Source organism: Aulonocara stuartgranti (assembly GCF_965226115.1).
Source record: "Aulonocara stuartgranti genome assembly, chromosome: 11".
Lineage (NCBI taxonomy): Eukaryota > Metazoa > Chordata > Actinopteri > Cichliformes > Cichlidae > Aulonocara > Aulonocara stuartgranti.
The window spans coordinates 3,749,769-3,817,918 of NC_138947.1; the positions used below are offsets into that span (position 1 = coordinate 3,749,769).

Sequence of the window (68,150 nt, forward strand, 5' to 3'; positions counted from 1 at the left end):
GCCCACTTGGGCCCCGTATCAGGCGAGTATGGAAGGCTGGATAGCCCATGACGGGTAAGATCCCACCTCGAAACCCTGGGACAACCTAAGGCAGGCACAGTCACGATTATTCGCCTCACTCAGTCCCGGTGAGCTCCGACTCACTGGTGAGATGAAGTGAAGAGGATGGGACCTCAAGGGGTAAAGCCGCTGGGCTAAGGTGGAGGTGGAAAGTGGCAAGTGGAGCCCTACCTTCTGGCTGAGGACAAGGAATGCTGCTAGTTAAGGTAGGAAATCAGAATTTGGGTTAGTAAATTTGGGGAGGAGAAAATTGACTGTTTAAAGGCAAAATTATGAAGGAGTCTGACACACTGCAAAAGCACCATATGCAAATTCACATACACAAACAGAAAATGCATTAACCTTATAAAGACAAGACAAGCTCATGGAGTTTAATGCAGAGATAGAGATTAAACCTGGCTAAGAACACAAACATATGCAATGAAGAACAGCTTGCTATTTTGTATGAATGATACAATGGTGTGAATGTTTAATAAAATACATTTGTGTTTGTAATTGAGGAATAGAAGAAGCCATATGACAAAGGGGGTTATGTTTTATGCTGAATTGAAGTATGTTACAGAGCATAAGGGGGTGATTTTTGTGTGCAAATTGTGTGGTTTTAATGAGACTTTTGGTGTATTGAGGAGGTGAAATTATGTGGTGGCAAGACTTGTGTGTTTAAGGTTGTTGAGGTTGTTGTGGTGAGGGGTTGATTCTGTCAGTTAGGTTGTTGTTGTTATTTTTGTTTTAATAGAGGGAGTTTTAGGAAACATGGACATGTCTAAAATTGGGCCCATTATTTTGTAACAGTGCACTTAAAGAAAACCTGTCAGGTGATTTTGTTTTGTTTTTATGAGCTAACAATCAGCTCTATTTTTTCATTTCTGTTTTAAGCAGGCCTGTAACAGTGAATAACGGCGCTGAAAATTATCGGGAAGAGCAAATACAAGGGGGGCTTTCCAGATTCCAATTGGCTGAGGAGAGCTACCTGTGGGGACTGATCAAGGTCGTAAGTCCCTGTAAAAAGGATTTTATGCGAGTCAATCCAGTCCAAAAGCATAAAGAAATATTTTCCTATGGAAAATAAAAAATGACTGAGCTCATTTTGCTGAGGGTGGAGTATCTGATCGTGCGGGAAGCTCCACTATCAGCAAATACATGGTGTGACTGCATGTGAGTGAATGTGTGACTGAATGTGAGGATGAATTAATGTGGACAAACAATTTGTTTTTACCAGAGAAAATTTCTGTTTTGTTTTGTTGACTGGGGTTAGATTATGGGATTATAGTATATTGTTGGGAGAATCCCAAATGCTAAAGGGGAAATATTTTTTGATGTAACTCAGTTATCATTAATTGAAGAAACACATGACTGATAACTGTTCTGTTTTAAGTTTATCTTTATGACATACATTGGATCATGAGTGGGGAAACTGAGCATTTTTAAGTTTTGTATAGTATCTGGACACATGAAATGTATCAAGATAAAGGGGGGTTTAGGGTTTAATAATTTAATTGTTTAATAATTTAGGATCATTTTAGGACCTTTTGGGTTTTTGATCATTTGGATATGGTAAAACTGAAACTGTTATTTTTAAGTTAAGGTTAAAGGATTAAAAGTGAACTTGTCACGGTTTGCGAGACAAGCCGTGTGGAGTTGTAGAAAAGGACCCAAAAGGCGGCAGCTCTGGTGCAGGTGAATATTTATTTACAACGGTGGGCACAAAACAGCACTGGTGGAAAAACAAGAAACCGGAAACCTAAACTGGGTAAGCTAATAACACAAACCAGAAACGAGGATGCAGGGAGGTCCGGGGAAATACACAAGAGACGCAGGGAGACCGAGGGGAAACAACACAGACGAACCAGCAACTACCATAACAGAAGACACAACTTAAATACACCCAGAGAACACAGGGAGATTACACACAGGTGGGGAACACAGGTGATACTGATAAACATAACGAGACAGGGCAGGAGTGAATACAACATTACGCATACTGACGAGAGACTGTCAAAGTAAAACAGGAAGTACACAGAGGTTCAGACAGGAGGAGAGAAAGTACGGGGAGAACACAGACATAACAGGCTGGGGGAAACATGGAATAAATACAAAGAGAGACGAGAGCTCATAAATACACAGAGGGGCACAAGGGGGTAAGAGTCACAAAGGGAAAAAACACTTATGGAACACTAAACAGGACACCTGAGAAAACCTGGCCTAAATAAGGAGCGAAAATACAAGGAACCAAGAATACTGGGCCAACATGGCCCAGGACCATGACAGAACTGAATCCTGTTTAGAAGATACAATGCCGGTTTTTCAAAGCTGTGAATAAATCTTAGAGGGAAAATTAGTGAGGGTTGAAGGGGTAGAACAGGTTTGATTTTTTGATCTTTAGAAGAAGTGGTTATAATGTAGGCTTACACATACAGATATTACATAGGAGGTATTTTTAGGATAAAGGGGGAGCTTAAATAGAAATGATTTTTATACATATTGCATTTTGTGCTTTTAAAGGAGTTGTGGCTCAAATTTGTCTCTGGAGGGTCACGAGCCTTTGGCTAGCGCTATGATTAGCCAATCTACTGTGAGGATAATATGAGTTCATGAAGGATTGCACACGCTTACAGACACAGAGTTAAGAAACACACATGACAGTATTGATTCCAGGCAAAAGGCCTCAAATTGATTTAGTTTTTAACTGAACTTAAAGAAGGACCAAAGAGGAAGGAAAGCATATATTTTGGTTAGGTCTGATAAACTAGAATTAGAAGGTATTGTTACATTAAAAGGAGCAAAATGAAATAAAGAGGCTATACCAAAAACAGGTGATAACATAGGAAATGTGAGGTTAAAATGAAGTTAACACATAGGAGTTGTTTCAAGGCAGCATTTAGCTATGATGAAATGTATACAGGAGTAATTGCTTATATGCTTAAACTTAATTGATTAGAATGGTTGTTTTCTTTTGGATCTTTTAGAGTAGAGGAACTTGCAGCAGCGACAATTTGTGCACAGGATGTTGATGATCAGATAAGGGAAAATAGAGCGAGCAACCGGACGTGAAAGCAGGGCTTAAAGAGTTTTAAAGGGATGAGTAACGTTGAAGAGTATACATAAATACAAGTCAATAAGTTAAGAAGATAATTAGGATCAGGCTTTTGATTAAAGAGTCCCAAATAGGATAAGTTAGGGAGGTGCAGGAAAAGGTGTTTTGTTTCCTTTGCAGAAGATCGATCTCGGCGACCACAGGAGGGGCGAGGATCCTGGAGATCTCGAGGTTCGAGACCACCAGAGAGGGTCTGAGTGAGGAAACAATGTATTGTGACCTCTGGTGTTCCAGAGGTCAAGAGAGGGAGTGTCGAGAAGGGAAATTATTTTACTGCTATTGTTAAATAATTGTCATTATTACCATTGCATTAATAATATAATCTGGAGTTTATATTGCATTCAGGGGTAGAACAGTGTGTGTCTTTCAGAAAGGCTAAAAGTCACAGGCTGACAGGAAACAGGCTTGCAGAGAGTTTGCACAAGCAGGAAGTTATTTTAAGCAACAGTATGATCATTGCTTTAACAATGTAACAGATAGCTTTAAGAAGGCCTTAAGATGCTTATGCACACAGTTATTATGTTTAGTAGAGGTTCTTGATTAAAACATTTATTTAGTAAAAGTCATATCCATAGTTTCAGTTCGATTATTACATATACGAGAGTGGTTTCTGTCTCTCTGTCTGGTGAGGGGTCAGGAGCTAGTCGCGAGGTGAAACAGGGTGCAATTGTGGTTAGCACACAGACACACACTTAGTTAGAGAATCATTTATAGGTGAAAGTTTAATTATGTTTTGCTGGGGTTGCAACAAGAGCAGTTTGTCGCAGAACTGCTGCGAGCATCCGGCAGTGACAGGAAGCACCTGTTGTGAAGATAGGAGACGATGTTCTTTTAAACTGTGTTAAAAGGTCATTGTGGTTTTGATTTGATCTATGTATAAAATGTATCTGTGACGTATGAAGGGGCGTCAGTAAACAAACCCTGATGCTATAAAATATCTGTTCATGCTTTGATTAAGTCGAGGACTACTGGCTGTCTGCGTACAGAGTGTCTTCCCACACGTGTGTTCATTAAAATCATCGTTTGACTTCACCCGGCCGGATCGGTGTGGTTATTCTTCGATCACCTCTTGTACCCTTCCTCAATATTGAATCTTAACACCATCTGCTAATATTTAGCATGATATCTTTTTTAAGTAGGGGGTAGTTGATTTCTTCCAAGCTAGTTATATCCATTGATAAGTTTATGCCCAGATATTTGATAGTTCTTTTGTCCCAGCTTAGTTTGTATTTGTTGAGCAGATTCTGGGGAGGGCTATAAAAGCTACTAAGAACTTGTGTTTTTTGTATATTCAATTTATATCCCGAGTATAGCCCATACTCCTTTAACACTGACATGAGCTCCATAAGTGATTCGGTAGGTTTTGATAAGTAAACCAAAATGTCATCTGCAAACAAGGCCAATTTCTGCTCACTTCCAGTGATATTAATCCCTTTTATGTTACCATTCTGCCTAATCCTTTCAGCCAATGGCTCTATAAAAATAGCAAATAAGAGTGGACTCAGTGGGCATCCTTGTCTTGTGGACCTTTCAAGCTTGAAAGCATCTGAAAGTTCACCGTTAATCTTTACTTTTGCAGTTGGGCTATTATACAAGGCCCTCAATATAGTGATGATGGACCCATTAAACCCATGGATTTTTTTTTAAAATATGAAAAAAATTTAACTTTTTCCTTCCGTCATACTTCAGAAATATAATACATTAATTTTTTGAACATTTTAAAACATTTAAGTTTGCTCGTTGTATTTATAAGATCCTACATTGACGTGCTCCACAATCATTGGTCAGTCATGTTAAAATCCATTATCAGTGGAAAACAAACCTGATCCTCTACTAGAGGCGATTGTGCAATACCTTTTAGACATAACACTCAGCAAACAGTTATTATTAGTTAAAGTCAGTGAGATTTGGAGTGATACATGACACATGACGGAATAAGACACGCAGACTTAGCATGACGAGCCGACGAGGAACACGTACACTGTGAATACATACAGAGGGAAAAGGGGACAGGAGATAAGACATGGACATAACTAAGCACAAACAGAACATGATGGCTGGGGGGGAAACACACGTGACAGAAGGAATGGGTCACAAGGGAAAAACATGGAAACGAGACGGGAGAAAAGGACATTACTGAAATACATGAAGGGCCAGGGCTGGGACAGCCAACCAGTCACAGACAAAGAGCCACATCATACACCTGGGCGCACATGAACATCACCCATCCCTTCCTCTGTCCTGCGTTCAGTTTAGGGTATCGAACTCAGGACCCTAGCCTCATCAGGCCGGGGTCTTTGTGTGGAGTCTGGATGTTCTCTCGAGCTTCCTCCCACAGTCTAGGGACATGCAGTTAGTGGGGGTCTTCTCGCCCCGTTCACATTCACACAGAGATGAATTGAAGATCACCTTGTGGTTAGTGCCTTCTATTCGATGTACAGACTGAATAATAACACCTTCTAATTAGTTCTGTCTCCTATTGGTGCTCTTCTACGAGTGATCAGTGCTTGATGGCTTACTAAGCTTAACTTTTTTCCACAACATTGATAACAAACACACACAGAACAACAACAACATATGTTATCTAAAAAAAACTTGATTGGACCAAAGTTTTGATGTTCATCCTACATGTTTATTGAGATTGTCTAATGTCTGCGACGGTATCTTCTCCCACGTCTGCGGACACCCGAGGCCTTGTGGGGTCTCTTGTGTCTGCGAGCGGGGCGAGAAGACCTCGCATGTCTGCGTCTATACCTGCGTCGTGGCATTGTCCAAAACGGCGGTACCTGCTCCACGTCACGGGTTCTATTTATGGACTCACCTGGCAACTTTAGTGATGTCACTGCTGATGTTGTCACTGTTGGTGTGACCTCATGACTCATTCATGCCATCTGAACTGTGGTGTAATTATGAGGTCACAGGGGGACGTGAATTTATTCACAACGTTGATAGAGAGTTTGGGTCATAACTCAAAGACGCAATGATGCAGTCAAATCATTTGGAATTAAATATATCTGTCAGTGCGCCCCAGGGTGGCTGTGGCTACAATGTAGCTGCCATCACCAGTGTGTGAATGGGTGGATGACTGGATGTGTAAAGTGCTTTGGGGTCCTTAGGGACTAGTAAAGCGCTATGCAAATACAGGCCATTTACCATCTGTAAATTACAAGATTTAGAGGGTTCTGACATCACAGTCATCTTTCTGACATTGACATCCAGTCTCTCTGTTGTGATGTCAAATATCAATGCCAGATTCGTCTCTCTGTTGTGATGTCAGATATTAATGCCAGATTCGTCTCTCTGTTGTGATGTCAAATATTAATGCCAGATTCGTCTCTCTGTTGTGATGTCAAATATCAATGCCAGATTCGTCTCTCTGTTGTGATGTCAGATATCAATGCCAGATTCGTCTCTCTGTTGTGATGTCAAATATCAATGCCAGATTCGTCTCTCTGTTGTGATGTCAGATATCAATGCCAGATTCGTCTCTCTGTTGTGATGTCAAATATCAATGCCAGATTCGTCTCTCTGTTGTGATGTCAGATATCAATGCCAGATTCGTCTCTCTGTTGTGATGTCAGATATCAATGCCAGATTCGTCTCTCTGTTGTGATGTCAAATATCAATGCCAGATTCGTCTCTCTGTTGTGATGTCAGATATCAATGCCAGATTCGTCTCTCTGTTGTGATGTCAGATATCAATGCCAGATTCGTCTCTCTGTTGTGATGTCAGATATTAATGCCAGATTCGTCTCTCTGTTGTGATGTCAGATATCAATGCCAGATTCGTCTCTCTGTTGTGATGTCAGATATTAATGCCAGATTCGTCTCCCTGTTGTGATGTCAGATATTAATGCCAGATTCGTCTCTCTGTTGTGATGTCAAATATTAATGCCAGATTCGTCTCTCTGTTGTGATGTCAGATATCAATGCCAGATTCGTCTCTCTGTTGTGATGTCAGATATCAATGCCAGATTCGTCTCTCTGTTGTGATGTCAAATATCAATGCCAGATTCGTCTCTCTGTTGTGATGTCAGATATCAATGCCAGATTCGTCTCTCTGTTGTGATGTCAAATATCAATGCCAGATTCGTCTCTCTGTTGTGATGTCAAATATCAATGCCAGATTCGTCTCTCTGTTGTGATGTCAGATATCAATGCCAGATTCGTCTCTCTGTTGTGATGTCAGATATCAATACCAGATTCGTCTCTCTGTTGTGATGTCAGATATCAATGCCAGATTCGTCTCTCTGTTGTGATGTCAGATATCAATGCCAGATTCGTCTCTCTGTTGTGATGTCAAATATCAATGCCAGATTCGTCTCTCTGTTGTGATGTCAGATATCAATGCCAGATTCGTCTCTCTGTTGTGATGTCAAATATCAATGCCAGATTCGTCTCTCTGTTGTGATGTCAAATATCAATGCCAGATTCGTCTCTCTGTTGTGATGTCAAATATCAATGCCAGATTCGTCTCTCTGTTGTGATGTCAGATATCAATGCCAGATTCGTCTCTCTGTTGTGATGTCAGATATCAATGCCAGATTCGTCTCTCTGTTGTGATGTCAGATATCAATGCCAGATTCGTCTCTCTGTTGAACAGTATCCGGGTTTACACCAGCCCACCAGATTTCTTATTTGTGTTGCCCTGTAGTAATCCTGTAGGCAAGGGATGCCTAATCCTCCTTTATCTTTGGGAAGCTGAAGTGTTTTGAACTTAACTCTTGGCTTTTTACCCGCCCATATAAATCTTGAGAGGGTCCTATCCCACTCTACAAAGTATCTATCAGGGTTTTCTATAGAAACAGACTGGAATAAGTTTAATATCTTTGGGAGCATATTCATTTTTATGATGTCCACTCTAGAAGAAATGCTTAGATAGACCATCTGCTAATATTTAGCATGATATCTTTTTTAAGTAGGGGGTAGTTGATTTCTTCCAAGCTAGTTATATCCATTGATAAGTTTATGCCCAGATATTTGATAGTTCTTTTGTCCCAGCTTAGTTTGTATTTGTTGAGCAGATTCTGGGGAGGGCTATAAAAGCTACTAAGAACTTGTGTTTTTTGTATATTCAATTTATATCCCGAGTATAGCCCATACTCCTTTAACACTGACATGAGCTCCATAAGTGATTCGGTAGGTTTTGATAAGTAAACCAAAATGTCATCTGCAAACAAGGCCAATTTCTGCTCACTTCCAGTGATATTAATCCCTTTTATGTTACCATTCTGCCTAATCCTTTCAGCCAATGGCTCTATAAAAATAGCAAATAAGAGTGGACTCAGTGGGCATCCTTGTCTTGTGGACCTTTCAAGCTTGAAAGCATCTGAAAGTTCACCGTTAATCTTTACTTTTGCAGTTGGGCTATTATACAAGGCCCTCAATATAGTGATGATGGACCCATTAAACCCATGGATTTTTTTTTAAAATATGAAAAAAATTTAACTTTTTCCTTCCGTCATACTTCAGAAATATAATACATTAATTTTTTGAACATTTTAAAACATTTAAGTTTGCTCGTTGTATTTATAAGATCCTACATTGACGTGCTCCACAATCATTGGTCAGTCATGTTAAAATCCATTATCAGTGGAAAACAAACCTGATCCTCTACTAGAGGCGATTGTGCAATACCTTTTAGACATAACACTCAGCAAACAGTTATTATTAGTTAAAGTCAGTGAGATTTGGAGTGATACAATAAGACACGCAGACTTAGCATGACGAACCGACGAGGAACACGTACACTGTGAATACATACAGAGGGAAAAGGGGACAGGAGATAAGACATGGACATAACTAAGCACAAACAGAACATGATGGCTGGGGGGGAAAACACACGTGACCAATAATAGTAGACCTGTGCTACATTTGTCCAGCTAGGCAACACATATTTCTGCATAAGAGATACATGAGACACCCTTTAAATAAGCAAATTTCATGTTTAAAACATGGAAATGCAGCCAAAATGGACCATACAATGGCCTCAGTGAACACATCAGCACATAAGTAGAGATAAGGAAACTCAATCACATTAGATATTAATATTACTATGAGTAAATTATATATATTATATATTCTGTTATATGGTTTAAAGAATACAATGTGATAATCACACAGGAGAACGCTGTTTCCAGTTATACAAATTTATTTTATTTCACTATTAAAGAAACCAATTATGTAAATAAAAGCTCACCACAAGAACATCTCCCAACCCAGTCTTACAAAGTTGCAGTTACAATAAAAAATGGGTAGGGAACATGAACTGTTGGTGAGCTAAAAAACAATCCTGGTGCTGATGCTTGTCATTGAACGTTTTGGACAGAGCTCTTGATTGAAATGCCTACCGTTGTGTGTAGGCATTTCGGTCCAGATGTTATGGAGTTCAGTTCAGCTAAGATGTATTTCTAAAGCACCGGATGGCAAAAATAGCCGCTTCTCGGCTGTTTATATTGTAAGGTAAAGACCATACAATATAAGAGAGAAAACCCCCCAACAATCAGATGATCCCCTGTGAGCAAACCCTTGATGACAGTGTCTGTGAAGGTTATCAGTCATCAAGGCCATAGTAGTCTAAGGAGCTTGGAAAGAAAAGCGCCTGGACTTCTTTAAGTTAAAGAAGTCCAGGCGCTTTTCTCCAAGCTCCTTAGACTTGGTGACGGTGGGAAAGAAAAACTCCCTTTTAACAGGAAGAAACTTTCGGCAGAACCAGGCTCAGTGAGGGGCGGCCATCTGCCTCGACCGGTTGGGGGGGGGGCACAGCTGTTATAACCCCTGACGCAGCATAGCTTCTAATTCTGAAAGATACGTAGATACCTTAAACCTGCACTCTATGCAGGACACCAAGCGATGACACGACTTGCAGTACTATAGGAGTCTATGCAGAAACAGTTTTCTCTCTTGAATCTCTGTAATTTTTTTGCTACTGAGTGTCTGGGTGCAGTCACTCATTTTGGGCCAATTAAATCAAATGAACTTCCATTGTCTAAGTTATAGCCCTATTGAACCTGCGTTAACCAGGTTTAATAGGGAGGGCCAAAGTCGTAGTTGTGCTAAATTTCCTCGAATTCTCCTCGGAGATTTTCGAGTAGCTTCCTTTGTTCTTGAAAGTTCTTTTCCATTTGTCTCATCGCTTCCCGTCCATTCCACATCTTTTTGGTAAGGTCACTAACCTTATTTTCTAAGGCCTTATTTTGTTTTTTGAGTATGTCAACTTGGACATCGTAGTTGTTTATCAGATTGTTATGTTCTTCCTGTGAAACTTTGGGAGTCTGAGCTTGGGTTTGCAACGCCATGTCTTCTGTTTTCAAGGCTTCCTGTGAATCATACAGATTTTTCTTGACCTCTTCAAGCTCTCTTTTCATTTCCTCAAATTCATGGCACAACAACTCCTTTTCTCTGTTGGTCACTTCAAAATCATGTTCGGAGTCTTTCTCAGTGGCTTTGGAGATCCGTGATTCTCCTTTCACACCCTCATCGTGTGGTTTCAGTTCTTTTTGAGAATCACCACTCCTTTTGGAAAGCTCCTGGAGGTCCTGTTCAAGAAGTTCGTTATGCCGCCTCAATATGTCAATTTCATGTGCAAAGCATTGGCGTTCCAGGGTCTGTCTGAGCTGTTCACTGTCCGTTGTTTTGTTTTCCTCATTCATGATCCTTTTTCTTTCTTCACTCTCTTGTAACTCTTTAAAGGCTGTGTTTGCCTGATGGAGCTCAGTTTTAACAGCCTGTATTTCCTGTTGCATGTCATCTTTTTCCTTTTCAAAGTCCCTTTTCAGCTCACACATGCGTTTTACCGTCACATCATTTTCCTCTCTTAAAGACTGGTTGTCCTTTTCCATGTCTCCCACTTTTATAACCAAGCCTGTCTTGCTGCTTTGCAACTCTCTGATTTCTGCTTCCATTTCCTGCATCACCTCTTTCTGTTGCTGGATCTCTTTGGTTTTGGAGCTGTTTAAATCCTTTAGAATTTGGTTCCAATATTCCAGCTCTTGAATTTTGAAGTGAATTGTTTCATTCTCTAGTTGCAGGTCTCTTTTCCTCTTGTTTTTAGAGAACCCACTTCGTTTGAAGAGAACTTCAATGTTTTTTTGGAGAATCTTGTTCTCATTTATGAGCTCTCTTTTTTGCTCCTTAAGGTCGGCGTTCTCGACTTTAAGGTCACGTATGGTAGAGTTTTGTTGTTTGAGAGTTTTATTCTCATTTTTCAGCTCTTTGATTTGCTGTTTAAGTTTTTCGTTCTCGGCTCTCATGTTGCATACAACAGGATTTGACAGACTCATATTTCAAATTGAAGTTGATGCTAAATCTCTGTACCAACTAAAAGATTTTTTAAAAATACCGTCAACTGTGTCAGAAACGCAAGTTTCCAGTAGTTTCCTGCCTAGTGAATTCTTCCACTCTCTTTGAAAGACTGACAAGAGTGAGAACCTCTCCCCTATTTATAGGTTTTCGTGTGCTGATGTCATAAAGAAGACCAGAGATCAAAGGGATTCTGGTGAAACGTCACTGTGTCTGGTCTGGGCAGTTCTGAATTGAATAATAACAAAATGACGGGGGGCGTGTCTGGTAGCCATGTGAAGACGTGTTGTACAGGGCTCCTCAATGGACTAACTTGTTTCATAATTCCATTGCTCCAAAACTAACGAACTTTTAACAACAGTACGATAACACGCCCGTGTGCTGCTCTGAGGCACTTTTTACATCTTCAAGGCTACGGTGTACGACATATGAGCAAAACTAGATCGGGGAAAGAGCAGGCCGCAAAAGCCTCGGACCTGTCACGGTTGTTAAAGAGTGGACTCAGGCGCGGAGCTCAGAAATAATGACAGTGCATTTATTTACAGTGCAGCAAGGTGACAACAGTTCAAATGTGCAACAATGGTGATAGTGCGTCCCTCCTTCCGTGTAAGCCCGTGCGTGGTAGTGAGTGCCCGTCTCTCCTCCAAGTGCTTCCTTAGTGTCCGTAAATCCTCCGTCAATCCCTGGGTGAACACACACACACACACACGACAGCAGAATGAGTACGAAGATCAGACAGCACTTCAATAACGTTAGCGACTCAAAAACACTACCAGGCTTAGTGCAATACTCCAGCGCTGTCTGTCGCTCAGCCACACCATTAAGTAGCCCTGCTACTAGTTGATTGGCAGCAGCTGGTGGATTGACTGCAGGTGCGGCAGCTCCGGGCGACAGCACTTCCGGGTCGGAGGTAGCCTGTTGCTAGGTTACCTCCTAGCACATCACAGCGGAGCCGGAGGGGAAGACAGGGCGATAGGAGAGACATTTTCACACTGTGGTATCGCAAGATATAAGTGGTTATATAAATATATGAGTATACATAATAGTTATTATTCATAGATACCTACATCCTAAGTTCCTGTTATTCTTCTGAAAGAAACAGAATGAATGTGTTGTTACAATGGTAATGCCAGGAGAGGCAGTATTAGTTCTGTGTTACATTAATGTGTAAGGAAGTGGAAGAAGTGTGTGTCCTGTAGGAGGCAGTAGAAAATGGATGCTCATGTTCTGTACATGCCCTGAAAGTAAGGTTCAGTAAACCAGTGCAACGATACTCCGGTGTAAGGCTCAGTTATTGTATTTTTATTTTTTGAAGATGCAACACACACGCACACAGATATACACACACTGGCAGGTCGACCGGTCAGGGCGCCGTCAGATCCTGACAGGACCATGCTGAGGACAGACCGGAGGCACCACCCCATGACATGAGTGAGATTATGAGAGCTATTGCTAGCTCTGAAAAGACGATATTGGACCGTATCGATTCAAGCACGAAAGATTTATTATTCCAGAGGTTGGGACATATTTTTTCTGCACCTGCATTTTGGTACCTGAATGGCAAGCTCGCAAAGTCATCTGCTCTTCGTTTTATAAGCTGGAATGTTAAAGGTATAAATAATCCGGTTAAACGCACAAGGGCTTTTACTCATTTAAAATCATTGAGATCCGATGTTGTATATCTGCAGGAAACACACCTCCGATCAAGTGAACAAATTCAACTAATTAAACTGTTTCTCTGCTTGTCTGCATTGCCACAAATTGTTCTATTTGGTGATGTATCATAGAACTGTACTATATAGTGTATGTAAGTTTCTGTGTTTGCTAGTAACTACCATCAACCTAAGGTCTCAGCTAATTTATCTTTGCAGAGATGTTCATTTGATTGTAACAGCAGTAGGAAAGAGCAGTAACAAGAGTAGGACAGCTAAGCTAATTATGGCTAAACATTTGGAATTTAGTGAAAGCAAAAATTGACCTTGCAAAGATGGATAGGTTTATTTAGAAAGTCAGCTATTTACATTTAGTGTTCGTCCCAAGTAGGAGATTTTGAATTGAGTCTAAATTGACCGCAAATTTACTTACATCAAAACTTACAAATTTACATCAAAACTTCTGAAGATGCAGGTCTCTGTGCAGCGGCTGAAGTCTGTGGTGTAGAGGGTGAAGAGGAAGGGGGAGAGGATGGTCCCTTATGGTGCTCCTGTGTTGCTGATTACCTTGTCAGACACACAATGTGGAAGACGCACATATTGTGGTCTTCCTGTCAGGTAATCAACAATCCAGGACACTAGAGAAGCATCCCCCTGCATCGCTGTTAGCTTATCACCAAGCACTGGAAAAGTAAAAAAAACATGAACCTCACAGTGCTCGCCGGCTGGTCCGGGTGGATGTAGACACGATTGAGCAGATAGATGATGGCGTCCTGTGAGACGGGGCTGGTAAGCAAATTGAATGGGATCCTGATGTGGTCTGACAATGGGTGAGATCTGGTCCAGGATGAGCCTTTCCAGGGTCTTCATGATGTGGGAGGTCAGTGTCACAGGCCTGTAATCCTGGGGGCCACTGGGACGTGGCGTCTTTGGTACAGGGACGAGGCTTGATGTCTTCCACAGCACTGGGACCCTCTTCAGACTCAGCATGAACAGTTTATGGAAGACTCCACAAAGCTGGGGGGCACAGGCCTTGAGGGGACTCACTCCATCTGGTCCAGCAGACTTGCCTGAGTGGAGTTTCTTCATTTGCATCTGAACCTGGTAAGCATTTAACACTACTACACTGACATACATAATTTTCAATTTAATGAAGTTAAAAATTTGTTGTCTTATTGTCAGTTGTTATTGACAGCAAGATTATTAGAAATATATGAAAAAATGTACATTAAATGGGAAGTTCAGGAGCTGAATCAATGACAGTTTTTTTTTTTTCAAATGAAAGTGACAAAGGTGCAGATTCATACATAGATGCTGTCATATTAACAGATGTTAATGTGTGAAAAGGGCTTTAACCCTCCCATTATGATGTGGGTCGAGTTGACCTGATTTAAAAATGTAAAAGGAAAAATTGTTAAAAGTACTTTTTAATACAAAATTGCTGTTTGGCTTAAAAAATGTAACCAGCTTGTAAAATGAAACTGGTTTACCTGGCAGCCAGAGTGGAGGCTAAAGGCGACTGAAACTACTTCTTTCTTTGCAACTGTGAGACATATTATACACACACACACACACACACGACAGTAATGCTTGGCCCAGTGAAATTGAATGCTGATTGAAAGTACACCTTAATTATCAACTAAAAGCAAAAGAGAAAAAAAACATAAGTAATATTTTTTAAAGACATTACTGAGAAACTTTCCAGGATTCGCCAACTGATGCATCAGTGGGTCTGAATTTCCAGTGCAGTCTCTCATCAAGTATGTTAAAATTGATGATAAAATTCAACAAAACTACAGGGAAACACTCTGGAAGATTCTGCTGCTGCTCATTTTTCTCCAATTCCAACCAGAAGTGCCACCAAAAAGCAAAGGTTTCCCAGAAGGTACACAGCGATCAGGCAACTGTCACCTTTGACCTGACAAAAAAAGTAAAATTATATTAGAAATACTCCATCTTGTGGCAATCAGTGATTGCTTGCTTTTATATTTCTTTCAGCTTACCAATGCTGATTCCATTTGATCAGCAGTATCATCTGAAACCCAGAGCAAAGAACAGTGAAATATTGCAGGGCACATTAACTGAAGTGAACTAAAGCAGTCAGCTATGTTTTTAATCATTTTATTTATACAGGTTGAGTTATGATATTAGTTTTAAGCTTTAACAGAAGAAGAACAATTTGAAATCAATTTAAATAAAATTGAGTCGAGTTGAGTAGTTGTGGTGATTGAAAAAAAACAAAAAAACAACAACTTTCAGAACGATAACAATGTGCTGGAAGCTCTATGTAAACATTTAGCATGTCAAGTTGCCATTGGTCATGGAAAGTGTGTGCGGCACGGGGGGGTAAAACATTTTTTAAAAATCACCAAACATTAACCAGTTTTTGTAGACACAAAGAGGTTGTGATCATATTTTTTTTTAATAATTTGTGTGACTGAGCCACACATTGAGCCACAGCATTGTCAAACTACACGTGTCCAAAATTGGATAGTCTCAGTTGAGACAATTCAATGCAAGTTCTCTCTGATAACATTAGGTTGGTGGTGCATGAGCTGAGCCTTCGTGTATAGTATTCCCAGAGTATTTTCATGCATTTAATAAATCGAAAGATAAAGATTCCTTTGTCGCTGTACTTCAGCACAGTTAAAGTGTAACAGCTTTTGTTCCAGCAGACTACCATTGAGACATTCTTACGCGTTTTCACTCATCAATTCATAAATACCAATATTGTCAGGGTCCTGGGACTGGGCGACCCAGGATCCCTGAGCAGTCATGTATTATATTATTATTATTATTATTGCTGTGTATTTTGGTGTTGCTCCCCCTTCCCTGTGCTTGTGTATATGTGTGTGTGGGTGGCTGAGCACTTGTTTATAGGCGGCGTCAGGCCTGGAGGGTGTGGCCCTGCAAGGGGACTGGCCACACCCGAAGCCACACACCTGCTGCTGATCAGGCCTCGTCGGGGGAGCTACTTAAGAGAGTCTTGGAGCTCCCACCGACGCGGGATCATTGCTTGGGACTCCACGTTAGTTACCCAGTTTAGGTTTTGGTCGTGTAGTGTATGCCTGCCATTGTTCAGTGTCCTGACTGCTGCCGCTATTGTTTCCCGCAGGAGGAGCGTGGAAGGCTTAAGGAGCAGCGAGCACCGGGAGTGCAGACACGGGAGCAGAGAGCACTTGGAGGACACGACACGGGAGTCTGGGGAGAAACACGGGGATTTATTGTTGTTTGATATCACCCTCTGTAAATAAACACTGTCTATACGTAGAGCACCGCGCCTGGGTCCTCCTTCCCCACTCCTTCCACGGTGTGCCATGCCGTACCGTGACAAATATTTGATGCTGCTGTGTTATACACAGAAAATCTTGTGATACAGTGCTGTTTATTTTACCCATCCAACCACATTCTGAGGTGTACAGGGGTTATACTCTTCGCTCAGTCAGCTAAATGCTGCTGAACTGATCAGGTGGCTCTTCACCGTGCAAATGGACTGTTGGGTCTAGATTGGTTTTTGTCATTAAAGTGTATATGGGTAGTGATGATTTTTTCCTTCATCACTGAAATGCAAAAAAAAAAGGCTTACCTCTGTGTTTAACTACCCAATCATGGACCTCCAAAATGATGATGAAGAGAACTTCCCAGGCAAAGAAGCCACCCATCACTTTCAATAGCCACCCATCATCACTGTCAATCCTGTCCAGGCCTGTAAATATGGCTGCCACTGTGTGACACAAAGAAGCAGGCATTTTAAGACGAGCAGCATGGGTGACAGTGTGTCTGCTATTGAAAATGTTAGCATATCCTGTACATAGCTTGTACTCACTACAGCCTGTACATACTTGTAGTTATAGAATATTCACAACATACTTCATACCGTGTACATTATAACATAATAGACCCATTTCTGTAATATACTTACATATCTATATTATTGCTAATATATATTGTAATATATCTATATCACTAAGCACTTCTGGATGGATGCAAACTGCATTTCGTTGCCCTGTACCTGTGCATGTGCAATGACAATAAAGTTGAATTCTATTCTATTCTATTCATATATGCAAGATGGTAGAATGAAGTAAAACACAAGCTTACCAGCTATAGATTTTATTACCACCGCATTTAAAAAATGTGTCCAGTTGAACAGATACCTCCTATCAAAGAAAAGAGAAGAACTATAAAATCATCAGCTTCTGAAGTTCTTGTCTAAGATTTCTCCTGCATCCAATTTATGAAAACAAGTATCATTACTGAACATACAATTTTACTAAATCTATATTTCACTTAAAAAATATTTCATTTACTGAGTCTGGCCTCCAAAGCTACAACCAGGCTATATTTATTAAAAGCACCATTATTACTAAGAGGAAGGAATAACTTTCACGAGTCATGTGCAAATTAGTTTCCTACTTGGTGTTTCAGTGTGAAAGTGTGCTCTGATAAAGCACATGCAGGCTACACTTTGCAAAAGTTTGAAATTTTAAAAACTTCTATGGCTGAAGTATGAATACAACTCTTAGGGTTATCAAATAACTTTATAACCTCACTTTGCCGAGTGAGCAGTGCATTTAGTCATTAAGCATGTACTGCCCCATTCCTTTGGTTTATCGTGTTTTCAAAATTTGTTAAATAATTGTAGAGAAAAAAAAAGTGAGGCCATTTTTAATTTTTTTTTAAATAATATTTGAACAGAGTATTCTTAAATGTGTATAGGCATGATATAGTATATTAATTAAACACACACAGATGGATACATACAGGTGATGTTGTGGTCCGCAGCGCAGCAAGGCCCCACAACATACAGGTGATGTTGTGGTCCGCAGCGCAGCAAGGCCCCGATAGGCTGGATGAGTGAGAGGATCATAACCAGGCACCCCAACACTGGATGTGCTCCCTGGATACCAAACACATTAACAGTGCTAATCATGGGGCATAAATATCAGTCTGAGAGCTGAAACACACAACTAAAGAGTGCTTAATGAATATCAAGAGAAAAGAAAAAAAAACACTTTGAAGGGGTATATTAATCTTGCCTGTGGATGCAACTTGCAGACTGGAGGAGATAAGACATGGACATAACTAAGCACAAGCAGAACATGATGGCTGGGGGGGAAACACACGTGACAGAAGGAATGGGTCACAAGGGAAAAACATGTAAACGAGACGGGAGAAAAGGACATTACTGAAATACATGAAGGGCCAGGGCTGGGACAGCCAACCAGTCACAGACAAAGAGCCACATCATACACCTGGGCACACATGAACATCACCCATCCCTTCCTCTGTCCTGCGTTCAGTTTAGGGTATCGAACTCAGGACCCTAGCCTCATCAGGCCGGGGTCTTTGTGTGGAGTCTGGATGTTCTCTCGAGCTTCCTCCCACAGTCTAGGGACATGCAGTTAGTGGGGGTCTTCTCGCCCCGTTCACATTCACACAGAGATGAATTGAAGATCACCTTGTGGTTAGTGCCTTCTATTCGATGTACAGACTGAATAATAACACCTTCTAATTAGTTCTGTCTCCTATTGGTGCTCTTCTACGAGTGATCAGTGCTTGATGGCTTACTAAGCTTAACTTTTTTCCACAACATTGATAACAAACACACACAGAATAACAACAACATATGTTATCTAAAAAAAACTTGATTGGACCAAAGTTTTGATGTTCATCCTACATGTTTATTGAGATTGTCTAATGTCTGCGACGGTATCTTCTCCCACGTCTGCGGACACCCGAGGCCTTGTGGGGTCTCTTGTGTCTGCGAACGGGGCGAGAAGACCTCGCATGTCTGCGTCTATACCTGCGTCGTGGCATTGTCCAAAACGGCGGTACCTGCTCCACGTCACGGGTTCTATTTATGGACTCACCTGGCAACTTTAGTGATGTCACTGCTGATGTTGTCACTGTTGGTGTGACCTCATGACTCATTCATGCCATCTGAACTGTGGTGTAATTATGAGGTCACAGGGGGACGTGAATTTATTCACAAAGTTGATAGAGAGTTTGGGTCATAACTCAAAGACGCAATGATGCAGTCAAATCATTTGGAATTAAATATCTCTGTCAGTGCGCCCCAGGGTGGCTGTGGCTACAATGTAGCTGCCATCACCAGTGTGTGAATGGGTGGATGACTGGATGTGTAAAGTGCTTTGGGGTCCTTAGGGACTAGTAAAGCGCTATGCAAATACAGGCCATTTACCATCTATAAATTACAAGATTTAGAGGGTTCTGACATCACAGTCATCTTTCTGACATTGACATCCAGTCTCTCTGTTGTGATGTCAAATATCAATGCCAGATTCGTCTCTCTGTTGTGATGTCAAATATCAATGCCAGATTCATCTCTCTGTTGTGATGTCAAATATTAATGCCAGATTCATCTCTCTGTTGCGATGTCAAATATTAATGCCAGATTCGTCTCTCTGTTGTGATGTCAAATATTAATGCCAGATTCATCTCTCTGTTGTGATGTCAGATATCAATGCCAGATTCGTCTCTCTGTTGTGATGTCAAATATCAATGCCAAATTCGTCTCTCTGTTGTGATGTCAGATATTAATGCCAGATTCGTCTCTCTGTTGTGATGTCAGATATTAATGCCAGATTCGTCTCTCTGTTGTGATGTCAGATATTAATGCCAGATTCGTCTCTCTGTTGTGATGTCAGATATTAATGCCAGATTCGTCTCTCTGTTGTGATGTCAGATATCAATGCCAGATTCGTCTCTCTGTTGTGATGTCAAATATCAATGCCAGATTCGTCTCTCTGTTGTGATGTCAAATATTAATGCCAGATTCGTCTCTCTGTTGTGATGTCAGATATTAATGCCAGATTCGTCTCTCTGTTGTGATGTCAGATATCAATGCCAGATTCGTCTCTCTGTTGTGATGTCAAATATTAATGCCAGATTCGTCTCTCTGTTGTGATGTCAGATATTAATGCCAGATTCGTCTCTCTGTTGTGATGTCAAATATCAATGAAAGATTCGTGTCTCTGTTGTGATGTCAAATATCAATGCCAGATTCGTCTCTCTGTTGTGATGTCAGATATCAATGCCAGATTCGTCTCTCTGTTGAACAGTATCCGGGTTTACACCAGCCCACCAGATTTCTTATTTGTGTTGCCCTGTAGTAATCCTGTAGGCAAGGGATGCCTAATCCTCCTTTATCTTTGGGAAGCTGAAGTGTTTTGAACTTAACTCTTGGCTTTTTACCCGCCCATATAAATCTTGAGAGGGTCCTATCCCACTCTACAAAGTATCTATCAGGGTTTTCTATAGAAACAGACTGGAATAAGTTTAATATCTTTGGGAGCATATTCATTTTTATGATGTCCACTCTAGAAGAAATGCTTAGATAGACCATCTGCTAATATTTAGCATGATATCTTTTTTAAGTAGGGGGTAGTTGATTTCTTCCAAGCTAGTTATATCCATTGATAAGTTTATGCCCAGATATTTGATAGTTCTTTTGTCCCAGCTTAGTTTGTATTTGTTGAGCAGATTCTGGGGAGGGCTATAAAAGCTACTAAGAACTTGTGTTTTTTGTATATTCAATTTATATCCCGAGTATAGCCCATACTCCTTTAACACTGACATGAGCTCCATAAGTGATTCGGTAGGTTTTGATAAGTAAACCAAAATGTCATCTGCAAACAGAATCAGAATCAGAAACTTTATTGTCATTGTCATGAGAACAACGAAATGAAGAATGGTCCCCGATCATTGCATCATCCCTAGCAATATCAAAATATAAATAAAACAATAAAATTCAATAAATAAAATAGATAGAATACTTAAAATACTAATAAGATATAACAGTAAAACATTCACATACATTCTCACACACATGCTTCAGACCGTGCATAGATTAACACAAGAGTGGCGTGATGGACATTTTTTTGTAGTATTCAGATGTGTTATTGCAGTTGGATAACAGCTGTGTTTGAGTCTATTAGTCCTTGCTCTGATTGCCCTGTACCGTCTGCCTGAGGGCAACAGTTCGAACAGGGAGTGGCCAGGATGTGAGGTGTCTTTTATGATGTTTTGGGCCTTTTTAAAACAGTGGGCGTTGTGTAGAACTTCCAGTGTGGGGAGAGGGCAGCCAGTGATCTTTTGGGCGGTGTTAATGATCCCTTGGAGTGCTTTCCTCTGAGCCCCTGTGCAGCTAGTGTACCAGATGCATATGCAGTAAGTTAGAACACTCTCAATGGTGGCTCTGTAGAAGGACACCAGCAGTCTCTGTGTGATGTTATTCCTCCTGAGAATTCTCAGGAAGTACAGTCTCTGTTGGGCCTTTTTCAGCAGCTCGGAGGTGTTCACACTCCAGGAAAGGTTCTCCTCTATATTGACTCCCAGGAAGCGGAAGCTTGCCACCCTTTCTACACAGTCCCCATTTATGAATAGTGGTTGGATCTCTGCCTTTTTCCTTCTGAAGTCTATTATGAGTTCTTTGGTTTTTGAAGTGTTGAGGAGGAGGTTATTGGCCTTACACCATGACGTCAGCTGCTCCACCTCGTCTCTGTACGTAGACTCGTCTCCCTTGGAAATGAGCCCCACCACTGTGGTGTCATCTGCAAATTTCACAAAGATGTTGCTGTGGTGGCGAGGAGTGCAGTCGTGTGTGTAGAGAGAGTAGAGCAGTGGACTGAGCACACAGCCCTGGGGTGAGCCAGTGCTGAGACTCAGGGCTGAGGATGTGTGATGGCCAACTCTGACTCTCTGTCTACGGCCCGAGAGGAAGCTATTGATCCACATGCAGGTGCTGTCTGGAAGCCCCAGGTCTTGTAGCTTGGCCACCAGTTTGTGTGGAAGGATGGTGTTAAAAGCTGAGCAGTAATCCACGAAGAGCATCCGCACATAGCTACCATGCTCTTCCAGGTGAGTTAATGCAGCATGGAGTGCTGTGGCTACAGCGTCTTCCGTGGATCGGTTTGCTCTGTAGGCAAACTGGTGTGGATCCAGGCTGCGGGGCAGGGCTGCTGTGATGTGTCTGCGGACCAGCTTCTCAAAGCATTTCATTACCACTGGGGTGAGTGCCACCGGTCTGTAGTCATTCAGGCCGGTGATGTGGGGCTTCTTAGGCAAGGGGACTATGGTGGAGGACTTCAGGCAGAGTGGGACAGTCGCCTGTGCGAGGGATTTGTTGAAGATGCTGGTGAAGATCCCAGCCAGCTGTCCTGCACAATCCCTCAATATTCGACCTGGCACACCATCAGGACCCGCCGCCTTCCTCGGGTTAACAGCCTGCAGCATGCGCCTCACCTCGTGCTCTTCCAGGGTGAGGGTGGTGCTGCTATGGGTGGCGTGTTGCTGCTGTGGCTCCAATACCTCCGGTACCCTGGTCTCAAAGCGGGCAAAGAAGATATTCAGCTCCTCTGCCAGCTCCAGGTCACCGTCCGCAGCTCCGAGATTGATCTTATAGTTGGTTAGGTGCTGGATGCCTTGCCACACCTGCCGGCTGGTATTACTCTTCAAAAACAAGGCCAATTTCTGCTCACTTCCAGTGATATTAATCCCTTTTATGTTACCATTCTGCCTAATCCTTTCAGCCAATGGCTCTATAAAAATAGCAAATAAGAGTGGACTCAGTGGGCATCCTTGTCTTGTGGACCTTTCAAGCTTGAAAGCATCTGAAAGTTCACCGTTAATCTTTACTTTTGCAGTTGGGCTATTATACAAGGCCCTCAATATAGTGACGATGGACCCATTAAACCCATGGATTTTTTTTTTTAAATATGAAAAAATGTAACTTTTTCCTTCCGTCATACTTCAGAAATATAATACATTAATTTTTTGAACATTTTAAAACATTTAAGTTTGCTCGTTGTATTTATAAGATCCTACATTGACGTGCTCCACAATCATTGGTCAGTCATGTTAAAATCCATTATCAGTGGAAAACAAACCTGATCCTCTACTAGAGGCGATTGTGCAATACCTTTTAGACATAACACTCAGCAAACAGTTATTATTAGTTAAAGTCAGTGAGATTTGGAGTGATACATGACACATGACGGAATAAGACACGCAGACTTAGCATGACGAGCCGACGAGGAACACGTACACTGTGAATACATACAGAGGGAAAAGGGGACAGGAGATAAGACATGGACATAACTAAGCACAAGCAGAACATGATGGCTGGGGGGGGAAACACACGTGACAGAAGGAATGGGTCACAAGGGAAAAACATGTAAACGAGACGGGAGAAAAGGACATTACTGAAATACATGAAGGGCCAGGGCTGGGACAGCCAACCAGTCACAGACAAAGAGCCACATCATACACCTGGGCGCACATGAACATCACCCATCCCTTCCTCTGTCCTGCGTTCAGTTTAGGGTATCGAACTCAGGACCCTAGCCTCATGAGGCCGGGGTCTTTGTGTGGAGTCTGGATGTTCTCTCGAGCTTCCTCCCACAGTCTAGGGACATGCGGTTAGTGGGGGTCTTCTCGCCCCGTTCACATTCACACAGAGATGAATTGAAGATCACCTTGTGGTTAGTGCCTTCTATTCGATGTACAGACTGAATAATAACACCTTCTAATTAGTTCTGTCTCCTATTGGTGCTCTTCTACGAGTGATCAGTGCTTGATGGCTTACTAAGCTTAACTTTTTTCCACAACATTGATAACAAACACACACAGAACAACAACAACATATGTTATCTAAAAAAAACTTGATTGGACCAAAGTTTTGATGTTCATCCTACATGTTTATTGAGATTGTCTAATGTCTGCGACGGTATCTTCTCCCACGTCTGCGGACACCCGAGGCCTTGTGGGGTCTCTTGTGTCTGCGAACGGGGCGAGAAGACCTCGCATGTTTGCGTCTATACCTGCGTCGTGGCATTGTCCAAAACGGCGGTACCTGCTCCACGTCACGGGTTCTATTTATGGACTCACCTGGCAACTTTAGTGATGTCACTGCTGATGTTGTCACTGTTGGTGTGACCTCATGACTCATTCATGCCATCTGAACTGTGGTGTAATTATGAGGTCACAGGGGGACGTGAATTTATTCACAAAGTTGATAGAGAGTTTGGGTCATAACTCAAAGACGCAATGATGCAGTCAAATCATTTGGAATTAAATATCTCTGTCAGTGCGCCCCAGGGTGGCTGTGGCTACAATGTAGCTGCCATCACCAGTGTGTGAATGGGTGGATGACTGGATGTGTAAAGTGCTTTGGGGTCCTTAGGGACTAGTAAAGCGCTATGCAAATACAGGCCATTTACCATCTGTAAATTACAAGATTTAGAGGGTTCTGACATCACAGTCATCTTTCTGACATTGACATCCAGTCTCTCTGTTGTGATATCAAATGTCAATGCCAGATTCGTCTCTCTGTTGTGATGTCAGATATTAATGCCAGATTCGTCTCTCTGTTGTGATGTCAGATATTAATGCCAGATTCGTCTCTCTGTTGTGATGTCAAATATTAATGCCAGATTCGTCTCTCTGTTGTGATGTCAGATATCAATGCCAGATTCGTCTCTCTGTTGTGATGTCAGATATTAATGCCAGATTCATCTCTCTGTTGTGATGTCAAATGTCAATGCCAGATTCATCTCTCTGTTGTGATGTCAAATATCAATGCCAGATTCGTCTCTCTGTTGTGATGTCAAATATCAATGCCAGATTCGTCTCTCTGTTGTGATGTCAGATATTAATGCCAGATTCGTCTCTCTGTTGTGATGTCAAATATCAATGCCAGATTCGTCTCTCTGTTGTGATGTCAGATATCAATGCCAGATTCGTCTCTCTGTTGTGATGTCAGATATCAATGCCAGATTCGTCTCTCTGTTGTGATGTCAAATATCAATGCCAGATTCGTCTCTCTGTTGTGATGTCAGATATCAATGCCAGATTCGTCTCTCTGTTGTGATGTCAGATATTAATGCCAGATTCATCTCTCTGTTGTGATGTCAAATATCAATGCCAGATTCGTCTCTCTGTTGTGATGTCAGATATTAATGCCAGATTCGTCTCTCTGTTGTGATGTCAGATATTAATGCCAGATTCGTCTCTCTGTTGTGATGTCAGATATCAATGCCAGATTCGTCTCTCTGTTGTGATGTCAAATATCAATGCCAGATTCGTCTCTCTGTTGTGATGTCAGATATTAATGCCAGATTTGTCTCTCTGTTGTGATGTCAGATATTAATGCCAGATTCGTCTCTCTGTTGTGATGTCAGATATTAATGCCAGATTCGTCTCTCTGTTGTGATGTCAGATATCAATGCCAGATTCGTCTCTCTGTTGTGATGTCAGATATTAATGCCAGATTCGTCTCTCTGTTGTGATGTCAGATATTAATGCCAGATTCGTCTCTCTGTTGTGATGTCAGATATCAATGCCAGATTCGTCTCTCTGTTGTGATGTCAGATATTAATGCCAGATTCGTCTCTCTGTTGTGATGTCAGATATTAATGCCAGATTCGTCTCTCTGTTGTGATGTCAGATATTAATGCCAGATTCGTCTCTCTGTTGTGATGTCAGATATTAATGCCAGATTCGTCTCTCTGTTGTGATGTCAAATATTAATGCCAGATTCATCTCTCTGTTGTGATGTCAAATATCAATGCCAGATTCGTCTCTCTGTTGTGATGTCAGATATCAATGCCAGATTCGTCTCTCTGTTGTGATGTCAGATATTAATGCCAGATTCGTCTCTCTGTTGTGATGTCAGATATTAATGCCAGATTCGTCTCTCTGTTGTGATGTCAGATATCAATGCCAGATTCATCTCTCTGTTGTGATGTCAGATATTAATGCCAGATTCGTCTCTCTGTTGTGATGTCAAATATTAATGCCAGATTCATCTCTCTGTTGTGATGTCAGATATTAATGCCAGATTCGTCTCTCTGTTGTGATGTCAGATATCAATGCCAGATTCGTCTCTCTGTTGAACAGTATCCGGGTTTACACCAGCCCACCAGATTTCTTATTTGTGTTGCCCTGTAGTAATCCTGTAGGCAAGGGATGCCTAATCCTCCTTTATCTTTGGGAAGCTGAAGTGTTTTGAACTTAACTCTTGGCTTTTTACCCGCCCATATAAATCTTGAGAGGGTCCTATCCCACTCTACAAAGTATCTATCAGGGTTTTCTATAGAAACAGACTGGAATAAGTTTAATATCTTTGGGAGCATATTCATTTTTATGATGTCCACTCTAGAAGAAATGCTTAGATAGACCATCTGCTAATATTTAGCATGATATCTTTTTTAAGTAGGGGGTAGTTGATTTCTTCCAAGCTAGTTATATCCATTGATAAGTTTATGCCCAGATATTTGATAGTTCTTTTGTCCCAGCTTAGTTTGTATTTGTTGAGCAGATTCTGGGGAGGGCTATAAAAGCTACTAAGAACTTGTGTTTTTTGTATATTCAATTTATATCCCGAGTATAGCCCATACTCCTTTAACACTGACATGAGCTCCATAAGTGATTCGGTAGGTTTTGATAAGTAAACCAAAATGTCATCTGCAAACAAGGCCAATTTCTGCTCACTTCCAGTGATATTAATCCCTTTTATGTTACCATTCTGCCTAATCCTTTCAGCCAATGGCTCTATAAAAATAGCAAATAAGAGTGGACTCAGTGGGCATCCTTGTCTTGTGGACCTTTCAAGCTTGAAAGCATCTGAAAGTTCACCGTTAATCTTTACTTTTGCAGTTGGGCTATTATACAAGGCCCTCAATATAGTGATGATGGACCCATTAAACCCATGGATTTTTTTTTAAAATATGAAAAAAATTTAACTTTTTCCTTCCGTCATACTTCAGAAATATAATACATTAATTTTTTGAACATTTTAAAACATTTAAGTTTGCTCGTTGTATTTATAAGATCCTACATTGACGTGCTCCACAATCATTGGTCAGTCATGTTAAAATCCATTATCAGTGGAAAACAAACCTGATCCTCTACTAGAGGCGATTGTGCAATACCTTTTAGGCATAACACTCAGCAAACAGTTATTATTAGTTAAAGTCAGTGAGATTTGGAGTGATACATGACACATGACGGAATAAGACACGCAGACTTAGCATGACGAACCGACGAGGAACACGTACACTGTGAATACATACAGAGGAAAAGGGGACAGGAGATAAGACATGGACATAACTAAGCACAAACAGAACATGATGGCTGGGGGGGAAAACACACGTGACCAATAATAGTAGACCTGTGCTACATTTGTCCAGCTAGGCAACACATATTTCTGCATAAGAGATACATGAGACACCCTTTAAATAAGCAAATTTCATGTTTAAAACATGGAAATGCAGCCAAAATGGACCATACAATGGCCTCAGTGAACACATCAGCACATAAGTAGAGATAAGGAAACTCAATCACATTAGATATTAATATTACTATGAGTAAATTATATATATTATATATTCTGTTATATGGTTTAAAGAATACAATGTGATAATCACACAGGAGAACGCTGTTTCCAGTTATACAAATTTATTTTATTTCACTATTAAAGAAACCAATTATGTAAATAAAAGCTCACCACAAGAACATCTCCCAACCCAGTCTTACAAAGTTGCAGTTACAATAAAAAATGGGTAGGGAACATGAACTGTTGGTGAGCTAAAAAACAATCCTGGTGCTGATGCTTGTCATTGAACGTTTTGGACAGAGCTCTTGATTGAAATGCCTACCGTTGTGTGTAGGCATTTCGGTCCAGATGTTATGGAGTTCAGTTCAGCTAAGATGTATTTCTAAAGCACCGGATGGCAAAAATAGCCGCTTCTCGGCTGTTTATATTGTAAGGTAAAGACCATACAATATAAGAGAGAAAACCCCCCAACAATCAGATGATCCCCTGTGAGCAAACCCTTGATGACAGTGTCTGTGAAGGTTATCAGTCATCAAGGCCATAGTAGTCTAAGGAGCTTGGAAAGAAAAGCGCCTGGACTTCTTTAAGTTAAAGAAGTCCAGGCGCTTTTCTCCAAGCTCCTTAGACTTGGTGACGGTGGGAAAGAAAAACTCCCTTTTAACAGGAAGAAACTTTCGGCAGAACCAGGCTCAGTGAGGGGCGGCCATCTGCCTCGACCGGTTGGGGGGGGGGGCACAGCTGTTATAACCCCTGACGCAGCATAGCTTCTAATTCTGAAAGATACGTAGATACCTTAAACCTGCACTCTATGCAGGACACCAAGCGATGACACGACTTGCAGTACTATAGGAGTCTATGCAGAAACAGTTTTCTCTCTTGAATCTCTGTAATTTTTTTGCTACTGAGTGTCTGGGTGCAGTCACTCATTTTGGGCCAATTAAATCAAATGAACTTCCATTGTCTAAGTTATAGCCCTATTGAACCTGCGTTAACCAGGTTTAAAAGGGAGGGCCAAAGTCGTAGTTGTGCTAAATTTCCTCGAATTCTCCTCGGAGATTTTCGAGTAGCTTCCTTTGTTCTTGAAAGTTCTTTTCCATTTGTCTCATCGCTTCCCGTCCATTCCACATCTTTTTGGTAAGGTCACTAACCGTATTTTCCAAGGCCTTATTTTGTTGTTTGAGTATGTCAACTTGGACATCGTAGTTGTTTATCAGATTGTTATGTGCTTCCTGTGAAACTTTGCAAACCCAAGCTCAGACTCCCAACGCCATGTCTTGTTTTCAAGGCTTCCTGTACATTACACAGATTTTTCTTGACAAGCTCTCTTTTCAGTGCCTCACATTCAGGGCACAACAACTCCTTTTCTCTGTTGGTCTTGTTAAAATCATGTTGGTTGTCCTTTTCCATGTCTCCCACTTTTATAACCGAGCCTGTCTTGCTGCTTTGCATCTCTCCGATTTCTGCCTCCATTTCCTGCATCACCTCTTTCTGTTGCAGGTCTCTTTTCCTCTTGTTTTTAGAGAACCCACGTCGTTTGAAGAGAACTTCAGCGTTTCTTTGGAGAATTTTGTTCTCAATTAGGAGCTCTCTTTTCACTGCCTCAAATTGATGGTACAAAAACTCCTTTTCTCTGTTGGTCACGTTAAAATCATGTTGGGAGTCTTTCTCAGTGGCTTTGGAGATCCGTGATTCTCCTTTCACACCCTCATCGTGTGGTTTCAGTTCTTTTTGAGAATCACCACTCCTTTTGGAAAGCTCCTGGAGGTCCTGTTCAAGAAGTTCGTTATGCCTCAATATGTCAATTTCATGTGCAAAGCATTGGAGTTCCAGGGTCTGTCTGAGCTGTTCACTGTCCGTTGTTTTGTTTTCCTCATTCATGATCCTTTTTCTTTCTTCACTCTCTTGTAACTCTTTAAAGGCTGTGTTTGCCTGATGGAGCTCAGTTTTAACAGCCTGTATTTCCTGTTGCATGTCATCTTTTTCCTTTTCAAAGTCCCTTTTCAGCTCACACATGCGTTTTACCGTCACATCATTTTCCTCTCTTAAAGACGGGTTGTCCTTTTCCATGTCTCCCACTTTTATAACCAAGCCTGTCTTGCTGCTTTGCAACTCTCTGATTTCTGCCTCCATTTCCTGCATCACCTCTTTCTGTTGCTGGATCTCTTTGGTTTTGGAGCTGTTTAAATCCTTTAGAATTTGGTTCCAATATTCCAGCTCTTGAATTTTGAAGTGAATTGTTTCATTCTCTAGTTGCAGGTCTCTTTTCCTCTTGTTTTTAGAGAACCCACTTCGTTTGAAGAGAACTTCAATGTTTTTTTGGAGAATCTTGTTCTCATTTATGAGCTCTCTTTTTTGCTCCTTAAGGTCGGCGTTCTCGACTTTAAGGTCACGTATGGTAGAGTTTTGTTGTTTGAGAGTTTTATTCTCATTTTTCAGCTCTTTGATTTGCTGTTTAAGTTTTTCGTTCTCGGCTCTCATGTTGCATACAACAGGATTTGACAGACTCATATTTCAAATTGAAGTTGATGCTAAATCTCTGTACCAACTAAAAGATTTTTTAAAAATACCGTCAACTGTGTCAGAAACGCAAGTTTCCAGTAGTTTCCTGCCTAGTGAATTCTTCCACTCTCTTTGAAAGACTGACAAGAGTGAGAACCTCTCCCCTATTTATAGGTTTTCGTGTGCTGATGTCATAAAGAAGACCAGAGATCAAAGGGATTCTGGTGAAACGTCACTGTGTCTGGTCTGGGCAGTTCTGAATTGAATAATAACAAAATGACGGGGGGCGTGTCTGGTAGCCATGTGAAGACGTGTTGTACAGGGCTCCTCAATGGACTAACTTGTTTCATAATTCTATTGCTCCAAAACTAACGAACTTTTAACAACAGTATGATAACACGCCCGTGTGCTGCTCTGAGGCACTTTTTACATCTTCAAGGCTACGGTGTACGAAATATGAGCAAAACTAGATCGGGGAAAGAGCAGGCCGCAAAAGCCTCGGACCTGTCACGGTTGTTAAAGAGTGGACTCAGGCGCGGAGCTCAGAAATAATGACAGTGCATTTATTTACAGTGCAGCAATGTGACAACAGCTCAAATGTGCAACAATGGTGATAGTGCGTCCCTCCTTCCGTGTAAGCCCGTGCGTGGTAGTGAGTAGGGGTGGGTTTTTATAATCGATTCATTGATTAAGATCGATTATGGCTTGGATAACGTAAAATCGATTAATTAAAATCCTGAATCGATTTTTTTAATATAAATTTATTTTGCCCGAAATGCCAGAATCTCTGGTGACATCTCACAAAATTTCAAGAACCACCAAACAGCTAAGACAGTAAATGAGAGCAGGAACACGGATTCTGCACAAAGACTTAAACACACAGCACGACCCGCGGATCAGAATCATTTAGATGTCGCCTTTCTCACCCGACGGCACGGACACGGTCGGGGCTGAAAGCCGACAGCTCACTGATTCTGATCTGTCGGCGGGTCCGCGCTTTGTGTTCACGCCCTTTATGCGCTGATTCTAAAGCTGTTAGTTTGATCTCTTTCCAAACAATACTGACCGAACCAGCAGCAAAAGAAGATTCACATAAACATCGTCATGAATTCACTCTGACTTTTACTGTTTTGCTTCCACCGCGATGCACAGCTCTCTCTCTCTGTCTCTCTCTCTCTCTCTGTCTCTCTCTCTCTCTGTCTCTCTCTCGCCCTCTCTCTCTCTCTGTGTACTTCAAGAACAGTTTCCCTTTCTTCATTATTCGCTTGCTTGTTATGCACAAGTCTACCGTTGTTTACAGCGCTGTCGGCCGCTGTTTTTTTCCCTTTTACATTCTTCCGAAAAGAAAACCTCATTTCTGCTGTTCAATACTGAACAAATTTAAACTTTTTAAAATTATTCAAAATGCAAAACGCTTAACCGTGTCTCTAATAAAACCTCTGTAACTTCAGAGGTAATGTTCATATGTTGATTAATGGTTTTCTTTCGTTTTTGATGTACTGCAGAATATTTTTATAAAATCCCAGGCCAGGAAAACCACCTTCATGTTTTTCTGTGTTTTATCTTCAGCTACTTTGACACAAAGGCATCTGCTGTGATGCTTACACCTTTGATAAAGTCTTGCGTGTGTCAGCTTCCTTTTTATTGATACAAAAATATGTAAATGTACTGATCTGAATTATAATATTTCTGACTGTCAAAATTTCCCAGATTTAAATCGAATCGAATCGAATTAAATCGAATCGTGGATCGAATCGATTCGGGACCTTGTGAATCGGAATTGAATCGATTCTAGAAATCAGTGACGATACCCAGCCCTAGTAGTGAGTGCCCGTCTCTCCTCCAAGTGCTTCCTTAGTGTCCGTAAATCCTCCGTCAATCCCTGGGTGAACACACACACACACACACACAGGCAGGTCGACCGGTCAGGGCGCCGTCAGATCCTGACAGGACCATGCTGAGGACAGACCGGAGGCACCACCCCATGACATGAGTGAGATTATGAGAGCTATTGCTAGCTCTGAAAAGAGGATATTGGACCGTATCGATTCAAGCACGAAAGATTTATTATTCCAGAGGTTGGGACATATTTTTTCTGCACCTGCATTTTGGTACCTGAATGGCAAGCTCGCAAAGTCATCTGCTCTTCGTTTTATAAGCTGGAATGTTAAAGGTATAAATAATCCGGTTAAACGCACAAGGGCTTTTACTCATTTAAAATCATTGAGATCCGATGTTGTATATCTGCAGGAAACACACCTCCGATCAAGTGAACAAATTCAACTAATTAAACTGTTTCTCTGCTTGTCTGCATTGCCACAAATTGTTCTATTTGGTGATGTATCATAGAACTGTACTATATAGTGTATGTAAGTTTCTGTGTTTGCTAGTAACTACCATCAACCTAAGGTCTCAGCTAATTTATCTTTGCAGAGATGTTCATTTGATTGTAACAGCAGTAGGAAAGAGCAGTAACAAGAGTAGGACAGCTAAGCTAATTATGGCTAAACATTTGGAATTTAATGAAAGCAAAAATTGACCTTGCAAAGATGGATAGGTTTATTTAGAAAGTCAGCTATTTACATTTAGTGTTCGTCCCAAGTAGGAGATTTTGAATTGAGTCTAAATTGACCGCAAATTTACTTACATCAAAACTTACAAATTTACATCAAAACTTCTGAAGATGCAGGTCTCTGTGCAGCGGCTGAAGTCTGTGGTGTAGAGGGTGAAGAGGAAGGGGGAGAGGATGGTCCCTTATGGTGCTCCTGTGTTGCTGATTACCTTGTCAGACACACAATGTGGAAGACGCACATATTGTGGTCTTCCTGTCAGGTAATCAACAATCCAGGACACTAGAGAAGCATCCCCCTGCATCGCTGTTAGCTTATCACCAAGCACTGGAAAAGTAAAAAAAAAACATGAACCTCACAGTGCTCGCCGGCTGGTGGATGTAGACACGATTGAGCAGATAGATGATGGCGTCCTGTGAGACGGGGCTGGTAAGCAAATTGAATGGGATCCTGATGTGGTCTGACAATGGGTGAGATCTGGTCCAGGATGAGCCTTTCCAGGGTCTTCATGATGTGGGAGGTCAGTGTCACAGGCCTGTAATCCTGGGGGCCACTGGGACGTGGCGTCTTTGGTACAGGGACGAGGCTTGATGTCTTCCACAGCACTGGGACCCTCTTCAGACTCAGCATGAACAGTTTATGGAAGACTCCACAAAGCTGGGGGGCACAGGCCTTGAGGGGACTCACTCCATCTGGTCCAGCAGACTTGCCTGAGTGGAGTTTCTTCATTTGCATCTGAACCTGGTAAGCATTTAACACTACTACACTGACATACATAATTTTCAATTTAATGAAGTTAAAAATTTGTTGTCTTATTGTCAGTTGTTATTGACAGCAAGATTATTAGAAATATATGAAAAAATGTACATTAAATGGGAAGTTCAGGAGCTGAATCAATGACAGTTTTTTTTTTTTCAAATGAAAGTGACAAAGGTGCAGATTCATACATAGATGCTGTCATATTAACAGATGTTAATGTGTGAAAAGGGCTTTAACCCTCCCATTATGATGTGGGTCGAGTTGACCTGATTTAAAAATGTAAAAGGAAAAATTGTTAAAAGTACTTTTTAATACAAAATTGCTGTTTGGCTTAAAAAATGTAACCAGCTTGTAAAATGAAACTGGTTTACCTGGCAGCCAGAGTGGAGGCTAAAGGCGACTGAAACTACTTCTTTCTTTGCAACTGTGAGACATATTATACACACACACACACACACACACACAACAGTAATGCTTGGCCCAGTGAAATTGAATGCTGATTGAAAGTACACCTTAATTATCAACTAAAAGCAAAAGAGAAAAAAAACACAAGTAATATTTTTTAAAGACATTACTGAGAAACTTTCCAGGATTCACCAACTGATGCATCAGTGGGTCTGAATTTCCAGTGCAGTCTCTCATCAAGTATGTTAAAATTGATGATAAAATTCAACAAAACTACAGGGAAACACTCTGGAAGATTCTGCTGCTGCTCATTTTTCTCCAATTCCAACCAGAAGTGCCACCAAAAAGCAAAGGTTTCCCAGAAGGTACACAGCGATCAGGCAACTGTCACCTTTGACCTGACAAAAAAAGTAAAATTATATTAGAAATACTCCATCTTGTGGCAATCAGTGATTGCTTGCTTTTATATTTCTTTCAGCTTACCAATGCTGATTCCATTTGATCAGCAGTATCATCTGAAACCCAGAGCAAAGAACAGTGAAATATTGCAGGGCACATTAACTGAAGTGAACTAAAGCAGTCAGCTATGTTTTTAATCATTTTATTTATACAGGTTGAGTTATGATATTAGTTTTAAGCTTTAACAGAAGAAGAACAATTTGAAATCAATTTAAATAAAATTGAGTCGAGTTGAGTAGTTGTGGTGATTGAAAAAAAACAAAAAAACAACAACTTTCAGAACGATAACAATGTGCTGGAAGCTCTATGTAAACATTTAGCATGTCAAGTTGCCATTGGTCATGGAAAGTGTGTGCGGCACGGGGGGGTAAAACATTTTTTAAAAATCACCAAACATTAACCAGTTTTTGTAGACACAAAGAGGTTGTGATCATATTTTTTTTTAATAATTTGTGTGACTGAGCCACACATTGAGCCACAGCATTGTCAAACTACACGTGTCCAAAATTGGATAGTCTCAGTTGAGACATTTCAATGCAAGTTCTCTCTGATAACATTAGGTTGGTGGTGCATGAGCTGAGCCTTCGTGTATAGTATTCCCAGAGTATTTTCATGCATTTAATAAATCGAAAGATAAAGATTCCTTTGTCGCTGTACTTCAGCACAGTTAAAGTGTAACAGCTTTTGTTCCAGCAGACTACCATTGAGACATTCTTACGCGTTTTCACTCATCAATTCATAAATACCAATATTGTCAGGGTCCTGGGACTGGGCGACCCAGGATCCCTGAGCAGTCATGTATTATATTATTATTATTATTATTGCTGTGTATTTTGGTGTTGCTCCCCCTTCCCTGTGCTTGTGTATATGTGTGTGTGGGTGGCTGAGCACTTGTTTATATGCGGCGTCAGGCCTGGAGGGTGTGGCCCTGCAAGGGGACTGGCCACACCCGAAGCCACACACCTGCTGCTGATCAGGCCTCGTCGGGGGAGCTACTTAAGAGAGTCTTGGAGCTCCCACCGACGCGGGATCATTGCTTGGGACTCCACGTTAGTTACCCAGTTTAGGTTTTGGTCGTGTAGTGTATGCCTGCCATTGTTCAGTGTCCTGACTGCTGCCGCTATTGTTTCCCGCAGGAGGAGCGTGGAAGGCTTAAGGAGCAGCGAGCACCGGGAGTGCAGACACGGGAGCAGAGAGCACTTGGAGGACACGACACGGGAGTCTGGGGAGAAACACGGGGATTTATTGTTGTTTGATATCACCCTCTGTAAATAAACACTGTCTATACGTAGAGCACCGCGCCTGGGTCCTCCTTCCCCACTCCTTCCACGGTGTGCCATGCCGTACCGTGACAAATATTTGATGCTGCTGTGTTATACACAGAAAATCTTGTGATACAGTGCTGTTTATTTTACCCATCCAACCACATTCTGAGGTGTACAGGGGTTATACTCTTCGCTCAGTCAGCTAAATGCTGCTGAACTGATCAGGTGGCTCTTCACCGTGCAAATGGACTGTTGGGTCTAGATTGGTTTTTGTCATTAAAGTGTATATGGGTAGTGATGATTTTTTCCTTCATCACTGAAATGCAAAAAAAAAGGCTTACCTCTGTATTTAACTACCCAATCATGGACCTCCAAAATGATGATGAAGAGAACTTCCCAGGCAAAGAAGCCACCCATCACTTTCAATAGCCACCCATCATCACTGTCAATCCTGTCCAGGCCTGTAAATATGGCTGCCACTGTGTGACACAAAGAAGCAGGCATTTTAAGACGAGCAGCATGGGTGACAGTGTGTCTGCTATTGACATTGTTAGCATATATGCAAGATGGTAGAATGAAGTAAAACACAAGCTTACCAGCTATAGATTTTATTACCACCGCATTTAAAAAATGTGTCCAGTTGAACAGATACCTCCTATCAAAGAAAAGAGAAGAACTATAAAATCATCAGCTTGAAGTATGAATACAACTCTTAGGGTTATCAAATAACTTTATAACCTCACTTTGCCGCGTGAGCAGTGCATTTAGTCATTAAGCATGTACTGCCCCATTCCTTTGGTTTATCGTGTTTTCAAAATTTGTTAAATAATTGTAGAGAAAAAAAAAGTGAGGCCATTTTTAATTTTTTTTTAAATAATATTTGAACAGAGTATTCTTAAATGTGTATAGGCATGATATAGTATATTAATTAAACACACACAGATGGATACATACAGGTGATGTTGTGGTCCGCAGCGCAGCAAGGCCCCGATGGGCTGGATGAGTGAGAGGATCATAACCAGGCACCCCAACACTGGATGTGCTCCCTGGATACCAAACACATTAACAGTGCTAATCATGGGGCATAAATATCAGTCTGAGAGCTGAAACACACAACTAAAGAGTGCTTAATGAATATCAAGAGAAAAGAAAAAAAAACACTTTGAAGGGGTATATTAATCTTGCCTGTGGATGCAACTTGCAGACTGGAGGAGATAAGACATGGACATAACTAAGCACAAGCAGAACATGATGGCTGGGGGGGAAACACACGTGACAGAAGGAATGGGTCACAAGGGAAAAACATGGAAACGAGACGGGAGAAAAGGACATTACTGAAATACATGAAGGGCCAGGGCTGGGACAGCCAACCAGTCACAGACAAAGAGCCACATCATACACCTGGGCACACATGAACATCACCCATCCCTTCCTCTGTCCTGCGTTCAGTTTAGGGTATCGAACTCAGGACCCTAGCCTCATCAGGCCGGGGTCTTTGTGTGGAGTCTGGATGTTCTCTCGAGCTTCCTCCCACAGTCTAGGGACATGCAGTTAGTGGGGGTCTTCTCGCCCCGTTCACATTCACACAGAGATGAATTGAAGATCACCTTGTGGTTAGTGCCTTCTATTCGATGTACAGACTGAATAATAACACCTTCTAATTAGTTCTGTCTCCTATTGGTGCTCTTCTACGAGTGATCAGTGCTTGATGGCTTACTAAGCTTAACTTTTTTCCACAACATTGATAACAAACACACACAGAACAACAACAACATATGTTATCTAAAAAAAACTTGATTGGACCAAAGTTTTGATGTTCATCCTACATGTTTATTGAGATTGTCTAATGTCTGCGACGGTATCTTCTCCCACGTCTGCGGACACCCGAGGCCTTGTGGGGTCTCTTGTGTCTGCGAACGGGGCGAGAAGACCTCGCATGTCTGCGTCTATACCTGCGTCGTGGCATTGTCCAAAACGGCGGTACCTGCTCCACGTCACGGGTTCTATTTATGGACTCACCTGGCAACTTTAGTGATGTCACTGCTGATGTTGTCACTGTTGGTGTGACCTCATGACTCATTCATGCCATCTGAACTGTGGTGTAATTATGAGGTCACAGGGGGACGTGAATTTATTCACAAAGTTGATAGAGAGTTTGGGTCATAACTCAAAGACGCAATGATGCAGTCAAATCATTTGGAATTAAATATCTCTGTCAGTGCGCCCCAGGGTGGCTGTGGCTACAATGTAGCTGCCATCACCAGTGTGTGAATGGGTGGATGACTGGATGTGTAAAGTGCTTTGGGGTCCTTAGGGACTAGTAAAGCGCTATGCAAATACAGGCCATTTACCATCTGTAAATTACAAGATTTAGAGGGTTCTGACATCACAGTCATCTTTCTGACATTGACATCCAGTCTCTCTGTTGTGATGTCAAATATTAATGCCAGATTCGTCTCTCTGTTGTGATGTCAAATATCAATGCCAGATTCGTCTCTCTGTTGTGATGTCAGATATCAATGCCAGATTCGTCTCTCTGTTGTGATGTCAAATATCAATGCCAGATTCGTCTCTCTGTTGTGATGTCAAATATTAATGCCAGATTCGTCTCTCTGTTGTGATGTCAAATATCAATGCCAGATTCGTCTCTCTGTTGTGATGTCAAATATTAATGCCAGATTCGTCTCTCTGTTGTGATGTCAGATATCAATGCCAGATTCGTCTCTCTGTTGTGATGTCAAATATTAATGCCAGATTCGTCTCTCTGTTGTGATGTCAGATATTAATGCCAGATTCGTCTCTCTGTTGTGATGTCAAATATTAATGCCAAATTCTTCTCTCTGTTGTGATGTCAGATATCAATGCCAAATTCTTCTCTCTGTTGTGATGTCAGATATCAATGCCAGATTTGTCTCTCTGTTGTGATGTCAAATATCAATGCCAGATTCGTCTCTCTGTTGTGATGTCAAATATCAATGCCAAATTCGTCTCTCTGTTGTGATGTCAGATATTAATGCCAGATTCGTCTCTCTGTTGTGATGTCAGATATCAATGCCAGATTCGTCTCTCTGTTGTGATGTCAGATATTAATGCCAAATTCGTCTCTCTGTTGTGATGTCAGATATTAATGCCAGATTCGTCTCTCTGTTGTGATGTCAGATATCAATGCCAGATTCGTCTCTCTGTTGTGATGTCAAATATTAATGCCAGATTCGTCTCTCTGTTGTGATGTCAGATATTAATGCCAGATTCGTCTCTCTGTTGTGATGTCAAATATCAATGAAAGATTCGTGTCTCTGTTGTGATGTCAAATATCAATGCCAGATTCGTCTCTCTGTTGTGATGTCAGATATCAATGCCAGATTCGTCTCTCTGTTGAACAGTATCCGGGTTTACACCAGCCCACCAGATTTCTTATTTGTGTTGCCCTGTAGTAATCCTGTAGGCAAGGGATGCCTAATCCTCCTTTATCTTTGGGAAGCTGAAGTGTTTTGAACTTAACTCTTGGCTTTTTACCCGCCCATATAAATCTTGAGAGGGTCCTATCCCACTCTACAAAGTATCTATCAGGGTTTTCTATAGAAACAGACTGGAATAAGTTTAATATCTTTGGGAGCATATTCATTTTTATGATGTCCACTCTAGAAGAAATGCTTAGATAGACCATCTGCTAATATTTAGCATGATATCTTTTTTAAGTAGGGGGTAGTTGATTTCTTCCAAGCTAGTTATATCCATTGATAAGTTTATGCCCAGATATTTGATAGTTCTTTTGTCCCAGCTTAGTTTGTATTTGTTGAGCAGATTCTGGGGAGGGCTATAAAAGCTACTAAGAACTTGTGTTTTTTGTATATTCAATTTATATCCCGAGTATAGCCCATACTCCTTTAACACTGACATGAGCTCCATAAGTGATTCGGTAGGTTTTGATAAGTAAACCAAAATGTCATCTGCAAACAGAATCAGAATCAGAAACTTTATTGTCATTGTCATGAGAACAACGAAATGAAGAATGGTCCCCGATCATTGCATCATCCCTAGCAATATCAAAATATAAATAAAACAATAAAATTCAATAAATAAAATAGATAGAATACTTAAAATACTAATAAGATATAACAGTAAAACATTCACATACATTCTCACACACATGCTTCAGACCGTGCATAGATTAACACAAGAGTGGCGTGATGGACATTTTTTTGTAGTATTCAGATGTGTTATTGCAGTTGGATAACAGCTGTGTTTGAGTCTATTAGTTCTTGCTCTGAATGCCCTGTACCGTCTGCCTGAGGGCAACAGTTCGAACAGGGAGTGGCCAGGATGTGAGGTGTCTTTTATGATGTTTTGGGCCTTTTTAAAACAGTGGGCGTTGTGTAGAACTTCCAGTGTGGGGAGAGGGCAGCCAGTGATCTTTTGGGCGGTGTTAATGATCCCTTGGAGTGCTTTCCTCTGAGCCCCTGTGCAGCTAGTGTACCAGATGCATATGCAGTAAGTTAGAACACTCTCAATGGTGGCTCTGTAGAAGGACACCAGCAGTCTCTGTGTGATGTTATTCCTCCTGAGAATTCTCAGGAAGTACAGTCTCTGTTGGGCCTTTTTCAGCAGCTCGGAGGTGTTCACACTCCAGGAAAGGTTCTCCTCTATATTGACTCCCAGGAAGCGGAAGCTTGCCACCTTTTCTACACAGTCCCCATTTATGAATAGTGGTTGGATCTCTGCCTTTTTCCTTCTGAAGTCTATTATGAGTTCTTTGGTTTTTGAAGTGTTGAGGAGGAGGTTATTGGCCTTACACCATGACGTCAGCTGCTCCACCTCGTCTCTGTACGTAGACTCGTCTCCCTTGGAAATGAGCCCCACCACTGTGGTGTCATCTGCAAATTTCACAAAGATGTTGCTGTGGTGGCGAGGAGTGCAGTCGTGTGTGTAGAGAGAGTAGAGCAGTGGACTGAGCACACAGCCCTGGGGTGAGCCAGTGCTGAGACTCAGGGCTGAGGATGTGTGATGGCCAACTCTGACTCTCTGTCTACGGCCCGAGAGGAAGCTATTGATCCACATGCAGGTGCTGTCTGGAAGCCCCAGGTCTTGTAGCTTGGCCACCAGTTTGTGTGGAAGGATGGTGTTAAAAGCTGAGCAGTAATCCACGAAGAGCATCCGCACATAGCTACCATGCTCTTCCAGGTGAGTTAATGCAGCATGGAGTGCTGTGGCTACAGCGTCTTCCGTGGATCGGTTTGCTCTGTAGGCAAACTGGTGTGGATCCAGGCTGCGGGGCAGGGCTGCTGTGATGTGTCTGCGGACCAGCTTCTCAAAGCATTTCATTACCACTGGGGTGAGTGCCACCGGTCTGTAGTCATTCAGGCCGGTGATGTGGGGCTTCTTAGGCAAGGGGACTATGGTGGAGGACTTCAGGCAGAGTGGGACAGTCGCCTGTGCGAGGGATTTGTTGAAAATCCTGGTGAAGATCCCAGCCAGCTGTCCTGCACAATCCCTCAATATTCGACCTGGCACACCATCAGGACCCGCCGCCTTCCTCGGGTTAACAGCCTGCAGCATGCGCCTCACCTCGTGCTCTTCCAGGGTGAGGGTGGTGCTGCTATGGGTGGCGTGTTGCTGCTGTGGCTCCAATACCTCCGGTACCCTGGTCTCAAAGCGGGCAAAGAAGATATTCAGCTCCTCTGCCAGCTCCAGGTCACCGTCCGCAGCTCCGAGATTGATCTTATAGTTGGTTAGGTGCTGGATGCCTTGCCACACCTGCCGGCTGGTATTACTCTTCAAAAACAAGGCCAATTTCTGCTCACTTCCAGTGATATTAATCCCTTTTATGTTACCATTCTGCCTAATCCTTTCAGCCAATGGCTCTATAAAAATAGCAAATAAGAGTGGACTCAGTGGGCATCCTTGTCTTGTGGACCTTTCAAGCTTGAAAGCATCTGAAAGTTCACCGTTAATCTTTACTTTTGCAGTTGGGCTATTATACAAGGCCCTCAATATAGTGATGATGGACCCATTAAACCCATGGATTTTTTTTTAAAATATGAAAAAAATGTAACTTTTTCCTTCCGTCATACTTCAGAAATATAATACATTAATTTTTTGAACATTTTAAAACATTTAAGTTTGCTCGTTGTATTTATAAGATCCTACATTGATGTGCTCCACAATCATTGGTCAGTCATGTTAAAATCCATTATCAGTGGAAAACAAACCTGATCCTCTACTAGAGGCGATTGTGCAATACCTTTTAGACATAACACTCAGCAAACAGTTATTATTAGTTAAAGTCAGTGAGATTTGGAGTGATACATGACACATGACGGAATAAGACACGCAGACTTAGCATGACGAGCCGACGAGGAACACGTACACTGTGAATACATACAGAGGGAAAAGGGGACAGGAGATAAGACATGGACATAACTAAGCACAAGCAGAACATGATGGCTGGGGGGGAAACACACGTGACAGAAGGAATGGGTCACAAGGGAAAAACATGGAAACGAGACGGGAGAAAAGGACATTACTGAAATACATGAAGGGCCAGGGCTGGGACAGCCAACCAGTCACAGACAAAGAGCCACATCATACACCTGGGCGCACATGAACATCACCCATCCCTTCCTCTGTCCTGCGTTCAGTTTAGGGTATCGAACTCAGGACCCTAGCCTCATCAGGCCGGGGTCTTTGTGTGGAGTCTGGATGTTCTCTCGAGCTTCCTCCCACAGTCTAGGGACATGCAGTTAGTGGGGGTCTTCTCGCCCCGTTCACATTCACACAGAGATGAATTGAAGATCACCTTGTGGTTAGTGCCTTCTATTCGATGTACAGACTGAATAATAACACCTTCTAATTAGTTCTGTCTCCTATTGGTGCTCTTCTACGAGTGATCAGTGCTTGATGGCTTACTAAGCTTAACTTTTTTCCACAACATTGATAACAAACACACACAGAACAACAACAACATATGTTATCTAAAAAAAACTTGATTGGACCAAAGTTTTGATGTTCATCCTACATGTTTATTGAGATTGTCTAATGTCTGCGACGGTATCTTCTCCCACGTCTGCGGACACCCGAGGCCTTGTGGGGTCTCTTGTGTCTGCGAACGGGGCGAGAAGACCTCGCATGTCTGCGTCTATACCTGCGTCGTGGCATTGTCCAAAACGGCGGTACCTGCTCCACGTCACGGGTTCTATTTATGGACTCACCTGGCAACTTTAGTGATGTCACTGCTGATGTTGTCACTGTTGGTGTGACCTCATGACTCATTCATGCCATCTGAACTGTGGTGTAATTATGAGGTCACAGGGGGACGTGAATTTATTCACAAAGTTGATAGAGAGTTTGGGTGATAACTCAAAGAGGCAATGATGCAGTCAAATCATTTGGAATTAAATATCTCTGTCAGTGCGCCCCAGGGTGGCTGTGGCTACAATGTAGCTGCCATCACCAGTGTGTGAATGGGTGGATGACTGGATGTGTAAAGTGCTTTGGGGTCCTTAGGGACTAGTAAAGCGCTATGCAAATACAGGCCATTTACCATCTGTAAATTACAAGATTTAGAGGGTTCTGACATCACAGTCATCTTTCTGACATTGACATCCAGTCTCTCTGTTGTGATATCAAATGTCAATGCCAGATTCGTCTCTCTGTTGTGATGTCAGATATTAATGCCAGATTCGTCTCTCTGTTGTGATGTCAGATATTAATGCCAGATTCGTCTCTCTGTTGTGATGTCAGATATTAATGCCAGATTCGTCTCTCTGTTGTGATGTCAAATATCAATGCCAGATTCGTCTCTCTGTTGTGATGTCAGATATCAATGCCAGATTCGTCTCTCTGTTGTGATGTCAGATATTAATGCCAGATTCGTCTCTCTGTTGTGATGTCAGATATTAATGCCAGATTCGTCTCTCTGTTGTGATGTCAGATATCAATGAAAGATTCGTCTCTCTGTTGTGATGTCAGATATTAATGCCAGATTTGTCTCTCTGTTGTGATGTCAGATATCAATGAAAGATTCGTCTCTCTGTTGTGATGTCAGATATTAATGCCAGATTCGTCTCTCTGTTGTGATGTCAGATATCAATGCCAGATTCGTCTCTCTGTTGTGATGTCAGATATCAATGCCAGATTCGTCTCTCTGTTGTGATGTCAGATATCAATGCCAGATTCGTCTCTCTGTTGTGATGTCAGATATCAATGCCAGATTCGTCTCTCTGTTGTGATGTCAGATATTAATGCCAGATTCGTCTCTCTGTTGTGATGTCAGATATCAATGAAAGATTCGTCTCTCTGTTGTGATGTCAGATATCAATGCCAGATTCGTCTCTCTGTTGTGATGTCAGATATCAATGCCAGATTCGTCTCTCTGTTGTGATGTCAGATATCAATGCCAGATTCGTCTCTCTGTTGTGATGTCAGATATCAATGCCAGATTCGTCTCTCTGTTGTGATGTCAGATATCAATGCCAGATTCGTCTCTCTGTTGTGATGTCAGATATCAATGCCAGATTCGTCTCTCTGTTGTGATGTCAGATATCAATGCCAGATTCGTCTCTCTGTTGTGATGTCAGATATCAATGAAAGATTCGTCTCTCTGTTGTGATGTCAGATATCAATGCCAGATTCGTCTCTCTGTTGTGATGTCAAATATCAATGCCAGATTCGTCTCTCTGTTGTGATGTCAAATATCAATGCCAGATTCGTCTCTCTGTTGTGATGTCAAATATCAATGCCAGATTCGTCTCTCTGTTGTGATGTCAGATATTAATGCCAGATTTGTCTCTCTGTTGTGATGTCAGATATCAATGCCAGATTCGTCTCTCTGTTGTGATGTCAGATATCAATGCCAGATTCGTCTCTCTGTTGTGATGTCAGATATTAATGCCAGATTCGTCTCTCTGTTGTGATGTCAGATATTAATGCCAGATTCGTCTCTCTGTTGTGATGTCAGATATCAATGCCAGATTCGTCTCTCTGTTGTGATGTCAGATATTAATGCCAGATTCGTCTCTCTGTTGTGATGTCAGATATCAATGAAAGATTCGTCTCTCTGTTGTGATGTCAGATATCAATGCCAGATTCGTCTCTCTGTTGTGATGTCAGATATCAATGCCAGATTCGTCTCTCTGTTGAACAGTATCCGGGTTTACACCAGCCCACCAGATTTCTTATTTGTGTTGCCCTGTAGTAATCCTGTAGGCAAGGGATGCCTAATCCTCCTTTATCTTTGGGAAGCTGAAGTGTTTTGAACTTAACTCTTGGCTTTTTACCCGCCCATATAAATCTTGAGAGGGTCCTATCCCACTCTACAAAGTATCTATCAGGGTTTTCTATAGAAACAGACTGGAATAAGTTTAATATCTTTGGGAGCATATTCATTTTTATGATGTCCACTCTAGAAGAAATGCTTAGATAGACCATCTGCTAATATTTAGCATGATATCTTTTTTAAGTAGGGGGTAGTTGATTTCTTCCAAGCTAGTTATATCCATTGATAAGTTTATGCCCAGATATTTGATAGTTCTTTTGTCCCAGCTTAGTTTGTATTTGTTGAGCAGATTCTGGGGAGGGCTATAAAAGCTACTAAGAACTTGTGTTTTTTGTATATTCAATTTATATCCCGAGTATAGCCCATACTCCTTTAACACTGACATGAGCTCCATAAGTGATTCGGTAGGTTTTGATAAGTAAACCAAAATGTCATCTGCAAACAAGGCCAATTTCTGCTCACTTCCAGTGATATTAATCCCTTTTATGTTACCATTCTGCCTAATCCTTTCAGCCAATGGCTCTATAAAAATAGCAAATAAGAGTGGACTCAGTGGGCATCCTTGTCTTGTGGACCTTTCAAGCTTGAAAGCATCTGAAAGTTCACCGTTAATCTTTACTTTTGCAGTTGGGCTATTATACAAGGCCCTCAATATAGTGATGATGGACCCATTAAACCCATGGATTTTTTTTTAAAATATGAAAAAAATGTAACTTTTTCCTTCCGTCATACTTCAGAAATATAATACATTAATTTTTTGAACATTTTAAAACATTTAAGTTTGCTCGTTGTATTTATAAGATCCTACATTGATGTGCTCCACAATCATTGGTCAGTCATGTTAAAATCCATTATCAGTGGAAAACAAACCTGATCCTCTACTAGAGGCGATTGTGCAATACCTTTTAGACATAACACTCAGCAAACAGTTATTATTAGTTAAAGTCAGTGAGATTTGGAGTGATACATGACACATGACGGAATAAGACACGCAGACTTAGCATGACGAGCCGACGAGGAACACGTACACTGTGAATACATACAGAGGGAAAAGGGGACAGGAGATAAGACATGGACATAACTAAGCACAAGCAGAACATGATGGCTGGGGGGGAAACACACGTGACAGAAGGAATGGGTCACAAGGGAAAAACATGGAAACGAGACGGGAGAAAAGGACATTACTGAAATACATGAAGGGCCAGGGCTGGGACAGCCAACCAGTCACAGACAAAGAGCCACATCATACACCTGGGCGCACATGAACATCACCCATCCCTTCCTCTGTCCTGCGTTCAGTTTAGGGTATCGAACTCAGGACCCTAGCCTCATCAGGCTGGGGTCTTTGTGTGGAGTCTGGATGTTCTCTCGAGCTTCCTCCCACAGTCTAGGGACATGCAGTTAGTGGGGGTCTTCTCGCCCCGTTCACATTCACACAGAGATGAATTGAAGATCACCTTGTGGTTAGTGCCTTCTATTCGATGTACAGACTGAATAATAACACCTTCTAATTAGTTCTGTCTCCTATTGGTGCTCTTCTACGAGTGATCAGTGCTTGATGGCTTACTAAGCTTAACTTTTTTCCACAACATTGATAACAAACACACACAGAACAACAACAACATATGTTATCTAAAAAAAACTTGATTGGACCAAAGTTTTGATGTTCATCCTACATGTTTATTGAGATTGTCTAATGTCTGCGACGGTATCTTCTCCCACGTCTGCGGACACCCGAGGCCTTGTGGGGTCTCTTGTGTCTGCGAACGGGGCGAGAAGACCTCGCATGTCTGCGTCTATACCTGCGTCGTGGCATTGTCCAAAACGGCGGTACCTGCTCCACGTCACGGGTTCTATTTATGGACTCACCTGGCAACTTTAGTGATGTCACTGCTGATGTTGTCACTGTTGGTGTGACCTCATGACTCATTCATGCCATCTGAACTGTGGTGTAATTATGAGGTCACAGGGGGACGTGAATTTATTCACAAAGTTGATAGAGAGTTTGGGTGATAACTCAAAGAGGCAATGATGCAGTCAAATCATTTGGAATTAAATATCTCTGTCAGTGCGCCCCAGGGTGGCTGTGGCTACAATGTAGCTGCCATCACCAGTGTGTGAATGGGTGGATGACTGGATGTGTAAAGTGCTTTGGGGTCCTTAGGGACTAGTAAAGCGCTATGCAAATACAGGCCATTTACCATCTGTAAATTACAAGATTTAGAGGGTTCTGACATCACAGTCATCTTTCTGACATTGACATCCAGTCTCTCTGTTGTGATATCAAATGTCAATGCCAGATTCGTCTCTCTGTTGTGATGTCAGATATTAATGCCAGATTCGTCTCTCTGTTGTGATGTCAGATATTAATGCCAGATTCGTCTCTCTGTTGTGATGTCAGATATTAATGCCAGATTCGTCTCTCTGTTGTGATGTCAAATATCAATGCCAGATTCGTCTCTCTGTTGTGATGTCAAATATCAATGCCAGATTCGTCTCTCTGTTGTGATGTCAGATATTAATGCCAGATTCATCTCTCTGTTGTGATGTCAGATATTAATGCCAGATTCGTCTCTCTGTTGTGATGTCAGATATTAATGCCAGATTCGTCTCTCTGTTGTGATGTCAAATATCAATGCCAGATTCGTCTCTCTGTTGTGATGTCAGATATTAATGCCAGATTCGTCTCTCTGTTGTGATGTCAGATATCAATGCCAGATTCGTCTCTCTGTTGTGATGTCAGATATCAATGCCAGATTCGTCTCTCTGTTGTGATGTCAGATATTAATGCCAGATTCGTCTCTCTGTTGTGATGTCAGATATTAATGCCAGATTCGTCTCTCTGTTGTGATGTCAGATATCAATGAAAGATTCGTCTCTCTGTTGTGATGTCAGATATTAATGCCAGATTCGTCTCTCTGTTGTGATGTCAGATATCAATGAAAGATTCGTCTCTCTGTTGTGATGTCAGATATTAATGCCAGATTCGTCTCTCTGTTGTGATGTCAGATATCAATGCCAGATTCGTCTCTCTGTTGTGATGTCAGATATCAATGCCAGATTCGTCTCTCTGTTGTGATGTCAGATATCAATGCCAGATTCGTCTCTCTGTTGTGATGTCAGATATCAATGCCAGATTCGTCTCTCTGTTGTGATGTCAGATATTAATGCCAGATTCGTCTCTCTGTTGTGATGTCAGATATCAATGCCAGATTCGTCTCTCTGTTGTGATGTCAGATATCAATGCCAGATTCGTCTCTCTGTTGTGATGTCAGATATCAATGCCAGATTCGTCTCTCTGTTGTGATGTCAAATATCAATGCCAGATTCGTCTCTCTGTTGTGATGTCAAATATCAATGCCAGATTCGTCTCTCTGTTGTGATGTCAGATATTAATGCCAGATTTGTCTCTCTGTTGTGATGTCAGATATCAATGCCAGATTCGTCTCTCTGTTGTGATGTCAGATATCAATGCCAGATTCGTCTCTCTGTTGTGATGTCAAATATCAATGCCAGATTCGTCTCTCTGTTGTGATGTCAAATATCAATGCCAGATTCGTCTCTCTGTTGTGATGTCAGATATTAATGCCAGATTTGTCTCTCTGTTGTGATGTCAGATATCAATGCCAGATTCGTCTCTCTGTTGTGATGTCAGATATCAATGCCAGATTCGTCTCTCTGTTGTGATGTCAGATATTAATGCCAGATTCGTCTCTCTGTTGTGATGTCAGATATTAATGCCAGATTCGTCTCTCTGTTGTGATGTCAGATATCAATGAAAGATTCGTCTCTCTGTTGTGATGTCAGATATTAATGCCAGATTCGTCTCTCTGTTGTGATGTCAGATATCAATGCCAGATTCGTCTCTCTGTTGTGATGTCAGATATTAATGCCAGATTCGTCTCTCTGTTGTGATGTCAGATATCAATGAAAGATTCGTCTCTCTGTTGTGATGTCAGATATTAATGCCAGATTCGTCTCTCTGTTGTGATGTCAGATATCAATGAAAGATTCGTCTCTCTGTTGTGATGTCAGATATTAATGCCAGATTCGTCTCTCTGTTGTGATGTCAGATATCAATGCCAGATTCGTCTCTCTGTTGTGATGTCAGATATCAATGCCAGATTCGTCTCTCTGTTGTGATGTCAGATATCAATGCCAGATTCGTCTCTCTGTTGTGATGTCAAATATCAATGCCAGATTCGTCTCTCTGTTGTGATGTCAAATATCAATGCCAGATTCGTCTCTCTGTTGTGATGTCAGATATTAATGCCAGATTTGTCTCTCTGTTGTGATGTCAGATATCAATGCCAGATTCGTCTCTCTGTTGTGATGTCAGATATCAATGCCAGATTCGTCTCTCTGTTGTGATGTCAGATATTAATGCCAGATTCGTCTCTCTGTTGTGATGTCAGATATTAATGCCAGATTCGTCTCTCTGTTGTGATGTCAGATATCAATGAAAGATTCGTCTCTCTGTTGTGATGTCAGATATTAATGCCAGATTCGTCTCTCTGTTGTGATGTCAGATATCAATGCCAGATTCGTCTCTCTGTTGTGATGTCAGATATTAATGCCAGATTCGTCTCTCTGTTGTGATGTCAGATATCAATGAAAGATTCGTCTCTCTGTTGTGATGTCAGATATTAATGCCAGATTCGTCTCTCTGTTGTGATGTCAGATATCAATGCCAGATTCGTCTCTCTGTTGTGATGTCAGATATCAATGCCAGATTCGTCTCTCTGTTGTGATGTCAGATATTAATGCCAGATTCGTCTCTCTGTTGTGATGTCAGATATCAATGAAAGATTCGTCTCTCTGTTGTGATGTCAGATATCAATGCCAGATTCGTCTCTCTGTTGAACAGTATCCGGGTTTACACCAGCCCACCAGATTTCTTATTTGTGTTGCCCTGTAGTAATCCTGTAGGCAAGGGATGCCTAATCCTCCTTTATCTTTGGGAAGCTGAAGTGTTTTGAACTTAACTCTTGGCTTTTTACCCGCCCATATAAATCTTGAGAGGGTCCTATCCCACTCTACAAAGTATCTATCAGGGTTTTCTATAGAAACAGACTGGAATAAGTTTAATATCTTTGGGAGCATATTCATTTTTATGATGTCCACTCTAGAAGAAATGCTTAGATAGACCATCTGCTAATATTTAGCATGATATCTTTTTTAAGTAGGGGGTAGTTGATTTCTTCCAAGCTAGTTATATCCATTGATAAGTTTATGCCCAGATATTTGATAGTTCTTTTGTCCCAGCTTAGTTTGTATTTGTTGAGCAGATTCTGGGGAGGGCTATAAAAGCTACTAAGAACTTGTGTTTTTTGTATATTCAATTTATATCCCGAGTATAGCCCATACTCCTTTAACACTGACATGAGCTCCATAAGTGATTCGGTAGGTTTTGATAAGTAAACCAAAATGTCATCTGCAAACAAGGCCAATTTCTGCTCACTTCCAGTGATATTAATCCCTTTTATGTTACCATTCTGCCTAATCCTTTCAGCCAATGGCTCTATAAAAATAGCAAATAAGAGTGGACTCAGTGGGCATCCTTGTCTTGTGGACCTTTCAAGCTTGAAAGCATCTGAAAGTTCACCGTTAATCTTTACTTTTGCAGTTGGGCTATTATACAAGGCCCTCAATATAGTGATGATGGACCCATTAAACCCATGGATTTTTTTTTAAAATATGAAAAAAATTTAACTTTTTCCTTCCGTCATACTTCAGAAATATAATACATTAATTTTTTGAACATTTTAAAACATTTAAGTTTGCTCGTTGTATTTATAAGATCCTACATTGACGTGCTCCACAATCATTGGTCAGTCATGTTAAAATCCATTATCAGTGGAAAACAAACCTGATCCTCTACTAGAGGCGATTGTGCAATACCTTTTAGACATAACACTCAGCAAACAGTTATTATTAGTTAAAGTCAGTGAGATTTGGAGTGATACATGACACATGACGGAATAAGACACGCAGACTTAGCATGACGAGCCGACGAGGAACACGTACACTGTGAATACATACAGAGGGAAAAGGGGACAGGAGATAAGACATGGACATAACTAAGCACAAACAGAACATGATGGCTGGGGGGGAAACACACGTGACAGAAGGAATGGGTCACAAGGGAAAAACATGGAAACGAGACGGGAGAAAAGGACATTACTGAAATACATGAAGGGCCAGGGCTGGGACAGCCAACCAGTCACAGACAAAGAGCCACATCATACACCTGGGCGCACATGAACATCACCCATCCCTTCCTCTGTCCTGCGTTCAGTTTAGGGTATCGAACTCAGGACCCTAGCCTCATCAGGCCGGGGTCTTTGTGTGGAGTCTGGATGTTCTCTCGAGCTTCCTCCCACAGTCTAGGGACATGCAGTTAGTGGGGGTCTTCTCGCCCCGTTCACATTCACACAGAGATGAATTGAAGATCACCTTGTGGTTAGTGCCTTCTATTCGATGTACAGACTGAATAATAACACCTTCTAATTAGTTCTGTCTCCTATTGGTGCTCTTCTACGAGTGATCAGTGCTTGATGGCTTACTAAGCTTAACTTTTTTCCACAACATTGATAACAAACACACACAGAACAACAACAACATATGTTATCTAAAAAAAACTTGATTGGACCAAAGTTTTGATGTTCATCCTACATGTTTATTGAGATTGTCTAATGTCTGCGACGGTATCTTCTCCCACGTCTGCGGACACCCGAGGCCTTGTGGGGTCTCTTGTGTCTGCGAACGGGGCGAGAAGACCTCGCATGTCTGCGTCTATACCTGCGTCGTGGCATTGTCCAAAACGGCGGTACCTGCTCCACGTCACGGGTTCTATTTATGGACTCACCTGGCAACTTTAGTGATGTCACTGCTGATGTTGTCACTGTTGGTGTGACCTCATGACTCATTCATGCCATCTGAACTGTGGTGTAATTATGAGGTCACAGGGGGACGTGAATTTATTCACAAAGTTGATAGAGAGTTTGGGTCATAACTCAAAGACGCAATGATGCAGTCAAATCATTTGGAATTAAATATCTCTGTCAGTGCGCCCCAGGGTGGCTGTGGCTACAATGTAGCTGCCATCACCAGTGTGTGAATGGGTGGATGACTGGATGTGTAAAGTGCTTTGGGGTCCTTAGGGACTAGTAAAGCGCTATGCAAATACAGGCCATTTACCATCTGTAAATTACAAGATTTAGAGGGTTCTGACATCACAGTCATCTTTCTGACATTGACATCCAGTCTCTCTGTTGTGATATCAAATGTCAATGCCAGATTCATCTCTCTGTTGTGATGTCAGATATTAATGCCAGATTCGTCTCTCTGTTGTGATGTCAGATATCAATGCCAGATTCATCTCTCTGTTGTGATGTCAGATATCAATGCCAGATTCGTCTCTCTGTTGTGATGTCAGATATTAATGCCAGATTCGTCTCTCTGTTGTGATGTCAGATATTAATGCCAGATTTGTCTCTCTGTTGTGATGTCAGATATTAATGCCAGATTCGTCTCTCTGTTGTGATGTCAAATATTAATGCCAGATTCGTCTCTCTGTTGTGATGTCAAATATTAATGCCAGATTCATCTCTCTGTTGTGATGTCAGATATCAATGCCAGATTCGTCTCTCTGTTGTGATGTCAGATATCAATGCCAGATTCGTCTCTCTTTTGTGATGTCAGATATCAATGCCAGATTCATCTCTCTGTTGTGATGTCAGATATTAATGCCAGATTCGTCTCTCTTTTGTGATGTCAGATATCAATGCCAGATTCGTCTCTCTGTTGTGATGTCAGATATCAATGCCAGATTCGTCTCTCTGTTGTGATGTCAGATATCAATGCCAGATTCGTCTCTCTGTTGTGATGTCAGATATCAATGCCAGATTCGTCTCTCTGTTGTGATGTCAGATATCAATGCCAGATTCGTCTCTCTGTTGTGATGTCAAATATCAATGCCAGATTCGTCTCTCTGTTGTGATGTCAAATATCAATGCCAGATTTGTCTCTCTGTTGTGATGTCAGATATTAATGCCAGATTCGTCTCTCTGTTGTGATGTCAAATATTAATGCCAGATTCGTCTCTCTGTTGTGATGTCAGATATTAATGCCAGATTCGTCTCTCTGTTGTGATGTCAAATATCAATGCCAGATTCGTCTCTCTGTTGTGATGTCAGATATTAATGCCAGATTTGTCTCTCTTTTGTGATGTCAGATATTAATGCCAGATTTGTCTCTCTGTTGTGATGTCAAATATCAATGCCAGATTTGTCTCTCTTTTGTGATGTCAGATATTAATGCCAGATTTGTCTCTCTGTTGTGATGTCAGATATTAATGCCAGATTCGTCTCTCTGTTGTGATGTCAGATATTAATGCCAGATTTGTCTCTCTGTTGTGATGTCAGATATCAATGCCAGATTCGTCTCTCTGTTGTGATGTCAAATATCAATGCCAGATTCGTCTCTCTGTTGTGATGTCAGATATTAATGCCAGATTCGTCTCTCTGTTGTGATGTCAGATATTAATGCCAGATTCGTCTCTCTGTTGTGATGTCAGATATTAATGCCAGATTTGTCTCTCTTTTGTGATGTCAGATATTAATGCCAGATTTGTCTCTCTGTTGTGATGTCAGATATCAATGCCAGATTCGTCTCTCTGTTGTGATGTCAAATATCAATGCCAGATTCGTCTCTCTGTTGTGATGTCAGATATTAATGCCAGATTCGTCTCTCTGTTGTGATGTCAGATATTAATGCCAGATTTGTCTCTCTGTTGTGATGTCAGATATTAATGCCAGATTTGTCTCTCTGTTGTGATGTCAGATATTAATGCCAGATTTGTCTCTCTGTTGTGATGTCAGATATTAATGCCAGATTTGTCTCTCTGTTGTGATGTCAGATATCAATGCCAGATTCGTCTCTCTGTTGTGATGTCAGATATCAATGCCAGATTCATCTCTCTGTTGTGATGTCAAATATCAATGCCAGATTCGTCTCTCTGTTGTGATGTCAGATATTAATGCCAGATTCATCTCTCTGTTGTGATGTCAAATATCAATGCCAGATTTGTCTCTCTGTTGTGATGTCAGATATTAATGCCAGATTCGTCTCTCTGTTGTGATGTCAGATATTAATGCCAGATTCGTCTCTCTGTTGAACAGTATCCGGGTTTACACCAGCCCACCAGATTTCTTATTTGTGTTGCCCTGTAGTAATCCTGTAGGCAAGGGATGCCTAATCCTCCTTTATCTTTGGGAAGCTGAAGTGTTTTGAACTTAAATCTTGGCTTTTTACCCGCCCATATAAATCTTGAGAGGGTCCTATCCCACTCTACAAAGTATCTATCAGGGTTTTCTATAGAAACAGACTGGAATAAGTTTAATATCTTTGGGAGCATATTCATTTTTATGATGTCCACTCTAGAAGAAATGCTTAGATAGACCATCTGCTAATATTTAGCATGATATCTTTTTTAAGTAGGGGGTAGTTGATTTCTTCCAAGCTAGTTATATCCATTGATAAGTTTATGCCCAGATATTTGATAGTTCTTTTGTCCCAGCTTAGTTTGTATTTGTTGAGCAGATTCTGGGGAGGGCTATAAAAGCTACTAAGAACTTGTGTTTTTTGTATATTCAATTTATATCCCGAGTATAGCCCATACTCCTTTAACACTGACATGAGCTCCATAAGTGATTCGGTAGGTTTTGATAAGTAAACCAAAATGTCATCTGCAAACAAGGCCAATTTCTGCTCACTTCCAGTGATATTAATCCCTTTTATGTTACCATTCTGCCTAATCCTTTCAGCCAATGGCTCTATAAAAATAGCAAATAAGAGTGGACTCAGTGGGCATCCTTGTCTTGTGGACCTTTCAAGCTTGAAAGCATCTGAAAGTTCACCGTTAATCTTTACTTTTTCAGTTGGGCTATTATACAAGGCCCTCAATATAGTGATGATGGACCCATTAAACCCATGGATTTTTTTTTAAAATATGAAAAAAATTTAACTTTTTCCTTCCGTCATACTTCAGAAATATAATATATTAATATTTTGAACATTTTAAAACATTTAAGTTTGCTCGTTGTATTTATAAGATCCTACATTGACGTGCTCCACAATCATTGGTCAGTCATGTTAAAATCCATTATCAGTGGAAAACAAACCTGATCCTCTACTAGAGGCGATTGTGCAATACCTTTTAGACATAACACTCAGCAAACAGTTATTATTAGTTAAAGTCAGTGAGATTTGGAGTGATACATGACACATGACGGAATAAGACACGCAGACTTAGCATGACGAACCGACGAGGAACACGTACACTGTGAATACATACAGAGGGAAAAGGGGACAGGAGATAAGACATGGACATAACTAAGCACAAACAGAACATGATGGCTGGGGGGGAAAACACACGTGACCAATAATAGTAGACCTGTGCTACATTTGTCCAGCTAGGCAACACATATTTCTGCATAAGAGATACATGAGACACCCTTTAAATAAGCAAATTTCATGTTTAAAACATGGAAATGCAGCCAAAATGGACCATACAATGGCCTCAGTGAACACATCAGCACATAAGTAGAGATAAGGAAACTCAATCACATTAGATATTAATATTACTATGAGTAAATTATATATATTATATATTCTGTTATATGGTTTAAAGAATACAATGTGATAATCACACAGGAGAACGCTGTTTCCAGTTATACAAATTTATTTTATTTCACTATTAAAGAAACCAATTATGTAAATAAAAGCTCACCACAAGAACATCTCCCAACCCAGTCTTACAAAGTTGCAGTTACAATAAAAAATGGGTAGGGAACATGAACTGTTGGTGAGCTAAAAAACAATCCTGGTGCTGATGCTTGTCATTGAACGTTTTGGACAGAGCTCTTGATTGAAATGCCTACCGTTGTGTGTAGGCATTTCGGTCCAGATGTTATGGAGTTCAGTTCAGCTAAGATGTATTTCTAAAGCACCGGATGGCAAAAATAGCCGCTTCTCGGCTGTTTATATTGTAAGGTAAAGACCATACAATATAAGAGAGAAAACCCCCCAACAATCAGATGATCCCCTGTGAGCAAACCCTTGATGACAGTGTCTGTGAAGGTTATCAGTCATCAAGGCCATAGTAGTCTAAGGAGCTTGGAAAGAAAAGCGCCTGGACTTCTTTAAGTTAAAGAAGTCCAGGCGCTTTTCTCCAAGCTCCTTAGACTTGGTGACGGTGGGAAAGAAAAACTCCCTTTTAACAGGAAGAAACTTTCGGCAGAACCAGGCTCAGTGAGGGGCGGCCATCTGCCTCGACCGGTTGGGGGGGGGGGGGCACAGCTGTTATAACCCCTGACGCAGCATAGCTTCTAATTCTGAAAGATACGTAGATACCTTAAACCTGCACTCTATGCAGGACACCAAGCGATGACACGACTTGCAGTACTATAGGAGTCTATGCAGAAACAGTTTTCTCTCTTGAATCTCTGTAATTTTTTTGCTACTGAGTGTCTGGGTGCAGTCACTCATTTTGGGCCAATTAAATCAAATGAACTTCCATTGTCTAAGTTATAGCCCTATTGAACCTGCGTTAACCAGGTTTAATAGGGAGGGCCAAAGTCGTAGTTGTGCTAAATTTCCTCGAATTCTCCTCGGAGATTTTCGAGTAGCTTCCTTTGTTCTTGAAAGTTCTTTTCCATTTGTCTCATCGCTTCCCGTCCATTCCACATCTTTTTGGTAAGGTCACTAACCGTATTTTCCAAGGCCTTATTTTGTTGTTTGAGTATGTCAACTTGGACATCGTAGTTGTTTATCAGATTGTTATGTGCTTCCTGTGAAACTTTGCAAACCCAAGCTCAGACTCCCAACGCCATGTCTTGTTTTTAAGGCTTCCTGTACATTACACAGATTTTTCTTGACAAGCTCTCTTTTCAGTGCCTCACATTCATGGCACAACAACTCCTTTTCTCTGTTGGTCTTGTTAAAATCATGTTGGTTGTCCTTTTCCATGTCTCCCACTTTTATAACCGAGCCTGTCTTGCTGCTTTGCATCTCTCCGATTTCTGCCTCCATTTCCTGCATCACCTCTTTCTGTTGCAGGTCTCTTTTCCTCTTGTTTTTAGAGAACCCACGTCGTTTGAAGAGAACTTCAGCGTTTCTTTGGAGAATTTTGTTCTCAATTAGGAGCTCTCTTTTCACTGCCTCAAATTGATGGTACAAAAACTCCTTTTCTCTGTTGGTCACGTTAAAATCATGTTGGGAGTCTTTCTCAGTGGCTTTGGAGATCCGTGATTCTCCTTTCACACCCTCATCGTGTGGTTTCAGTTCTTTTTGAGAATCACCACTCCTTTTGGAAAGCTCCTGGAGGTCCTGTTCAAGAAGTTCGTTATGCCTCAATATGTCAATTTCATGTGCAAAGCATTGGAGTTCCAGGGTCTGTCTGAGCTGTTCACTGTCCGTTGTTTTGTTTTCCTCATTCATGATCCTTTTTCTTTCTTCACTCTCTTGTAACTCTTTAAAGGCTGTGTTTGCCTGATGGAGCTCAGTTTTAACAGCCTGTATTTCCTGTTGCATGTCATCTTTTTCCTTTTCAAAGTCCCTTTTCAGCTCACACATGCGTTTTACCGTCACATCATTTTCCTCTCTTAAAGACGGGTTGTCCTTTTCCATGTCTCCCACTTTTATAACCAAGCCTGTCTTGCTGCTTTGCAACTCTCTGATTTCTGCCTCCATTTCCTGCATCACCTCTTTCTGTTGCTGGATCTCTTTGGTTTTGGAGCTGTTTAAATCCTTTAGAATTTGGTTCCAATATTCCAGCTCTTGAATTTTGAAGTGAATTGTTTCATTCTCTAGTTGCAGGTCTCTTTTCCTCTTGTTTTTAGAGAACCCACTTCGTTTGAAGAGAACTTCAATGTTTTTTTGGAGAATCTTGTTCTCATTTATGAGCTCTCTTTTTTGCTCCTTAAGGTCGGCGTTCTCGACTTTAAGGTCACGTATGGTAGAGTTTTGTTGTTTGAGAGTTTTATTCTCATTTTTCAGCTCTTTGATTTGCTGTTTAAGTTTTTCGTTCTCGGCTCTCATGTTGCATACAACAGGATTTGACAGACTCATATTTCAAATTGAAGTTGATGCTAAATCTCTGTACCAACTAAAAGATTTTTTAAAAATACCGTCGACTGTGTCAGAAACGCAAGTTTCCAGTAGTTTAAGTGTTTTCCTGCCTAGTGAATTCTTCCACTCTCTTTGAAAGACTGACAAGAGTGAGAACCTCTCCCCTATTTATAGGTTTTCGTGTGCTGATGTCATAAAGAAGACCAGAGATCAAAGGGATTCTGGTGAAACGTCACTGTGTCTGGTCTGGGCAGTTCTGAATTGAATAATAACAAAATGACGGGGGGCGTGTCTGGTAGCCATGTGAAGACGTGTTGTACAGGGCTCCTCAATGGACTAACTTGTTTCATAATTCCATTGCTCCAAAACTAACGAACTTTTAACAACAGTACGATAACACGCCCGTGTGCTGCTCTGAGGCACTTTTTACATCTTCAAGGCTACGGTGTACGACATATGAGCAAAACTAGATCGGGGAAAGAGCAGGCCGCAAAAGCCTCGGACCTGTCACGGTTGTTAAAGAGTGGACTCAGGCGCGGAGCTCAGAAATAATGACAGTGCATTTATTTACAGTGCAGCAATGTGACAACAGCTCAAATGTGCAACAATGGTGATAGTGCGTCCCTCCTTCCGTGTAAGCCCGTGCGTGGTAGTGAGTAGGGGTGGGTTTTTATAATCGATTCATTGATTAAGATCGATTATGGCTTGGATAACGTAAAATCGATTAATTAAAATCCTGAATCGATTTTTTTAATATAAATTTATTTTGCCCGAAATGCCAGAATCTCTGGTGACATCTCACAAAATTTCAAGAACCACCAAACAGCTAAGACAGTAAATGAGAGCAGGAACACGGATTCTGCACAAAGACTTAAACACACAGCATGACCCGCGGATCAGAATCATTTAGATGTCGCCTTTCTCACCCGACGGCACGGACACGGTCGGGGCTGAAAGCCAACAGCTCACTGATTCTGATCTGTCGGCGGGTCCGCGCTTTGTGTTCACGCCCTTTATGCGCTGATTCTAAAGCTGTTAGTTTGATCTCTTTCCAAACAATATTGACCGAACCAGCAGCAAAAGAAGATTCACATAAACATCGTCATGAATTCACTCTGACTTTTACTGTTTTGCTTCCACCGCGATGCACAGCTCTCTCTCTCTCTCTCTCTGTCTCTCTCTCTCGCCCTCTCTCTCTCTCTGTCTCTCTCTTTCTCTGTCTCTCTCTCGCCCTCTCTCTCTCTCTGTCTCTCTGTCTCTCTCTCTCGCCCTCTCTCTCTCTCTGTCTCTCTCTTTCTCTGTCTCTCTCTCGCTCTCTCTCTCTCTCTGTCTCTCTCTCGCCCTCTCTCTCTCTCTCTCTGTCTCTCTCTTTCTCTGTCTCTCTCTCGCCCTCTCTCTCTCTCTGTGTACTTCAAGAACAGTTTCCCTTTCTTCATTATTCGCTTGCTTGTTATGCACAAGTCTACCGTTGTTTACAGCGCTGTCGGCCGCTGTTTTTTTCCCTTTTACATTCTTCCGAAAAGAAAACCTCATTTCTGCTGTTCAATACTGAACAAATTTAAACTTTTTAAAATTATTCAAAATGCAAAACGCTTAACCGTGTCTCTAATAAAACCTCTGTAACTTCAGAGGTAATGTTCATATGTTGATTAATGGTTTTCTTTCGTTTTTGATGTACTGCAGAATATTTTTATAAAATCCCAGGCCAGGAAAACCACCTTCATGTTTTTCTGTGTTTTATCTTCAGCTACTTTGACACAAAGGCATCTGCTGTGATGCTTACACCTTTGATAAAGTCTTGCGTGTGTCAGCTTCCTTTTTATTGATACAAAAATATGTAAATGTACTGATCTGAATTATAATATTTCTGACTGTCAAAATTTCCCAGATTTAAATCGAATCGAATCGAATTAAATCGAATCGTGGATCGAATCGATTCGGGACCTTGTGAATCGGAATTGAATCGATTCTAGAAATCAGTGACGATACCCAGCCCTAGTAGTGAGTGCCCGTCTCTCCTCCAAGTGCTTCCTTAGTGTCCGTAAATCCTCCGTCAATCCCTGGGTGAACACACACACACACACACACACACACACACACACACACACACACACACACACACACACACAGGCAGGTCGACCGGTCAGGGCGCCGTCAGATCCTGACAGGACCATGCTGAGGACAGACCGGAGGCACCACCCCATGACATGAGTGAGATTATGAGAGCTATTGCTAGCTCTGAAAAGAGGATATTGGACCGTATCGATTCAAGCACGAAAGATTTATTATTCCAGAGGTTGGGACATATTTTTTCTGCACCTGCATTTTGGTACCTGAATGGCAAGCTCGCAAAGTCATCTGCTCTTCGTTTTATAAGCTGGAATGTTAAAGGTATAAATAATCCGGTTAAACGCACAAGGGCTTTTACTCATTTAAAATCATTGAGATCCGATGTTGTATATCTGCAGGAAACACACCTCCGATCAAGTGAACAAATTCAACTAATTAAACTGTTTCTCTGCTTGTCTGCATTGCCACAAATTGTTCTATTTGGTGATGTATCATAGAACTGTACTATATAGTGTATGTAAGTTTCTGTGTTTGCTAGTAACTACCATCAACCTAAGGTCTCAGCTAATTTATCTTTGCAGAGATGTTCATTTGATTGTAACAGCAGTAGGAAAGAGCAGTAACAAGAGTAGGACAGCTAAGCTAATTATGGCTAAACATTTGGAATTTAATGAAAGCAAAAATTGACCTTGCAAAGATGGATAGGTTTATTTAGAAAGTCAGCTATTTACATTTAGTGTTCGTCCCAAGTAGGAGATTTTGAATTGAGTCTAAATTGACCGCAAATTTACTTACATCAAAACTTACAAATTTACATCAAAACTTCTGAAGATGCAGGTCTCTGTGCAGCGGCTGAAGTCTGTGGTGTAGAGGGTGAAGAGGAAGGGGGAGAGGATGGTCCCTTATGGTGCTCCTGTGTTGCTGATTACCTTGTCAGACACACAATGTGGAAGACGCACATATTGTGGTCTTCCTGTCAGGTAATCAACAATCCAGGACACTAGAGAAGCATCCCCCTGCATCGCTGTTAGCTTATCACCAAGCACTGGAAAAGTAAAAAAAAAACATGAACCTCACAGTGCTCGCCGGCTGGTCCGGGTGGATGTAGACACGATTGAGCAGATAGATGATGGCGTCCTGTGAGACGGGGCTGGTAAGCAAATTGAATGGGATCCTGATGTGGTCTGACAATGGGTGAGATCTGGTCCAGGATGAGCCTTTCCAGGGTCTTCATGATGTGGGAGGTCAGTGTCACAGGCCTGTAATCCTGGGGGCCACTGGGACGTGGCGTCTTTGGTACAGGGACGAGGCTTGATGTCTTCCACAGCACTGGGACCCTCTTCAGACTCAGCATGAACAGTTTATGGAAGACTCCACAAAGCTGGGGGGCACAGGCCTTGAGGGGACTCACTCCATCTGGTCCAGCAGACTTGCCTGAGTGGAGTTTCTTCATTTGCATCTGAACCTGGTAAGCATTTAACACTACTACACTGACATACATAATTTTCAATTTAATGAAGTTAAAAATTTGTTGTCTTATTGTCAGTTGTTATTGACAGCAAGATTATTAGAAATATATGAAAAAATGTACATTAAATGGGAAGTTCAGGAGCTGAATCAATGACAGTTTTTTTTTTCAAATGAAAGTGACAAAGGTGCAGATTCATACATAGATGCTGTCATATTAACAGATGTTAATGTGTGAAAAGGGCTTTAACCCTCCCATTATGATGTGGGTCGAGTTGACCTGATTTAAAAATGTAAAAGGAAAAATTGTTAAAAGTACTTTTTAATACAAAATTGCTGTTTGGCTTAAAAAATGTAACCAGCTTGTAAAATGAAACTGGTTTACCTGGCAGCCAGAGTGGAGGCTAAAGGCGACTGAAACTACTTCTTTCTTTGCAACTGTGAGACATATTATACACACACACACACACACACACACACGACAGTAATGCTTGGCCCAGTGAAATTGAATGCTGATTGAAAGTACACCTTAATTATCAACTAAAAGCAAAAGAGAAAAAAAACATAAGTAATATTTTTTAAAGACATTACTGAGAAACTTTCCAGGATTCGCCAACTGATGGATCAGTGGGTCTGAATTTCCAGTGCAGTCTCTCATCAAGTATGTTAAAATTGATGATAAAATTCAACAAAACTACAGGGAAACACTCTGGAAGATTCTGCTGCTGCTCATTTTTCTCCAATTCCAACCAGAAGTGCCACCAAAAAGCAAAGGTTTCCCAGAAGGTACACAGCGATCAGGCAACTGTCACCTTTGACCTGACAAAAAAAGTAAAATTATATTAGAAATACTCCATCTTGTGGCAATCAGTGATTGCTTGCTTTTATATTTCTTTCAGCTTACCAATGCTGATTCCATTTGATCAGCAGTATCATCTGAAACCCAGAGCAAAGAACAGTGAAATATTGCAGGGCACATTAACTGAAGTGAACTAAAGCAGTCAGCTATGTTTTTAATCATTTTATTTATACAGGTTGAGTTATGATATTAGTTTTAAGCTTTAACAGAAGAAGAACAATTTGAAATCAATTTAAATAAAATTGAGTCGAGTTGAGTAGTTGTGGTGATTGAAAAAAAACAAAAAAACAACAACTTTCAGAACGATAACAATGTGCTGGAAGCTCTATGTAAACATTTAGCATGTCAAGTTGCCATTGGTCATGGAAAGTGTGTGCGGCACGGGGGGGTAAAACATTTTTTAAAAATCACCAAACATTAACCAGTTTTTGTAGACACAAAGAGGTTGTGATCATATTTTTTTTTAATAATTTGTGTGACTGAGCCACACATTGAGCCACAGCATTGTCAAACTACACGTGTCCAAAATTGGATAGTCTCAGTTGAGACAATTCAATGCAAGTTCTCTCTGATAACATTAGGTTGGTGGTGCATGAGCTGAGCCTTCGTGTATAGTATTCCCAGAGTATTTTCATGCATTTAATAAATCGAAAGATAAAGATTCCTTTGTCGCTGTACTTCAGCACAGTTAAAGTGTAACAGCTTTTGTTCCAGCAGACTACCATTGAGACATTCTTACGCGTTTTCACTCATCAATTCATAAATACCAATATTGTCAGGGTCCTGGGACTGGGCGACCCAGGATCCCTGAGCAGTCATGTATTATATTATTATTATTATTATTGCTGTGTATTTTGGTGTTGCTCCCCCTTCCCTGTGCTTGTGTATATGTGTGTGTGGGTGGCTGAGCACTTGTTTATAGGCGGCGTCAGGCCTGGAGGGTGTGGCCCTGCAAGGGGACTGGCCACACCCGAAGCCACACACCTGCTGCTGATCAGGCCTCGTCGGGGGAGCTACTTAAGAGAGTCTTGGAGCTCCCACCGACGCGGGATCATTGCTTGGGACTCCACGTTAGTTACCCAGTTTAGGTTTTGGTCGTGTAGTGTATGCCTGCCATTGTTCAGTGTCCTGACTGCTGCCGCTATTGTTTCCCGCAGGAGGAGCGTGGAAGGCTTAAGGAGCAGCGAGCACCGGGAGTGCAGACACGGGAGCAGAGAGCACTTGGAGGACACGACACGGGAGTCTGGGGAGAAACACGGGGATTTATTGTTGTTTGATATCACCCTCTGTAAATAAACACTGTCTATACGTAGAGCACCGCGCCTGGGTCCTCCTTCCCCACTCCTTCCACGGTGTGCCATGCCGTACCGTGACAAATATTTGATGCTGCTGTGTTATACACAGAAAATCTTGTGATACAGTGCTGTTTATTTTACCCATCCAACCACATTCTGAGGTGTACAGGGGTTATACTCTTCGCTCAGTCAGCTAAATGCTGCTGAACTGATCAGGTGGCTCTTCACCGTGCAAATGGACTGTTGGGTCTAGATTGGTTTTTGTCATTAAAGTGTATATGGGTAGTGATGATTTTTTCCTTCATCACTGAAATGCAAAAAAAAAGGCTTACCTCTGTGTTTAACTACCCAATCATGGACCTCCAAAATGATGATGAAGAGAACTTCCCAGGCAAAGAAGCCACCCATCACTTTCAATAGCCACCCATCATCACTGTCAATCCTGTCCAGGCCTGTAAATATGGCTGCCACTGTGTGACACAAAGAAGCAGGCATTTTAAGACGAGCAGCATGGGTGACAGTGTGTCTGCTATTGACATTGTTAGCATATATGCAAGATGGTAGAATGAAGTAAAACACAAGCTTACCAGCTATAGATTTTATTACCACCGCATTTAAAAAATGTGTCCAGTTGAACAGATACCTCCTATCAAAGAAAAGAGAAGAACTATAAAATCATCAGCTTCTGAAGTTCTTGTCTAAGATTTCTCCTGCATCCAATTTATGAAAACAAGTATCATTACTGAACATACAATTTTACTAAATCTATATTTCACTTAAAAAAATATTTCATTTACTGAGTCTGGCCTCCAAAGCTACAACCAGGCTATATTTATTAAAAGCACCATTATTACTAAGAGGAAGGAATAACTTTCACGAGTCATGTGCAAATTAGTTTCCTACTTGGTGTTTCAGTGTGAAAGTGTGCTCTGATAAAGCACATGCAGGCTACACTTTGCAAAAGTTTGAAATTTTAAAAACTTTTATGGCTGAAGTATGAATACAACTCTTAGGGTTATCAAATAACTTTATAACCTCACTTTGCCGCGTGAGCAGTGCATTTAGTCATTAAGCATGTACTGCCCCATTCCTTTGGTTTATCGTGTTTTCAAAATTTGTTAAATAATTGTAGAGAAAAAAAAAGTGAGGCCATTTTTAATTTTTTTTTAAATAATATTTGAACAGAGTATTCTTAAATGTGTATAGGCATGATATAGTATATTAATTAAACACACACAGATGGATACATACAGGTGATGTTGTGGTCCGCAGCGCAGCAAGGCCCCGATGGGCTGGATGAGTGAGAGGATCATAACCAGGCACCCCAACACTGGATGTGCTCCCTGGATACCAAACACATTAACAGTGCTAATCATGGGGCATAAATATCAGTCTGAGAGCTGAAACACACAACTAAAGAGTGCTTAATGAATATCAAGAGAAAAGAAAAAAAAACACTTTGAAGGGGTATATTAATCTTGCCTGTGGATGCAACTTGCAGACTGGAGGAGATAAGACATGGACATAACTAAGCACAAGCAGAACATGATGGCTGGGGGGGAAACACACGTGACAGAAGGAATGGGTCACAAGGGAAAAACATGGAAACGAGACGGGAGAAAAGGACATTACTGAAATACATGAAGGGCCAGGGCTGGGACAGCCAACCAGTCACAGACAAAGAGCCACATCATACACCTGGGCACACATGAACATCACCCATCCCTTCCTCTGTCCTGCGTTCAGTTTAGGGTATCGAACTCAGGACCCTAGCCTCATCAGGCCGGGGTCTTTGTGTGGAGTCTGGATGTTCTCTCGAGCTTCCTCCCACAGTCTAGGGACATGCAGTTAGTGGGGGTCTTCTCGCCCCGTTCACATTCACACAGAGATGAATTGAAGATCACCTTGTGGTTAGTGCCTTCTATTCGATGTACAGACTGAATAATAACACCTTCTAATTAGTTCTGTCTCCTATTGGTGCTCTTCTACGAGTGATCAGTGCTTGATGGCTTACTAAGCTTAACTTTTTTCCACAACATTGATAACAAACACACACAGAACAACAACAACATATGTTATCTAAAAAAAACTTGATTGGACCAAAGTTTTGATGTTCATCCTACATGTTTATTGAGATTGTCTAATGTCTGCGACGGTATCTTCTCCCACGTCTGCGGACACCCGAGGCCTTGTGGGGTCTCTTGTGTCTGCGAACGGGGCGAGAAGACCTCGCATGTCTGCGTCTATACCTGCGTCGTGGCATTGTCCAAAACGGCGGTACCTGCTCCACGTCACGGGTTCTATTTATGGACTCACCTGGCAACTTTAGTGATGTCACTGCTGATGTTGTCACTGTTGGTGTGACCTCATGACTCATTCATGCCATCTGAACTGTGGTGTAATTATGAGGTCACAGGGGGACGTGAATTTATTCACAAAGTTGATAGAGAGTTTGGGTCATAACTCAAAGACGCAATGATGCAGTCAAATCATTTGGAATTAAATATCTCTGTCAGTGCGCCCCAGGGTGGCTGTGGCTACAATGTAGCTGCCATCACCAGTGTGTGAATGGGTGGATGACTGGATGTGTAAAGTGCTTTGGGGTCCTTAGGGACTAGTAAAGCGCTATGCAAATACAGGCCATTTACCATCTGTAAATTACAAGATTTAGAGGGTTCTGACATCACAGTCATCTTTCTGACATTGACATCCAGTCTCTCTGTTGTGATGTCAAATATTAATGCCAAATTCGTCTCTCTGTTGTGATGTCAGATATTAATGCCAGATTCGTCTCTCTGTTGTGATGTCAGATATCAATGCCAGATTCGTCTCTCTGTTGTGATGTCAAATATCAATGCCAGATTCGTCTCTCTGTTGTGATGTCAAATATTAATGCCAGATTCGTCTCTCTGTTGTGATGTCAGATATTAATGCCAGATTCGTCTCTCTGTTGTGATGTCAAATATCAATGCCAGATTCGTCTCTCTGTTGTGATGTCAGATATCAATGCCAGATTCATCTCTCTGTTGTGATGTCAGATATCAATGCCAGATTCGTCTCTCTGTTGTGATGTCAGATATTAATGCCAGATTCGTCTCTCTGTTGTGATGTCAGATATCAATGCCAGATTCGTCTCTCTGTTGTGATGTCAGATATCAATGCCAGATTCGTCTCTCTGTTGTGATGTCAGATATCAATGCCAGATTCGTCTCTCTGTTGTGATGTCAAATATCAATGCCAGATTCGTCTCTCTGTTGTGATGTCAGATATCAATGCCAGATTCGTCTCTCTGTTGTGATGTCAAATATCAATGCCAGATTCGTCTCTCTGTTGTGATGTCAGATATCAATGCCAGATTCGTCTCTCTGTTGTGATGTCAGATATCAATGCCAGATTCGTCTCTCTGTTGTGATGTCAGATATCAATGCCAGATTCGTCTCTCTGTTGTGATGTCAGATATTAATGCCAGATTCGTCTCTCTGTTGTGATGTCAAATATCAATGCCAGATTCGTCTCTCTGTTGTGATGTCAAATATCAATGCCAGATTCGTCTCTCTGTTGTGATGTCAGATATCAATGCCAGATTCGTCTCTCTGTTGTGATGTCAGATATCAATGCCAGATTCGTCTCTCTGTTGTGATGTCAAATATCAATGCCAGATTCGTCTCTCTGTTGTGATGTCAAATATCAATGCCAGATTCGTCTCTCTGTTGTGATGTCAGATATCAATGCCAGATTCGTCTCTCTGTTGTGATGTCAGATATCAATGCCAGATTCGTCTCTCTGTTGTGATGTCAAATATCAATGCCAGATTCGTCTCTCTGTTGTGATGTCAGATATTAATGCCAGATTCGTCTGTCTGTTGTGATGTCAGATATTAATGCCAGATTCGTCTCTCTGTTGTGATGTCAAATATCAATGCCAGATTCGTCTCTCTGTTGTGATGTCAGATATTAATGCCAGATTCGTCTCTCTGTTGTGATGTCAGATATCAATACCAGATTCGTCTCTCTGTTGTGATGTCAGATATCAATGCCAGATTCGTCTCTCTGTTGAACAGTATCCGGGTTTACACCAGCCCACCAGATTTCTTATTTGTGTTGCCCTGTAGTAATCCTGTAGGCAAGGGATGCCTAATCCTCCTTTATCTTTGGGAAGCTGAAGTGTTTTGAACTTAACTCTTGGCTTTTTACCCGCCCATATAAATCTTGAGAGGGTCCTATCCCACTCTACAAAGTATCTATCAGGGTTTTCTATAGAAACAGACTGGAATAAGTACAATATCTTTGGGAGCATATTCATTTTTATGATGTCCACTCTAGAAGAAATGCTTAGATAGACCATCTGCTAATATTTAGCATGATATCTTTTTTAAGTAGGGGGTAGTTGATTTCTTCCAAGCTAGTTATATCCATTGATAAGTTTATGCCCAGATATTTGATAGTTCTTTTGTCCCAGCTTAGTTTGTATTTGTTGAGCAGATTCTGGGGAGGGCTATAAAAGCTACTAAGAACTTGTGTTTTTTGTATATTCAATTTATATCCCGAGTATAGCCCATACTCCTTTAACACTGACATGAGCTCCATAAGTGATTCGGTAGGTTTTGATAAGTAAACCAAAATGTCATCTGC

At 41.4% G+C, this 68,150-nt stretch overlaps 1 protein-coding gene and 5 long non-coding RNA genes across 6 annotated transcripts; 3 read left to right on the forward strand and 3 right to left on the reverse strand.

Annotated features, from left to right (window-relative positions):
* Nucleotides 1–11,969: 11,969 nt before the first annotated feature.
* LOC309717736 (putative ferric-chelate reductase 1) lies at nt 11,970–18,056 on the reverse strand. The gene is made up of 6 exons (XM_082552519.1): nt 17,916–18,056; nt 17,209–17,267; nt 16,694–16,831; nt 15,111–15,142; nt 12,229–15,025; nt 11,970–12,138 (listed from the first exon to the last, which is right to left on the reverse strand). The coding sequence occupies exons 1-5, from the start codon at nt 18,038–18,040 to the stop codon at nt 14,936–14,938; spliced, it is 444 nt and encodes a 147-aa protein (XP_082408645.1). The 5' UTR covers nt 18,041–18,056; the 3' UTR covers nt 11,970–12,138; nt 12,229–14,935.
* LOC309717737 lies at nt 15,111–16,379 on the forward strand. The gene is made up of 2 exons (XR_014279802.1): nt 15,111–16,135; nt 16,223–16,379. It is a non-coding gene; the product is annotated as an uncharacterized lncRNA (long non-coding RNA).
* Nucleotides 18,057–31,887: 13,831 nt separating the features above from the next.
* On the forward strand, nt 31,888–35,451 carry LOC309717518. The gene is made up of 2 exons (XR_014279715.1): nt 31,888–33,279; nt 35,070–35,451. It is a non-coding gene; the product is annotated as an uncharacterized lncRNA (long non-coding RNA).
* Nucleotides 35,452–35,778: 327 nt separating this feature from the next.
* On the reverse strand, nt 35,779–36,415 carry LOC309716428. Its single transcript, XR_014279430.1, has 3 exons — nt 36,378–36,415; nt 36,020–36,078; nt 35,779–35,902 (listed from the first exon to the last, which is right to left on the reverse strand). It is a non-coding gene; the product is annotated as an uncharacterized lncRNA (long non-coding RNA).
* Nucleotides 36,416–59,262: 22,847 nt separating this feature from the next.
* LOC309718063 lies at nt 59,263–63,538 on the forward strand. The gene is made up of 2 exons (XR_014279862.1): nt 59,263–61,366; nt 63,157–63,538. It is a non-coding gene; the product is annotated as an uncharacterized lncRNA (long non-coding RNA).
* On the reverse strand, nt 61,670–64,808 carry LOC309718062. Its single transcript, XR_014279861.1, has 5 exons — nt 64,771–64,808; nt 64,107–64,165; nt 63,852–63,989; nt 62,270–62,301; nt 61,670–62,184 (listed from the first exon to the last, which is right to left on the reverse strand). It is a non-coding gene; the product is annotated as an uncharacterized lncRNA (long non-coding RNA).
* Nucleotides 64,809–68,150: the final 3,342 nt, after the last annotated feature.

Excerpts from the sequence above, each read along its gene's own strand:
- LOC309717736 (XM_082552519.1), bottom strand. The coding sequence starts at position 18,040 with ATGATTAGCACTGTTAATGTGTTTGGTATCCAGGGAGCACATCCAGTG. Across the intron at positions 17,268-17,915 it reads TGCGGACCACAACATCACCT|GAGGTATCTGTTCAACTGGA; the intron begins GTATGTTGTGGG and ends TTTCTTTGATAG. Across the intron at positions 16,832-17,208 it reads GGTAATAAAATCTATAGCTG|TGGCAGCCATATTTACAGGC; the intron begins GTAAGCTTGTGT and ends TGTGTCACACAG.